At 32.2% G+C, this 72,089-nt stretch overlaps 2 protein-coding genes and 1 long non-coding RNA gene across 5 annotated transcripts; 2 read left to right on the top strand and 1 right to left on the bottom strand.

Annotated features, from left to right (window-relative positions):
* The first annotated feature begins 14,286 nt into the window (after positions 1-14,286).
* Positions 14,287-16,324, top strand: LOC105771016 (uncharacterized). The gene is made up of 2 exons (XM_012592415.2): positions 14,287-14,536; positions 15,792-16,324. Exons 1-2 carry the CDS (start codon positions 14,287-14,289, stop codon positions 16,322-16,324), a joined length of 783 nt encoding a protein of 260 aa, XP_012447869.2.
* Positions 16,325-27,075: 10,751 nt separating this feature from the next.
* LOC105767497 (uncharacterized) lies at positions 27,076-27,919 on the top strand. Its single transcript, XR_001125488.2, has 2 exons — positions 27,076-27,235; positions 27,540-27,919. It is a non-coding gene; the product is annotated as an uncharacterized LOC105767497 (long non-coding RNA).
* Positions 27,920-37,035: 9,116 nt separating this feature from the next.
* Positions 37,036-47,257, bottom strand: LOC105770810 (uncharacterized). 3 transcript variants are annotated; one of them, XR_001126312.2, is made up of 15 exons: positions 46,593-47,257; positions 45,227-45,313; positions 44,893-44,996; positions 44,676-44,726; positions 44,401-44,572; positions 43,987-44,307; positions 43,237-43,440; positions 42,611-43,090; positions 42,271-42,480; positions 41,567-41,755; positions 40,782-40,951; positions 38,887-39,039; positions 38,701-38,782; positions 37,716-38,446; positions 37,036-37,421 (listed from the first exon to the last, which is right to left on the bottom strand). XR_001126312.2 is itself a non-coding variant. In XM_012592153.2 (14 exons), the coding sequence occupies exons 1-14, from the start codon at positions 47,115-47,117 to the stop codon at positions 38,057-38,059; spliced, it is 3,138 nt and encodes a 1,045-aa protein (XP_012447607.1). In that variant the 5' UTR covers positions 47,118-47,257; the 3' UTR covers positions 37,574-38,056. The 3 variants fall into 3 exon arrangements, 1 of the variants encoding a protein (XP_012447607.1); XM_012592153.2 differs by lacking the exon at positions 37,036-37,421 and having other exon boundaries at positions 37,574-38,446; XR_008196182.1 differs by lacking the exons at positions 37,036-37,421; positions 37,716-38,446; positions 38,701-38,782 and adding an exon at positions 39,175-39,742 and having other exon boundaries at positions 38,891-39,039.
* Between the last annotated feature and the right edge of the window lie 24,832 nt (positions 47,258-72,089).

The following is a 72,089-nucleotide window of genomic DNA, read 5'->3' as shown; positions in this document are numbered from 1 at the left end:
AAACCATGTTTCAATTATGTGACAGTGACCTGGAAGCGATGTATGTGTTTAATGGGAGATGTGTGATTTCCGTCGCACTCCCAGTCACAGATTAAAATATTACAAAGGGATAATAATTATTTTATAATAAATTAAAATTTAGTAATAAAAATGTAAATTTAACTAAACATATCTGATTATTTTTATAGTTTACTCTTACACTAATAGTATAAAGAATCGTCAAATTTTATTTTTAAATTTACAAATGCAATTATAAGCAATACATATTCAGATAAATTATAATTAAAATCAAGCACTATAAAGCGTAATCAAACTAATATATGAACTAAATCATAATAGTTTTAGAGATAACCCACATAATGAAACTCAAATAAACCTAGTCATTTAAAAATAATAATTTGATTAAACTTTGAAGGTTGAGGGTTAAAGTGATCCTCTAAAAGAATTAGGGTCAAAATGACAAAAGATATAAATATTAGGGACTAAATTTATCATTATACCTAAACTTTTTAAGCCACAAGTGGTATCTAAACTATATCTTGTTTTCCAAAATGGTACCCAAATTACCTCCACTAGTTAAAAGAATCTCTTAGCCAATTATTTTGTGACACATGATAATTTTTAACTTAAAAATCCCCAAAAAATTAAATATTATTTCCTTAAGCTATTTTTAAATAACTTATAAACATCCAAACTCAAAAACTCCAGTAATAAAAAATTCAAGAACCTATCGAAAAACTCATCCAAACTCAGATTCCAACGAACTTCTTTTCCATTTTTAAACCTTGATTTCGATTTCATTTTCACCCCAATTCAAAACCCATTATTATTATTCTTAAAAATAATTTTCTTTGTTTTTTTCTATATACTTTGCATAAATATATAGTGTATAAAGTATAAAATTAATCGTCTTTAACTTCTTTTTTGAGAGAGTAAATTTGGGTAAAAATATAGTTCGTATATTACTTCGAATAAGGAAATATAATTTAAATATACAATCTGGATTAAGAGTTATTAAGATGAACAAAAAGCCTCCATTTTCACCTACCAATTTAAATTCTTTTAGTTTTCCTGCTGCCATTTTTTAAGGTTGATATCAAACTCCATAACAACATGGTACGTTTCCTTCACATTCTTGATTAACCCACCTTGCTCATTAAAAGCTTTACTCTTCATATTAAATGTTATTTAAATCCAATATTCAATAAAAAAGGAAAACAAACTCATAATTATTTTCTCAACTATTAATCCCATTTAATTTTCACTACTTTCCCATCCACAACAAAAGTATACAACTTCAAGAATATTTGGTTTAATAATAAATGCATGTCTTTTTACTAGATTTCTTCATGGTCAAGCTCCACCAAATTTATGTTGGGCTATTATATAGTATTAATACAATTTATATTTACTCAAATAGTTTAATTTGAGAAATGGGACGGTTAATCCAAATTCGTTTTATGTTAAAACAATGATTTATGTTATTTTATAATAAATAATTTAATATATATTTTTAACATTTACGTTATAGTATTATAAATTATTATAAATTTACATTTTATACGATATAAATCATTATATATTATAATATCAAAAACAGTTTAGATCAAATCGGGTACAAGCCTTGAAAGGTTACGACAGGACCCATTTTTCAAATGTCTAAATATATTTAGATTGTAATTGAAAGTAGTTGGAAATTTTTAATATTCAAAATTTAAGCTGAATCTGAAGTTGAGTGATCTTTTTTCAGGTTGTAAAGTAGGAATTAAGGAGTAGAAAATGTTGCAAATCTATTTGCCATCGGATTCCATGTTAGAGCCCTGAATTCTCTCGTCTAATCCTTCAATATTTTAATGATTTATTGGATTTGGTTTCACCAATTACCATTTCATCTTCACAAAAGACAAATACATGAATGTTTCCACGTGAAAATTGTAATTGCATGGTTTTCGCAACTTTAAGTTTAACCCCACTCTGCTTTTCATCTCTTTTCAAAAATGTAAAAAATTGGATTTGTTACGTATTTATTATCACCCAATTTAAAATTCAGATAAAATTCAAATTGCCTATTCTTAAACTAGTTGGGCCTTATCAGTTGTCTTGTAGTGAGGGTTCACCAGGATGGCTCGCAAAGGAAGTTCACGGTTCTAGCTCGCATATATCAAGGAGTTCGCATATGGGGGCTATGAAGTCCAGCAGGGGAAGTTCGTGGTAGCAGCTCGCATATACCAAGGAGTTCGCATGTAAGGGCTATGAAGTCCCTCACACAGGTCAGAGCAGTACACGTGTCCAGCATGCATAGAGTGTATTAAGAACATCAATTTCATGAACAATAACCATGTGTATAAATATTTACTTGTCCGCCGTTTCAATAAGACACAACATAAAAACACTCAATAGGACTCATTCCTTAAACTTGATTTACTACCTACTCTATTTTCATATATTTAAAACAAAACCAATTTAGTTTAGTTTATTTACGTCGGTGACTGATCTTGACATTTAACTTTGGGGTGCCAATTGATAATATGTATAAAATGTACCTTATTAGAATAATTGATATATATATACATATACATAACATAGTAAGAAAAAGAAACAATATTAGAAAGTTATATATATATTTCAATTTTATGCATAATACGTCAAATAAAATTATCAACAACTTTAATAACAATATATAAATCTATCAATTTAAATAATATTTTCATGAAAATAAGAAAAACCCATTAAACTAATAAAGATGAAATTACGAGTTTATAAGTTAAGAGTATTTTTGTAATACTTTATTCTAATTTAGTTCTTGACTTTTCTTTCTTTTTTGTAATAGATTTTTTGAACTTTTCGATATTTAATTGGTGTCTTCATCCATTATACAGTTTGAAACTAGCCTTGTTCAGGTTGAGAGTAATATTCAAGTAAAGCTCTCTCAATAATAACTGTAATAGGCCAATTTTGGTCCGGGCCCATACTACAAAAATAAAACAAATTTAAACCAAAATTATAAACCCAATTTCAACCCAAATAAATTAAAAGCCTAGCAGCCCAAAATGGCCCAAAACTAAACTAATTTCAGCCAAAAAAATAAGGGAAGAAACCCTAGCCGTATGCCACATCAGCGCCCCTCTCCACATGTGATCTGACACTCACCTCCACTATCACCTGCAAAGAAAAAAAACACGCAAAATAGAAGAGAACAACAAAGAAGAAGACAAATGAGCAGTAGCAAACAAAAACAAAAAAATAAAAACGGATCTTGTAATTTCAGCTATAAAAGTCGCAACTAAAACTTTGTAATTTTTTTACGAACAAACGATATTAATTAGAAAAAACAAAACGAAAAATGTTGCCTTTTTATTTTTTTCTTTTCGCATTATTTTTGTTATCATTTTAAAAGAAATAAACAAAGAGTAGAAAAGAGCCAAAAGCTCACCTTTTCTTGCGTTTGCGCCGCCACGGGTGGCCGAGGTCGCCATCTCCGAGGAAAGGTGGTACATTTTCGAGATCGGGAGTCAAAAAGCCAAAAGATGGCTTTCTTTTTTTGAATTTTTCGACCACCATGAACGGCACCGCTGCCGCCGGCGACCGGCGGCCACCACGATGGCCCGATGGCCTGACCCCCGACCAGAAATCGGAGGGGAGGAAGAGAGTTGAGAGAGTGTTTTTTTTTTTTAGGGAGAAAAGAGAAAATGAGTTTTTTTTTAAATTGACTTAAATAAAGATACAAAACGACGCCGTTTTGAGCTAGGCTCCCAAACGCCCAAAACGGCGCCGTTTAAGGCCAACCCGTGCGCGACCCGACCCGCTCCTGGGGAATCCACGTGTTTTCATCTGTTGGGCTATTTACGCCCTTGGTCCTTCCGCATTTTTTGGAATGTTTTAATTTAGTCCTATTTTTTTTAAATTTGACCACTTTTATTATTATTTTATTTTATTTAAAAAAAATTGTTTTATTTAATATTTTATTTGTTTATTTATTTATTTTAATCAAACTTTTATTAGTTTTCTTTTATTTACTTACTTATTATTTCTTTTTTAATTGGCTTTTTTAATTTCTCATCCTTATTATTGTTATTTTTGTTCCATTATTTATTTATTACTTTTATATACTTTCAAACATTTATATTATTCATTATTAATATTATTAATGTTATTGTTATTATCATTATTATTGTTATCATTTTCATCATTATTATTATTGTTTATGCATATTAATATTATGATTCATTAATATCAATGCTATATATGTTATATTTTATTATGTCATTGTTACTCTAAATGTATTTTGCATTATCATTATTCGCCAAGTATGACCCTTTTACGTTTTAAACGATTTTTTTGAACATAATCAAATAAACTACACTTATATCATTTTTAATATTGCATTAATTTTCACCCTAATTCACAAAAGAAAACTTTTAAAATAGGCAATATTTTGCATTTTGGAGATTCGAGAAATCGTACCCTAACTTACGGGGTTTCGATTTTCTCGTTAAACCCAAATAGCCAAATATCCTTTTGAAATTAAAATACATGAAATTTAAATAAAAAACTTCTAAAGGCAAGCTTGTTCTCGAGGGTTCAAAATGTCGTGCCCTAACTTACGGGATGTGACATTTGTTATCTCGAGACGAGAGGGTCTTTAACATTCGTTTCAATTTATTCAAGCGTTCTTTTAAAAAATTAACATTAATAAAAAGAGGTATCGTATTGTAAATTCTTTCAAGTTTTGAAATTTTTGACATTAAGACATTAATTAATTAGGTACCAATTTTGGGCGTTACAAGGGTGCTAATCCTTCTTCGCACATAACCGACTCCCGAACCTGTTTTCTTGAATTTCGTAGACCAAAATCGTTGTTTTAGTAAATCAAAACATTTTATTAAAATGACCAAATTACGAGGTGATCCGATCACATTTCATAAAAAAAGATTGGTGGCGACTCCCATTTTCGTTTTTAAAAGTCGACCTTATCAAAAAAATAGTTTCGACAGCTTGGCAACTCTGCTGGGGATATGGAATAAGAGAGTCAAGCCGCAAATTGATTATTTTTTGTTTTTTTTGTCAAAAATGGAAAATCTAATTTAAATTTATGATTCTTCCATTGTATTCCATCCATCGTTTTTATGGTATTTGTCGTAACATGTTCGCTTTATTGGTTTGACCCTTTTTTATATATCTTCGCATATTGCATTGCATAAATCGATCGATTTTACCCTTTTAAGTGGAAGTGAGAAACTATTCCTTCGTGAGGTCTTCACCTCCGTATAGGATAGTGGATCGCTTTTTGGATACATTCGTACCTATGTTTTCGTAAGATTTTTATCTTCGTGTAGCCATAGGGAAATATATTTCCCTAAACTGAACTCGGTCCATATGAGCCTATAATGGGTGAATATCGAGAAATCTACCAGTTCAGGTACCTTTGTTTTAGAACCAAATCGCATATAATGAGCCCTAGGAGCCTACCTCAGGTAGAACCATGCCAAACCCTAGTGGTTACCCGAATAGGTGCTTTGTGTTTAATACTGACTTGCTTTGTTCTGCTTTGGCTGTGATTGCATGACATTTTCATCATAAAAAAGGGTGTTGATTCACGTTCAGTATCTAAATAGAGAGCTTATCATGGAAAAAGGGGTTTCTTGATAAAGTGGAGGATAATACGACTTTCCGAATTTGGTCCGAGAAAATGCAGCAAGAGAAAGGTGATAGTGTTACGGAGAGATGTGTGTCAGAGTTATGGGACTTCACTCATGTTAGCGTGACTTAGAATAATCTCCAAGAACTGAAACTGATATGGGATCAATGGGATGACGAGATCAAGTAGCTCTTTTACTGTAACTATGGTGATCTGCCCTATCTACTCGATATGAAAGTGGACAATCATTTATTCTGAGCTCTCGCTCAGTATTGGAATCCCGCCTACGGTTTTTCACTTTTGGGAAGGTTGATTTGGTACCTACTGTGGAAGAATACAAGACCTTACTTCGTTGCCCGAAGATTCAAGCCGACAAGGCTTACTCTAGAGCCGCCAACGTCTCGACGTACTTAAAGAAGTTAATGAGCATCATGGGGATGAATGAGCAGTGGGTTGCAACTCGAATCAAGCAAAAGGAGATAGTAAATGCATTCCTTGGAAAAACTTAAGGGATTTGATCCTAGCACATCCAGATATGAAGAAGATGGTTGATGTTTTCGCTTTAAGTATTTATGGTTTGGTCATCTTTCCCAAAGTATTAAGACACATTGATGAAGCGGTTTCAGATTTGTTTGATCGGCTTGACAAAAGGGTCATACCCGTCCCAGTAATTTTGGCCGAAACTTTTAGATCCTTGAATGCATGCCGAAGAGTGGGCAAAGGAAGGTTTATCGGGTGTGCACAACTTTTGTTAGCTTGGTTCCATAGCCACTTTTGGAAGGTAGAAAAGGTCTTCAATCGAGTTTTCTCTGAGAACTACTCTCTATTGAAGGAATTAGTGGCTACACCGAGGCGAGACGACATTTCAGAAAAGAAATGGATGGCGATTCTCTAGAATCTACAGGTCGAAGCTGTTGAATGGAGGGCTCCATGGATGATCCCCGATGAGATATGGAGAGCCGTTGGATTTGCTCCACTACTCGTGTTAAGATAGTATAGATTAAGGCAGTTCATACTGGTGACAAAAGGTTTGGCTCAATGCGAGTTTACGTACAAGGGTGATAATTACAAGAAGAAAGTTCGGGAAATATCGAATGCTTGGACCAAACCCGTAGAATGAAAAGATGCACCGCAGGTCTGGTGACGACCCCTGAGTATGATTGGTGGTAGGGTAAAAGAGTCAACAATAACATCCCTGTGCTAAGTCAAGAAAACGTTCGGCCAATGGAAGATCACTTACAAGTAATCTCGTCTGAGTTAGAGATCATTAAGCAGGACTTTGAGAAAAGGAGTTTAGAATTGGGAAGGAAGATTAAGTAGTTAGAGGAGGAAAAGATGTGACTAGGATTAAACGTCGACATTCAAAATCTAGAGGCCAAGAAATTGTGGAAAGGAAAGAACAAGGCCGAAGAAGATTTGGATAGTCTAAAGACTAATTATAAAAAGTTACGTTTGTCGATAAGAACTGCCGGTTTAGGCAAAACATTAGAATAATAACGGTAAGAGATCAAAGAGGTAAAGGTGAGAGCCGGCCAGTGGGAAAAGAAATTCCAAGATACTCGAGCTCGAGAGGATGCTTTGGAAAAGAATTTGTTAGAAAGCCGAAATGAGAAAGTGGGATTAAGAGCTCGGGTAGCAGAATTAGAAAAGCCACTTCACCAGTATCGTAGTCACAACTTTGCAATCAAGTTGAGAGCAAACCTAAGTAAGATCGAAGAATTGAAAGGAAAGATAGGGGAGCTTGAGGCCGCTTTGCAAAATTGTGAACTTCGAGTTGAGTTTCTTGAAAAGAATAACGAACAATGGAAAGAGCAGTTCCAATGTTCTCAAGGTCAGGTTAGAGATAGAGACTACATCATGGGTGAGGCTGTGGGTCAAATACGGGAAGTGGCCGATCATCTACAAACCCTAGCAGTTTAAGCCGACATACTAAGCTTAAAGTATGAATTAGAATTAGATCAAGGTCGAGAGTTAGTTTGGCTTCTTAGAAAAGTTAAGGCTTTGAGCGTTAGGGCAAAGCCGTATATATAATCCGTTTTATGTAAAGAAATTTGTTGTCTAGTAAAGTTGTTCTAATAAAATTGAATCAGAATCAATGCCTCTTTTTGCATTCATTTTATTCATCTGCATTACATTTCATCATATGCATTAAGTTTCATAAAAAGACCCTAATTAAGTAAAATTATGACAATTACTATAGAAACTAATGAGAGTTTACCAACTAAATATTGCTACAGTACCCACCGCAAAACCAATGCAATGGATCAAAAATTGGAAAGATTAGAACAAATGCAAGGAGATATACAAGATCAGTTGCATGTATAGATGCAAAAACAATTAGCCAAAATTCAACAAGACATAAAGGATCAAATGCAAGAATCCCAAAGAAGTATGCTAAGCCAATTAAGCAGTTGCTGGTTGGAGGACTTGAAAAAGGGAAAAGTACCCCGATTAACTCAGGTGATGATAATGAAGACCCTACCTATCCCCCAAGTTTTACCTCGATAAATGTCCAGACAAAAACCAGAGGCGTACCCACGAAAGGTACCCGTTACTATCAGACTTCAACAATATCGGGCCAGTACCTCGGTACCAACGAACTACCCAACAGGCTCAGGCTCTAATCCAGGGGATAGTCCAACTAATCCCGTTATCCCTGATATGGATGATATAGCAGAAATAGAGAATGCGGGGATAGATCTACCAAAATAACTCGAGGACCGTTATAGATTGCTAGAAGAGAAATTTAAGGCAATGGAGAATGCAGACTACCATTACGGGGTTGACGCTAAAGATTTAAGTTTGGTCCCAGATTTGGTGCTCCCACCAAAGCTCAATACTCTAGAGTTTGAAAAGTATAATGGGACTAGCTGCCCTAAAGCTCACATTATAATGTTCTGTTGAAAGATGACAAGATACGTTAATAATGATCAGTTATTAATTCACTGCTTTCAAGACAGTCTGGTCGGGTCCGCGGCCAAATGGTATAACCAACTAAGTTGTGCCAAAATTAATTCATAGAAGGATTTGGCACAGGCTTTTATGAAATAGTATAGTCATGTGGCGGACATGACACCCAATAGAATTACACTGTAAAATATGGAAAAGGAGCCAAATGAGAGCTTCAGGCATTATGGCCAAAGATGGAGAGAGGTAGTGACGCAAGTCCAACCACCTCTTCTGGAGAAGGAAACAACCATGCTTTTCATTAACACTTTGAAGGCTCTATTCATTAACCATATGTTGGGAAGCGCTACTAAGAGCTTCTCAGATATGGTAATGTCTGGAGAGATGATAAAAAATGCAATAAGGTGTGGGAAAATAGACGCAGGGGAAAGCGCCAAAAGATCAGCCCCGAGGAAGAAGAAAAATGAAGTGAATAATGCGAGTATGTATAATAAGGGTTATTTAAAGCTGATCACTGTAAGCCAACCAAGGACGATAGCTACTACCCATCAGGGCCTCCCAAGGTAAGAATCCAATCCAAGGCCGAACGCAGAAAGACTTTAGTTCACGTCTATCCCAATGACATATAGGGAGTTGTATCAAAATTTGTTGGATGCACATGTGGTATCCCCTTTCTACTTAAAACTTATGCAACCTCCATTCCCCAAATGGTATGACGCGAATGCTCAATGCGAGTACCACGCAGAAATTACCGGACACTCAATCGAGAACTGCACCACTTTTAAAAAGTTAATTGAAAGATTCATCAAGATGGGTATTGTGAAGTTTGATAATCCATCGGGACCTAATGTGGTAGGAAATCTATTACCCAGTCATTCTGATAAAGGGGTAAACGCGATAATCGAGAGTGGAGGAAAGAGAATTAAGATGAGTGTAGCAAAAGTGAAAACCCCACTAAGATGGGTTTGGAAGAAAATGGTAGAAGGAGGATTAATCACACAGGATTTAGGGGAGAGACTCGGAGAAACAAGGGACTACTGTAAGTTCCATGGTGAAGAGGGTCATGAGATCCAATAGTGCATTGAATTCTTCGAATATGCCAAAGGCCGAGAAGGAAAATATGTGTGTACCTTAGAAGAAGGATCGACATAGAAGGTCTATAGGGTCAATCACCCGGTGGTAATTATCTCACGACCAAGAATCAATAAATTTGGAGCACAAATTACACAAAGGGTCATAATCCAGAAACCCGTAGCTTTTTTCTATAAGGACAATAAAAGGGTTTCCTAGGATTACGACTACAATGTGACGATCCCGAGAGAGGAAAACTCGGTCAGCACTTTAGAAGAAGGTCAAGATGTGGGTTTCTACACACGCAGTGGAAGGTGCTATGATTCCCCAAATACAAAAGCTGAACCTATTAAAGAAAAATCCTTAGTGGTTGAACAAAAGAAAGAGAAGCCGACTAGACTTAAATCACCTGTTAATGAGCCGATAGTTGACAAAAAGGCTAAGAAATTCTTGAAATTCCTAAAGCATAGCGAGTATAGCATTGTAGAACAACTGTATAAGCAGCCAGCTCGCATATCGGTACTGGCTTTACTCTTAAGCTTAGAGACACATCGTAGCACATTGATGAAAGTGTTGAAGGAAACTTATGTCGCGGATGATATCTCTATTAACAAGCTGGGTCGTCTGGTCAATAACATAAGCGCTAATGATTTCATATTTTTTAATGATGATAAAATACCGCCAGGAGGCAGGGGATCTACAAAAGCTCTACACATTACCACTCGCTATAAATGATATACATTGCCAGGGGTGTTAATTGATAATGGATCGGCCCTGAATGTATTACCCCTATCCACACTGAATAGGTTGCCTATAGATAGCTCTCATATGAAAACATGCCAAAAAATAGTGAGAGCATTCAACGGTACTTAAAGGAAGGTGATGAGAAGGATCAAGATACCTCTTTTGATTGGTCTAAACACGTATGAAGTAGACTTTTTGGTGATAGACATCAAGCCTTCTTATAATTACTTGTTGGGAAGGCCTTGGATTTACTCAGCGGGGGCAGTTCCATTGTCACTGCACCAAAAGTTAAAGTTGGTAGCTGAGGGTAGACTGGTAATGATAAACGCAGAAGAAAACATTATTACATCTGTTACCAGTGACATGCCATACATAGGGACGGACGATGAAGCGATAGAATGTTCTTTTCGATCTCTAGAATTTGTGAATGCCACCTTCATCGTCGAGGGAAACAAAATCTTGATGCCTAAAATATCCAAAACTACAATGATGGGCTTGCAACTGATGGTCGAAAAAGGAGCCTTGCCAGGAAGAGGACTCGGAAGATACCTTCAAGGAAGGGTTGAGGCACCGATGCTGAAAGATAAACGAGACCGCTTTGGCTTAGGATTTAAACCAGAATAGAAACAAAAAAAGGAGCTAAAAAAGAAGTAAGAAAGGAGGAGAGCGCATTTAAGCGGGGGAGAGAGCAAATGGGAACCAATGACTTTTCCCCATATATCTATAACATTCGTATCAGGAGGAACTATTTACCCTAAACAGAATATGTCAAGGAGGGAAACTGCGGAAGAAATATTGGGAAACCTAAACATCAGCGCCATATTCGAAGAAAGAATTGGAGAAAAGCATTTTTCGGGCATTTTCCCTTATGCACCTAGAAGTTTTCTGAGCAATTGGACTGCGTAAGAGATTCCTGTAATTTTTAGAGCTAATTCAGAGTAATGTTCAAAACACTCTTATTGCTCTAAGCTTAGGAGCAATAAGAATCCTTTTGTGAAATAAGTTTATGTCGAACATCTTTATTTCAATAAAATACATCTTTGCGTATCATCTTGAGCAAATATTCTTTTATTCTTTCCATTTCATTCATAATCATACTATACATATAATTATTCATAGATTCTTTTGTTCTTTGGATCTTCATTCATCCTCTATAATAGGTCTTGTAATGACCCAAAATTCACAAGCATCGGAAAAGTATAATATCGGGCCTCCGTCTTAGTAAACTGAGTCTGAAAATAATTATTAGAAATATTTACTAGACTAGTTGTGTATTTAATTAGGTTTTAGAAAGGTGAATTTAGCTTAATTAAGAGTAATTAGGAAAAATGATTAAAATGAATAAAGGGTAAAAGTCTAATTATAAATCAAAAGAAAATAAAAGGATTAAAATGGCAATTAAGCCATTAATAAGAAATGGGACAGTTAAAGTAATAAAAATCTTAGATTTTTATGTTTTATGTATATATTATTTTATTATATAATATAATATATTATATCGTATTATATTATATAAATTAAATAGATGACAAATGTATGGTAAAGATTAAGACAAGTGTAATAGTAATAATTACATAGGTACACTTGTAATAAAAATAAATATATGCTTAAAAATAAGTAAAATATTTTATTATTATTAATATTATTAGTTATAATAAAAGAAATAAAGTAAAGTAAATAAAAGAAAGTAAAGAAATAAAAACAAAACAAAAGAAACAGAATAGAAAGAACAAAGAAACAGAGAAGCAAACGAAACATGGGAAGAAAGAAGAAAAAGAAAGAAAAAGGGAAAATAGATTTTAAAGCTTGGAGTTAATTTGGTAAGTTAATTAAGCCCTTTTATTTAGTTTTGATGATTTAGAAGTTTTAAAACAAAGTTTTGATGAAATTAAGTTGATATTTTGGAAGTTTATAGTTTTTTAAGCATGATTCATGTTGAATAAATTGTTGAATTAGGGATTTAATTTAATAAATTTCAAGTTAGAATTGATAAAATGATTAAATTATAAAAGAAAGTATAAGTTTTATGTGTTATGGACTAAATTGGGGAAAATTCGAAATTAGGAAAATATGCTGAAATTTTAATAGTTAAATTTAAGTTTGGATGAAATTTGAATAGAAATAGAGTGTGAATTGAATTAGGAAAGTAAGTGAATTTAGTTAGGATTAAATTGAGAATAATGAAGAAATTGAATAGAAATTTAATTATTTATCATAATTAGTGTTGAAATTAATAGTATAAATTATTATTATTTTCGTAGCTAATAAAGAACCCGAGGCATCGGCATCAAAAGGAAAAGGGAAAGCTATCGAGGACTAAAGCGGGAGATTTACGGTTTGTATTACTATAATTCAAGTTATTTATTATTAAATGCTAAATTTTAATTTATGTGTCTAGTAAATGAAATGTGAGGTAAGTATTAATATTATTATTAGTATTGTTATTATTATTATTATGAGTGGGAATTAAATTGAATAGTTGATATGAATTAATATTTGAATTGTTTGTTGATTGAAAGCGGAAATGAATTTGAATCGAATTGTGAATGGTATTAAATTGTATGGAAATGTATTGAGTTGTGAAAATGTGTGAATTTGTGAAATAATTATTGATTGAAAGGTGGAAAATGATTGAATTGAAAGTGTGAGAAATTGTGATTGAATTGAGAATATATGTGATTTAAATACCCTATTAACTAGTCGAAATTTGAGTCGGATATAGTTGGCATGCCATAGGATTGGAAGAGTTCAGGGATACTTGACCTCGAGTCGATGAGACACTGGTGTCACTATATTTCTTCGGATAGATTCGATGAGGTCTTGGTACCAACTTTCTTGACTTTGCCGATTAGACACGGTGTCAACTATTGCTTCGAACTATCCGATGAGGCTTTGGGTGCCATTCGGTGTGTTTGGTTGGATCCGTGTATCCGCCAAAGTCCGAGTTTTGTTAATAGGGTAAATGATGAAATGATAAACCGAACGAGTTGGTCAAACGAGCTATTGAAATGATATGAAAAGTTGAATTGTGAATTGAAATGTGAAATGAGATTGAGAAATGAACCTAAGGTTCATGATTTGTTCAAACTCAAATTGTGGATATACGATATTGGTTGATGAATTGCTATTGTTGAAATATTGAATTTAAATTGTATATCTGAATTATGCATTACATGTTTATTATTGTTATAATTTGAATGATGGTAATACCACTGAGTATGAAATACTCAACGTCTGATTGTTTCCGCATGCGCAGTCGATAGAAGTCAAAGGTCTGGTTCAAGATCCGATTAATCCCGACTTGACATAACTTTGGTGATGTATATTTTCCTTTGGGTAATGTGGCATGTACATAGGATGTGTATAAAGGTTGTTATGTTTTAATATAAATGGTTAAAAAATGTTAGTATTAAAAGTTTATGAATTATTATGAAAGAAGTTTATCTATTTTGATTTATTTATTACCTTGTTAAATTTTAAATTGATATTATGTTGATTGAGTTTGATTAGAAGTAATTAGAATAGAAAATGTGAATGTGGAATGAATTGGTTGATTTGATTATATTTGGAAAAGATATGGTTTTAATTGCAGGGGGTTCTATGTAAAAATAAGCAGAAATGCTGCCGAAATTTTTATAAAATTTATAATAATAAAAAAGAGAGAGAGATGAAGTCAATTGGTAAACAAACATATGAATTTATGATTTTATTTCAATATGTTTGTTAGTTATTTAAGAATTTTTGTAAACTGTCTGATATGTCCGGTAATGCCTCATAACCCTGTTCCGGCGATGGTTCGGGGTTAGGGGGTGTTACAGGTCTTCAGATATTAATAATATGAGCGACACTGCTACTAACTCAGAGTCTCCTTTTGAGCAAGGTATGAAGGATTTGCTACTGACTCAGAGTCTCCTTTTGAGCAAGGTATGAAGGATTCTCAGGATTACGAAGATAATCGAGACTGTGACCTATCTCCTGATTTGTTGAGGATGGTGGAACAATATGAGAAGCAAATCCTACCTTACAAAGAGTCAATGGAAATTGTGAGCCTAGGAGAGGAAAAAAAGGTGAAGATTGAAGCTTGCAATGCTGCAGAGACAAAGCGAGACCTCATTGGGTTACTCCAAGAATTCAAGGATGTCTTCGCATGGTCATATCAAGACATGCCCGGATTAAGTACTGATATCGTGGTACACTGATTTCCCATAAAAGAATAGTGTAAGCCAGTTCAACAGAAGCTCCGAAGGATGAGGCCTTTTTTTAAAGATAAAAGAAGTCAAGAAGCAATTCGATGCTGGGTTCTTACAAGTAGTTAAATACTCGAAATGGGTAGCCAATATCATCCCTATCCTTAAAAAAGATGGAAAAGTGCGAATGTGCATGGACTATATGGATTTGAACAAAGCCAGCCCAAAAGACAACTTCCCGTTGCCTCACACTGATACCTTAGTGGAATATACGATAGGTTACTCATTTTTCTCCTTCATGGATAGCTTCTCGAGATACAACCAGATAAAGATGCATCTTGAAGACATGAAAAAGACCACATTCATAACCATGTGGGGAACGTTTTATTATAAGGTGATGTCATTTGGACTAAAAAATACGGGGGCAATGTATCAGAGAGCTATGGTAACCCTGTTCCATGATATGATGCATAAAGAAATCGAAGTTTATGTCGACGATATGATTGCAAAAGCTAGAACAGAAAAGGAGCATGTGCAAGTCCTGAGGAAACTGTTCTTAAGGTTAAAAAAGTTCCAGCTAAAGCTCAATCTAGCAAAATGCACATTCGGGGGTCAGGAAAGCTACTAGGATTCGTAGTCAGTGAAAAAGGGATTGCAAATTTGACCCAAACAAAGTCAAGGCTATACAAGAATTGCCTTCACCACACACTCAAAAAGAAGTTCGAGGTTTCCTAGGAAGACTAAATTACATTGCCTGGTTCATTTCACAGCTAACTGAGAAATGTGACCCTATATTTTGTCTCCTTAAGAAACACAATCCAGGTGTATGGGATGAGAATTGCCAAAAAAATTTTGAAAAGGTCAAGCATTACATATCCAATGCCCCAGTACTGATGACACCTAGCCTAGATAAGCCGTTGATACTGTACTTGACAGTCTTTGAAAATTTCATGGGATGCGTGTTCGGCCAACATGATGAGTCAGGGAGAAAAGAAAGAGTGATATATTACCTCAATAAGAAGTTTACTGAATGTGAGACAAGATATTTGTCGATTGAAAAGTTGTGTTGTGCCTTAATCTAGACGACTCAGAGATTGAGACAATATATGTTGTACCACACAACTTGGCTCATCTTGAAACTAGACCCTCTAAAGTACATGATGGAGTCAACTGCTTTGAATGGAAGGATGACCCGATGGAAAATTCTACTTTCCAAATTTGATATAGTCTATGTGAATAAAAAGCTGTAAAAGGGAGTGCAATAGCTGATTTTCTGGCCAGTAGAGCTCTAGAAGATTATGATCCCTTGAACTTTAATTTCCCAAATGAGGATCTAATGTATGTGGTAACCACTGAAGAAGACTTTCAAAACAGTCATCCTTGGAAATTAAACTTCGACGAAGCCTCAAACATTGTGGGTAACAAAATTGGGGCAGTCCTGGTATCCCCAAAAGGAGATCATTATCCATTCACTAGTAAATTGGATTTTGATTGTACAAATAACATGCCGGAGTACGAAGCGTGCATCATGGGTATCCGTGCAGCCATTGAACGTAAAGTCAAAGTGCTAGAGGTATATGGGGATTCTGCACTAGTGATTTATCAGCTCAAAGGTGAATGGGAGACAAGAGACCCCAAGTTGATCAATTATCGAAAGTTGGTTCTAAAGTTAATTAAAAAGTTTGATGACATCACTTTCTGCTACCTCCCGCGAGAAGAAAATCAGATGGCTGACGCCCTAGCCATTTTAGCTTTCATGGTCAATGTGAACAAATAAGAGGATGTGAAACCTATCCAGATGAGTATTTATGAGGCTCCAACTCATTGTCACAACATCGAAGAAAAAGAAGAAAATGACGATCACCCTTGGTACCATGACATATTGCGGTATGTGAAAAATCATGAATATCCTGACCAAGTAACTAAGAATAATAAAATAATATTGAGAAGGGTAGCCAGTAATTACGTCTTAGATGGGGAGGTCCTATACAAAAGAAGAAAGGATCAAGTGCTACTAAGATGTGTAGAAGCTGTCGAGGCTAAGAAAATCTTAGAGGAAGTCCATGAGGGTGTTTGTGGAACACATGCTAATGGGTTTATGATGGCTAGGAAAATGATGAGATTCGGGTATTATTGGTCCACAATGGAATGGGATTGCATCAGTTATGCCAAGAAGTGTTATAAATGCCAAATTTATAGGGACAAGATTCATGTGCCTCATTCACCTCTTCATGTTACGACTTCTACATGGCGTTTCTCTATGTAGGGCATAAATGTCATTGGGCCGATCTCGCCAAAAGCTTCTAACGGGCATCGATTCATCTTTGTGGTCATCGATTACTTGACCAAGTGGGTAGAGGCTGCTTCATACGCCAATGTCACAAAGTCGGCAGTCAGCAAGTTCTTAAAGAAGGAGATCATATATCGGTATAGCATGCCAGAAAAGATCATATCGGATAATGCATTGAATTTGAACAACAGCACGATAGCAAGGTCTGCAGTCAGTTCAAAATTAAACACCACAACTCGTCACAATATCGCCCAAAAATGAATGGTACAATTAAAACAGCTAATAAGAATATCAAGTGGATTGTAGGAAAAATGACTGAGACTTATAGAGATTGGCATGAGAAGTTACCATTTGCCCTCTATGCTTATCGAACGTCTGTCAGGACCTCTACCGGGGTAACACCCTTCTCTTTTGTTTATGGAATAGAGGCGGTTCTGCTTATTGAGGTTGAGATTCCCTCTCTCTAAGTTTTGCCAGAACTAAAGTTAGATGAAATAAAATGGATCCAGACTCAATATGATCAGCTGAACTTAATTGAAGAAAAGAGGCTGAAAGCTATCCGTCATGGTCAGATTTACCAACAGCGAATGATGCGAGCTTATGACAAGAAGGTTCACCATAGAGAATTTCATAAGGGAGACTGGTATTGAAAAGGATTTTGCCCATACAAAAGGATTTCAGAGGGAAATGGATGCCAAATTAGGAAGAACCTTATATGGTAAAGAAGGCCTTTTTCTGGAGGAACGCTGATTTTGACCGAGATGGATGGCAAAAACCTGCCTAATCCTGTGAATTCGGATTCAGTCAAGAGGTACTTCACCTAAAAAAAAGGAGAGGCCAAGACGAAAACCCGCAAAAGACACTTTAAGACCAAAGGGGTTTTGAGTTGAAAACCCAAGAAAGGGCAATTCAAATTTTGATCGAAGATCAGGCATGTGGTAGTCTTGTCTTCTCAGAATTAACAAGGAGGAGGAACATTACATCCTGGGGGCATCAACAAAATACTCTGGATCTTCTAGGCACATATCAGGCTCAAAATAGTCCTCGAGAAGTTTGTGCAGAGAAGCTCACGCTGCGACATCTGAGGCACCTAGTTTTCATCTTACTGATATTGTATTTTAGCAGTATTTGCTATCTTTGATTAATTTATTCATTTCGATCTCTACTCCCAATCAATTTTAATCTTTTCCATTGTTACAACCTTTTTCAAGCATTTTTCATTGAAATAACGATTAATGGACAAATACTATTCAAGTAAAGGGATTTCTGCGTATTGCGCTAAAAGGTTCTAAATAGTATAAAGATTTGAAACAGGACCACTAGTCAGAACTAATCAAATTTAAGAGTTGGAAATATTTGGGAAAGAATAATCTAAATTGTGATTATTTCTTCAGGTTCTCTATCAAAGATACCAGCTGGACAAGAGGGCAGAGTAATACGTCAGTGATAGAACCTAGGTGAACAACGAGCAATATCAGCCTAAGCATTAAAAGGGACCATTCTCGAAAAAAGGACATTATGTATTAATGTAAACATCATTCATACATATCTAGTTAGGATCATTCGATTCATTCTGATCATAACATCCTAATCACTCAGCATAAAGATAGGTCCATTAAATGGATTCTACAAGTCATGTTCCCTAAAGAACGGTGCAACAGATCAGTGAAACCATAAATCCTATACCCCTGAAGTTACAGTGGGATAGATTTAAGTCATAGTAGTGAATCTTATCTCTCTGAAGTTGCAGTGGGGCAGATTGAAGCCACAAATCTCATCTCCTTGAAGTTGCAGTGGAGCAAATTGAAGATAGCAAATCTCATTTCCGTGAAGTTGCATTAGAACAGATTAAAGCTACAAGTCACAAATCCTATACCTTTAGAGTTGTAGTAGGTCGGATTAAATCTACCATGGCGAATCTTATCTCCTTAAAGTTGTAGTAGAACTGATTAAAGCCACCAATCTCATCTCCCTGAAGTTTTAGTAGAGCAAATTGAAGATAGCGAATCTCATTTCCCTGAAGTTGAAGTGGAACAGATTAAAGTTACAAGTCACAAATCTATACCTTTAGAGTTGTAGTAGGTCGGACTAAATCTACCATGGCGAATCTTATCTCTTTAAAGTTGCAGTGGGGCAGATTGAAGCCACCAATCTTATCTCCCTGAAGTCGTAATGGAGCAGATTGGAGATGCAAATCTTATTTCCCTGAAGTTGCAGTGGAACAAATTAAAGCTGCGAGTTACAAATCTTATTTCCTTGAAGTTCCAGTGGAGTAGATTGTAGATGCAAGTCTAATCTCCTTGAAGTTACAGTGGAGTAGATTGAAACACTAATAGATTGAAACACTAATTCCTATACCCCTGAAGATGCAGTGGAATGAAATGAGGCTACTTGAAGAAGAGAAGCACCAAAGAAGTCAAGATTCAGCAAGACCAGGAAAAATTGGCCCTTTTTAAAGCCTTTGCACCATTCTCGTTACACGACAATGAGCAAAGAGGGGCAGCTGTAATAGGCCAATTTTGGCCCGAGCCTAGACTACAAAAATAAAACAAATTTAAACCAAAATTGCAAACCCAATTTCTACCCAAATAAATTAAAACCCTAGCAGCCCAAAATGACCCAAAACTAAACTAATTTTCAGCCAAAAAAAAATAAGGGAAGAAACCCTAGCCTTATGCCACGTCGGCGCCCCTCTTCGCATGCGATCTGACACCCACCTCTACTGTCACCTGCAAAGAAAAAAAAACACACAAAATAGAAGAGAATAACAAAGAAGAAGACAAATGAGCAGTAGCAAACAAAAACAAAAAATAAAAACGGATCTTGTAATTTTGGCTATAAAAGCCATAACTAATGCCTCCTTTGGTTTGGCTTTTAATGGCAGTGAGGTGCAGTTGGGGTAAATATCTGCAACCAACCTCACGGCTATGCTGTTTGGTTCAGCATGCCAGTTCAGTGAATAGGCATTTTCACCACACTGATATGTTAAAAATCAGCTGAAGGTTTCAGCAGCAATTGAAATTCATTAAGCTGTTGGTATTTTTAACAGACAAAAATACCCTTACTTTTATTTATTATTTTACCATTTTATCCTAGAAAGTTAAACTAATTTCTTTCCCAATCTTGAAAGTTAAAAATTATCCATTTATATACTTCAAAATTTGATCCAAGTATAATGTTACTATTTGTGAAAATAATATTTATCATTGTTATAAAAATATTTAACTATAAAATTTAAAATAATTATCATTTTGTCTATTAAATAATTTAAATTGATTATATAATTTATTAAAATATTTATAATAAAATATTGGAAGATACATTTTAATATTTTATTAAATGAATTTATAAATTCACATATTTTAATAATTTTATAAAAGTAAAATAATTTAAAACTTTTATTATATATCAATTCTAATATGATGTCCTTCATAGTTATTTCTTATTCTTACCTCACGCTGAGATTGCGTTTGAATTAAAAACAACTCCACCATTGTTTGTTTAATCTCAAACGCACATATCCAAGTTGAGAATAAAATATGACTATTAATGACATCGATTAGAATTGATATATTTAAGTTTTTAAATTATTTTACTTTTTAAAATTATTAAAATATGTGAAACTAAATTCATTTAATAAAATATTAAAATGTATCTTCCAAGATTTTAATGATTTTTATAATTAATTTAAATTATTTATTAGATAAAATGATAATTATTTTTATTTTTTATAGTTAAATATTTTTTTATAACAATGATAAATATTATTTTTACAAATAGTAATATTATACTTGGATCAAATTTGGGAAAGAAATTAGTTTAACTTTCAAGGATAAAATGGTAAAATAATAAATAAAAGTAATGGTATTTTTGTCTCTTAAAAATACCAACAGCACCCAAGGGTTCCAATTGCTGCTGAAACCTCCAGCAGAAATTTAGTTGTCTAGTGCGGTGGAATTGAATTCTCACTGGACTGATTTGCTTTTCCAAACACCATGGCAGTGAGGTTGGCACCCTCAACTGCACCTCACTGATGTATTGAAGCAAACCAAAGGAAGCCTTAGTTTGGATGAGCGGTGTGTTTAGCTCCGGTGAGGTTAAAAACAGCGGTGGCGGTGAGATTAGTTACTGTAGCGGTGAGATTGGATACTGTAGCGGTGAGATTAGAAACAATGGTGGAGTGTGTGTTTGGATTCAAACGTAACTGTAGCGGTGATGTGAGAATAAGAAATGACTATTAAGGACATCATTTTAGAATTGATATATAATAGAAGTTTTTTAAATTATTTTACTTTTTTAAAATTATTAAAATATGTGAATTTATAAATTCATTTAATAAAATATTAAAATGTATCTTCTAATATTTTAATGAATTATATAATTAATTTAAATTATTTATTAGATAAAATGATAATTATTTTTAATTTTTATAATTAAATATTTTTATAACAATGGTAAATATTATTTTCACAAATATTAACATTAATAATTTTTCTATTAAGCACATTTCTCTTTAAATTTTCTATTAATATACATATTAATATACATATATGATTTATTTTTACATATATTACGCACCTTTCTTTTTAAATTTTCACACTTCCAAACACCTTCTTTCTCTCTTTCTTTCTGCTCTATTTGTTGTTTCTCTGTAAGTTTTTATTTTTTTGGGTGTTTGTTAAAATCTGTATACCAATTTACCTTAGAAATTAGAGAGGGAAAGTGATGGTGTATCAATGGCTAAGTTAAAGGACTACGTGATGAGAGAGGAGGAAGCCAATAAAATGGAAGCCTCTGAACCCAAGGAGGACATGTAGCAGCAGCAATAGCCACAGCAAAAGTTGCAGCAGCAGAAACACCACCATCAGTTACAGAGAAAAGTCCAAACAGCAGAAACCCAGATCATTAGAATCATAACAAATAAAGCTTGAAGAAGGAGATGAATGACTTACTTGGAGCTTTGTGAAGTGAACTGGTTGCACAAATTGAAGAATGAGAAGCACGGTAGGAGGAGGAAAGATATGGAGAGTTAAAGTAAGGGTATTTTTGGAGAGTTAAAGTACCAATAGCTCATTGCACCTCCATTGTCTTTGAAATCACCGGTGATTTTCAGTGAAAGCAATGTGGTGGAGATGCAATCTCACTGCACTGACTTGTTGAACCAAACAGCATAGCAGTGAGATTGGTACCATTTTTTCCCCCTAACTGCACCTCACTGGCTGTAAAAGCCAAACCAAAGGAAGCCTAAGCCTAAAACTTTGTAATTTTTTTTACGAACAGACGATATTAATAAAAAAAAAAAGAACGAAAGAGGTTTCCTTTTTATTTTTTTTCTTTTCGCATTATTTTTGTTATCATTTTAAAAGAAATAAACAAAGAGTAGAAAATAGCCAAAAGCTCACATTTTCTTGCATTTGCGCCGCCACGGGTGGCCGAGGTCGCCATCTCCGAGGAAATGTGGTATGTTTTCGAGATTAGGAGTCAGAAAGCCAAAAGATGGCTTTCCTTTTTTGAATTTTTCGACCACCATGGACAGCGCCGCCGCCGCCGTCGACCAGCGACCACCACGGTGGCCTGATGGCCGGACCCCTGACTGGAAATCGGAGGGGAGGAAGAGAGTTGAGAGAGTTTTTTTTTTTGTTTTGTTTTTTTAGGGAGAAAAGAGAAAATGAATTTTTTTTAAAAAAAAATTGACTTAAATAAAGATACAAAACGGCTCCGTTTTCAGCTAGGCTCCCAAATGCCCAAAACGGCATCGTTTAAGGCCAACCCGCGCGCGACCCGACCCGCTCCTGTGGAATCCGCGTGTTTTCATCTGTTGGGCTATTTACGCCCTTGGTCCTTCCGCATTTTTTGGGCTTTTTTAATTTAGTCTTATTTTCTTTTTTTTTAATTTGACCACTTTTTTATTTTTATTTTATTTTATTTTATTTTTAAAAAAACTATTTTATTTAATATTTTATTTGTTTATTTATTTATTTTTAATCAAACTTTTTTTAGTTTTCTTTTATTTACTTACTTATTATTTCTTTTTTAATTGGATTTTTATTCTGTCCTTATTATTATTATTATTATTATTGTTCCATTATTTATTTATTACTTTTATATACTTTCAAACATTTATATTATTCATTATTAATATTATTAATGTTATTGTTATTATCATTATTATTGTTATCATTTTCATCATCATTATTATTGTTTATACATATTAATATTATGATTCATTAATATCAATGCTATATATGTTATATTTTATTATGTCATTGTTGCTCCAAATGTATGTTGCATTATCATTATTCTCCAAGTATGACCCTTTTACGTTTTAAACGATTTTTTGGAACATAATCAAATAAACTAAACTTATATCCTATTACGTTAATTTTCACCCTAATTCACAAAAGAAAATTTTTAAAAATAAGCAATATTTTGCATTTTGAATATTCGAGAAATCATACCCTAACTTACGGGGTTTAGATTTTCTCGTTAAACCTAAATAGCCAAATATTCTTTTAAAATTAAAATCCATGAAATTTAAATAAAAAAATTCTAAAGGCAAGCTTGTTCTCGAGGGTTCAAAATGTAGTGCCCTAACTTACGGGATGTGACATTTGTTATCTCGAGACGAGAGGGTCTTTGACATTCGTTTCAATTTATTCAAGCATTTTTTTTAAAAAATTAACAGTAATAAAAAGAGGAATCGTATTATAAATTCTTTCAAGTTTTGAAATTTTCGACATTAAGACATTAGTTAATTAATTATGTACCAATTTTGGGCGTTACAAGGGTGCTAATCCTTCCTCGCACGTAACCGACTCCCAAACCCGTTTTCTTGAATTTCGTAAACCAAAATCGTTGATTTAGTAAATCGAAAAATTTTATTAAAATGACCAAATTACGAGGTGATCCGATCACACCTCATAAAAAAAAGATTGGTGGCGACTCCCATTTTCGTTTTTAAAAGTCGACCTTATCAAAAAATAGTTTCGACAATAACGATTTTAAAATTCAAACTTTATTCAAATGCCCAAAAAAGAAAATGCTAACTAAGTTAACATGCTTGTTAGTTAATATTCATAATACATAAATTAATTTGAAAATTTTATGAATAATGATTGTTATGTAAAATCAAATTCTAATAATTAGCAAGTGTTGGATGTAGTAGTAAAGATAGATTGTACTTTTAATGAGAGAATATATATTGAATATTGAACATGATATTGTTGAGAGGAAAGCCACGAACCTTAAACATAGACCATAAAATAGACATCAAAATACCAAAACATGTAATAATAAAGTTAAGTTACAGATAATAACTAAATATATATTTTGAAGGAAATTTATTATATTTGTTATAAAAAATGAAAGAATATATATTATATTACGTGAAATCCATAATATGGGTGGAAAAATTATGTAACAAATATATTCATTAAAATTTATGTAAAATTAAATGATACTTTAGTTGAAATGGTAAAGTTGAGATGTTGAAAACCATGTTGTCTTAGGTTAAAATTTAATCATGTGTATTTTCTAGATTTTATATGAAAATATAAAAAAACACTTTTATAATATTTTTCTTTTTCTTTTACTTTGTAAAAGGAAGGAGTTTTAATAATTTCACAACTGGATTGAAACTCGGTTAATGAGTAATCTTGACTTAAATAATAACTAGAAACTCTATCACACGCATACGCGTGTGGAAACCATATATTTAGAACACAAATTTGTGTTTCAAAATAACATACAATATATAATGGAATGTATAGTTTGAAACTAATTAATAATAACATGTGAAATGTGTATGATATTAAAATAAAAATATAAGTAAAACAAAATTTAAACATATAAATACATCGGATTAAGAATATTAAATGAATACAAATATTTATCATGATTATGTCATTGGTGTCAAGTCAATCTCAATCAAAAACTATATTAATATATATAGTTGATGGAGATAATAAAATTAAAATAAAACTTCAATTGAATAATAAATTTAAGATTGGTGAATTCAAAATCTACCCACATTTTGTTGGTTAAGCACTATACGACCTTAGTAATAATTAAGTCTCTATACGACAATCTCTTATGTATGGATAAAATATTTAATTTCTTTATTTATTTTTAATGAGACAATTGGAGTGGGGAAGACCCACAAAAACAAGTTGATAACATGTGGTTCTTTCCTTCGCTTAGATTACTTAACGTAAGATGGGGTGTTTGCTAGCTGTATTGTGGAGGTTATATTTGGATTTTTTCACTTAATAAATTAAGAATGGCCAATTCTCCATATTTGTTGATTCGTCTGTTTCAAATGCCTTCTTTCCTTCTTGTAAAAAGGAATAAGAATGAAGGGGCAGATGGAATATTAATGCAACTCAATTATTTGTAAGGAAAAAACAATGTGGTCCCTGTTGACACCAAAACGGGGTCGACTTGGGTTTTGAAAAATGAAACGGGAGTCGCCACCAATCCTTTTTTATGAGGTGTGATTGGATCACCTCGAAAAGTTGTTGTTTTTAATAAACAATTTGATTTTATTAAAACAACAAGTTTGGTCCACGAAATTCAGAAAAACGGGTTCGGGAGTCGGTTACGCACGAGGAAGGATTAGCACCCTCGATACACCCAAAATTAGTACCTAGTTGATTACTTAATGTCTTAATGTCGAAAATTTAGAACTTTGAAGGATTTTTTTTAAAATACGATCCTTGTATTAAAACGTTGAAAATTTTCAGGAAAAGAGGCATATTTCACGTTATTCGAGAAAGAGAATCATATCCAGTAAGTTAGGATACAATTCTCGAATTCCCGATACGCGAATGAAAAATGCTTATTTAAAAGATATTTAGCTATCTCGGATTTAAAAAAGGGATCACGACCAATAAGTTAGGACACGATCTTTTTTATTCCCGAGATCATTTAAAACTTAAGTTTGAAAAGATTCGTGTAATAAAGTTTAAAAGAATATTCAATTGTTTAAATCAAATGAAGAAATCGCAACCCAATACGTTAGGGCACAATTTCTCAAAATATTAAACATTGAATATTGCATTTATTTCAAAAAATCCTCATCTCGAGAAAACAACGTGTCACATCCAATGCGTTAGGATACAACGTATTGAATTCTCGATAACGAGCTTTTTATCACTTTTTAAAAGAGTAATATCGATTATTTAGGTTCAACGAAGAAAATCGAAACCCAATACGTTAGGGCTCAATTCTCTCGAAGATCTCAAATACCGAGTATTACTTATATTTTTTAAATTTTCCGTTTTTTAATAAATCCGAGTAAAGTGGATGCAAAATAATGATAATGATGATGTAAGTATTATAACATGATCAAAATATAAATAAATAATAAGACTAATATATAAAAAACGATCAAGCAAGCACAATAGCAAATAATAAATAAAAAACTAGAGCGTAATAATAATAGACATGTAAATAAATAAATAAAATGAGTAAAATTATAAAAATAAAAAAAGATATATATATATATGTACGTATGTTAGAATTATAAAGTATAAAAAAATATATGTATGTATGTATGTATATAAACTAAAAAAATGTTTATAAAGAGATATGTATATATATACATATATATATAATAAGATATATAGATATATATAATAAGATATAAAGATATATAAATAAATATAATAGTAATAACAATAGGAGAAATATATTCGAAATTTAAATAGGCAAATATAAAATAAAATATAACAATAATATTAAACTAATGGTATAATAATAGTAATATAAATATATATATATATATATATATATATATAAGTATAAATATCATAACTAAATAATAATAATAACGAAATGGACCAAATTGGGATAAAAATAAAATTTAAGGGCACTCAAACAATAATAAAATGAGCAGATAAGGACCAAAATGGAAATGCGTAAAGTGAGAAGGACCTAATGGGAAATAAACCCAGTTTCAGGCCACGCGTCCCCTCCCTAGGGGTCCAACGAATTGAGGACCAAATTAAAAACCGAGACAAATCTGCGATCCAAATTAAAAAATGAAGAAAAGTCGTAAAAGGACTAAATCGAATCAAATCGAAAATGCGAAACGGCCTAAAGCGCAAATAACCCACCCGCACAAAAACACGCGGACCCTGGGTTGCGGGTCGGGTCGACGCGCGGGTAGGAGGCCTTAAGGCAAAACGGCGTCGTTTCACATCTGTATTTAAACACCCCTTTTTTATTTTTTCATTTCAGCTTACTGTTTTTAAAAAAAAAATTCGAAAACCTTTTTTCTTTTTTTTTCTCTCAAAAATCCGGCCCTTGGTTCTCCTAACGCCGCCGTTGCGCTCGCCGCACCGCCACCGTCTCCGACGGCCGACGAAGCGCCAGATCGGCTTGGGAAACTCCGTCTAGGTGAGCTTTCCCTCTTTTTCTTTATATTTTTTTATTTTCGTTAAAAAATAAAAAATAAAAAGGAAAAACAACACTAAAAATAAAAAAGGGAAGATTGAAATAAGAAAAACCGAAAATCACCTTAGTTCTTTTTGCTTTTTATTTATGTTGATATATGCTTTCTTGTTACAAAAAAAAAAAGCTAGAAAAGGAACCCCTTTTCTTTACAATCATCTGCTTTTTATAGCCGAAGGGAAGAAAAAAAGAAAAATCAAATCCCCCCTTTTGCCTTGTGGTCTGTTTCTGTTTTGTTGTGTGTTTGCAGGTGACGGCGCAAGTGGCCGATGTGACAACGGTGGTGGCAGGCGGCTAGTGAGCGGCGTGACAGTGCTGATGGAGGCGGCGCCGGGCTAGGGGTCAGAGGGCTGCGGCGCTAGGGTTTCTTTTCTGAAACCCTAGCTTGACTTTTGGGGGAATTGGGCTCCGGATTTGGGCCTTGGGTTTGGGTTAGGCTAGTTGGGTTTAATTGTTTTGGGTTGAGGGTTTATTTGGGTTAAGGATTTGTTGGGCCCGGGCATGAAAAATTGGGCTTGTACAGTCCCTATTGTTGTTTCTTTGTTTCGTTTTTGTTCCATTATATATCGGTGTAAAATTTAAGTAATTTTACTTTTTTTCTTAATTTTTATAGCATTAATATTTTAATAATCCTATCGTCATATTTCATACTTCATTCATATAGATCATGAATGTCAAGTTTAGCATTAAAAGTATCTAACTATTCAAAAGCTTTTAACCGTTAAATATATATACTAATATTGATAATATTTTAGATTTTTATAATGGAGATATCGAATCAATTCGAAAATTTATGTGCCTAATAAGTACAAATATCTTGATAAATTCAAGTATAAAAATTAGAGAATAATGTAAAGCCATTTAAGTTTTATATATCATTTTATTTAATAAAATAAATTTATATATTGGTAATATTTTTCTCTCTTAATACTAAATTGAATTGAATTGTTCTTTTTTCTGAAAAAAAATAAATTGTTACTTATGTGAAATGATAAGTCACATCAATTGTGATTAAAAGTTCACTTCCTTGATTCAAAGAATTCAGAATATTCTACGTTAAGAGAAACCGTGGTCTTTGCGCTATTTTCCTAAAGATCAAAACCAAGTTGCTGATTGCTTGGTCAACAAAGTCTTATCCATTTTTTTGATTTCCCCCAGCTACAGTCCGAAATTTCTTAGAAATGAACGTGTCTAGGGGCTCTTTTAACTTTTCAGATCGTTCGGCTGTAATTACTTAGGTTTTTTTTTTTTTTACTAAAAATGATTTACTTCCTTTCACATATATAATTATTTCATATTAAAATTTTTTTAATAATTTCTTTCTTTTACTCCTTTTTATTCTAATATATATATATATATATATATATTACAAGATTTTAGGTTCTAAGTGACATGAATGCTTAATTTATTGACTCGTGGCATATATATTATGATGACATTTGGTAATGTGTTATTTACTTTCATTTTTTCATTTAAAAATAGAATATAATTTAAAAACTAGAATACATTATTTGAATAATACCAGTAATTTATAAATTTGAATATCTAAAATGCTTAAATTATACACTCTCTAAGTTTTATAAAATTTCTAAAATTTTAATAATTAAAAATAATGTCATCAAATTTTAATTTTATAAAATTATTAAATATTTGAAATTTTTAAATAATATTATTTCAAACATATATATTATTTATATATTTAAAATAATTAATTTTATTATCAATTAAAATTATGTAGGTGAAGATATAATAACAAAATTTTTAAGTATAAAATTAAAACCAAAATTTAAATAATAATAATTAAAATAAAATATTACTATTTTAATTAAATAAGCAAAAATAATTTTATTATTATTTTAATTTTAATCAGTGATGAAAGTATTGAGAATAAAATATTTTGGGATATTTGTAGGTTTAATTCTTTATTTGTTTTCTTTTCCACTTTAATCCTACCTTTTAATTACAACGGTAAACTTTTGTAAATAAGTTAGGGTTATATTTGATTTTAGTCCATCAGTACTATTTTCTAATTATTTTATTATGGTAATTTATATTTTTATTGCTTCTATGTTATATTTTATTAAATTCATTTATAGTTTAATAATATTTTTAATATTCATTATCCTTCTTGAAGTATTGAAGGTCAACAATTGAGTTACTTGTCAATTCTATTAGCTAAACAAATACAGTATTGCTAAATTAAATAGTTAACTAAATTAAAATGGTTAATTACTGTAGCTATACATGTTTCCAAACTATTTTCAAGTTTCTACAATAGTAAAAGAAAAAGCACATATATTTCCTGATAAGAAAAAAAGAGAAAATAGTAGTTTAAGAAACACACTTGATTACGCAATTCCTAGCACCTACGAACAATCAAACTACCCCAAAAACCAACCCGATTCGACACTTGTTGAACGAAGAGAGAAATAAAGAACACACGAAATCTTTGATAAGCGACAGTGAATGCTAACAGTGTTGGAACAATTGAGACAATGCAAAAGTGGCTAAAAGTTGCATACAAAGAAAAAGAAAAAGAACAATCATGACCAGCAATGCCCAAGTGAAACGAGAAATAGAATTGCAAGCACGGAAACAACAATTCAATTTATTGTTTGCAATTGAATTTCAAAAATCAACGTGCTTGCGCATGTGGTGCGAAATAAATAGGAAAATTAAATTAAATAATTAAAACCTAATTTTTATCCTACTTTTAACTTTTAAATCTAATCCGATATAAAAGAGTTATCTTAAAGTAATTTTAAAAAAATAAATAAAAGTACTAATAAATTAAAAATATTATCCTAATAAAAAATAACAAAAATATGAAATAGGGAGACGTGAGAGAAAACATGGAAAAATTTGAGAATTTTTTTAGGGATTTCTTTATTTTCAACAAAATAAAATAAAATAATTCAAATAACTTTTAACAACAACCAATCAAATATATATATTTAAAAAAACAAAAATAATCCACACTAACATACACAAGGATTTGAACTTGAGACCCAAGGAAAAGTGTCGCTTAACCACTAAACCATTAGACTCATCATTAACTTTAAAACATAAAAACTCACTTAAAGGTTCATCTGAATTACTGACCCTAACCAACCAACATTAATTCTTCTAACCCTAAATTTTGAAGTGTTACAACTCACCCCTCCTTCATGAAATTTCGTCCCCGAAATTTTCCACCACCTGATAGTTGCTAACGCACACAATTTGCTACCACACTTCTGCTGCGCACTCTAATTTCAAAATGCACTATCAAACAAATACCTAACCTCTTACGAATCTATCTTACTAACATGCGAATACCACACAAACAACCAACAACCCAATCATAACCAAGGCAGTACAACACACAAAATAAAGTATCCTATATCAATACCTATCTCGGTATTGGTTCCAACTCTCTCATTTCAAATCTTCTTCGAGGCTTGCTTCTAAGCAGGTGGTCGACAAGGGCAATCCTTAATTCGATGCTCTGTCGATCCACATTTAAAACACGCTCCAAACTTCTTCCGACACTCACCCTATAGGCACTTCTTACAAACCCACATAACAACACGTCTGAACCGCTACTAGAACCACACGCATTACTATTCCCAGAATTTTGCAGGAATCTAGCCTGCTTCATAGTTTTTGGACCTAAGCTAGATAGACTAATAATACCTCTCTTATTTCGATGCTTACCCTTCCCTTTACCCTTACACTCAACGCATTTACTCTTTTCCTCTTCTCTAGACCTCTCCAACATGGTCTTGAAGACCATCTCCAGAACCCTCAAAACTGACTAGGTCAACGAATCAACACCAGTCTTCGAATTACTGCCTCCAGCAGCTGGCGTAACCACAGTAACCTCCGATTCATGAGCAAACACAGGCCCAAGAGATGCAGAAGACTCATCTAAAGTCCCACTAGACTGATCCTCACGATTTCTCTTACCGTCAGATTCCATTACAGTTTCTAAGTCTAATATCTTAAGGTATCTACAATTTTTCAAAACACAATACCAATAATTATTCAAAAGCTTTACAGATCTAATATTACAATTTCAAAGTTCCTATAGACCAACATCGGAGTCTCAGACACTTTGTTTAAAGAAAATAATTCCAAACACTGTGGTATGCTTTTGTCAAAAAAATTTAAAACCATGCACGCAAACACATTAAAAACACAGGCTGAGTTTTGACAAACCTTGCTCTGATACCACTAAATATAACACCCCAAAATCCAGCCTAAAAGTTTCGACCGAAACCTGGAGGTCACATTAGCCACTGAAGTGGCTCTAAACAAAATATTGTTCGTAATTTTAAATTTCTTTTTGAAAATCGTTTTCATCTTATGTTTAACAAAATTTGATTGAAGTTAAATTTCCGTGTCGCAATCAATAGTTTAATTGTAGTTAAGATTAAAATAAAACCAAATTGATAATTATTATTTGGGTTGCAAATAATTCAAGGTTTTTTGACCGTTAACTGAAATGTCAAAATCAATGCAACAATGAAAAATCCATCATTTATTTTTTTAACAGAAACCATAAAATATCTCTTGAAAATCGAGTGCTTTTTTAAAGAAGATAGCTAATAGATCAACTAAAATACATACATGGAAACACAAATTCAGTTTAGAAACAAAAGAAAACCCAAAGTTTTACGAAAATCCCAAAATCAAAAATCATACCACAGCCCATAAAATTTACTTGCAGTTTGAATAAAATCAGTTTATTAAAACTTATGAAAGACTTTATTAATTCAAACCAAATGTGTCGTTTTTGAGACCTCCAGTTTGTCGAGTCCAACACCTAAACTCACGAATTACCTGAAAGGGAAAACTAAGGGAATGAGCTACGAAAGCTTAGTGTGAGTCTAAAACAAACTAAGTGTTGTTTGCTTATTGAAATCGTATCAAGTGTGTGGCGAGAACTTGAGAAATTAGCAATAGGTTAAAGTCAAAATTTGGGTTGTCGACGACACATGACCGTGTACCAGGCCGTGTGTGACACACGACCGTGTGCACAACTTGTGTAAGTCACTGACTTAAGTTACACGGCCATGTGTCAGGATGTGTAACTCACTGACTTGAGTCACACGGCCTTGTGCCAGGCAGTGTGAGGTACTGGTTTGAGTCCAACACTTACGTCATTCGGATCGAACATAGGCCTTCCATAGGGTCTGTATGGTCTGGATTAAGCTATAAAACTCAATACCTGATGATTTGTTAGTGAATAATCTATTTTTTGTATGTATTTCTGATATGATATATGTCAATTAAGTACTAACTATATTATTCAAATATGATCTGAATCTGTATCACATGTACACTTTTGATATCTGTTAGTTCTGCATCTGCATTAGGATGGAATTTATGTTAAAAGAGGAAGTGTGGGCAGTTTAATTATTTGTCGGTTCTGATGGCTAAGCCATATATATATATATCTGATTCTAGCGAATTATCGCACTTTGATCCAATAGCTAGTTTGTAAACATTCTGAAATGTGACATTCAGTCACTATGCGATGTGTAGGGATGGACAGGTACTTGATGCCCTATATGGTGTGTAAGGATGGTCGAAGATAGTGTGTAGTGGATAGGGGTAGGATTTTACATCTGTATCTAATATACTCCGCATCTGTATTTGATATGCTCTGCATCTGTATCAGATATGCTCTGCATCAGTACTTGATATGCTCTGTTTCTGTTTCTGATTCTAAAATCTTTCTGAATAATAAGAAAACTATAAACATGTCTTATATCATTTCCGCTTATTTGGTTACATGTTATACACTGAGCTCGTAAGCTCATTTTGTCTGTTTGTTTGAATTTCAGGTAACCTTCAGACTTAGGCGGGTCGGCGCGTCCGGAGCTCAGTCATTTTGGTATCTGTAATTCTACCGTTCTATCTAGATTTATACTGTGCAGACTATTTAAAATGTTGTTTTTAAATATTGGATTTTAATGTTTGTTTTTATTTGTTAAAATGATATTGGTTTGTTTGAATTTTAAATTATAAAAAGTTGAACTTCTTAAAATGGATCATAGTAACTCTCTAGATTTGACCATAACGTCTAGATCGGGTTTAGGGTGTTACATAAGGCATGAAGTTAAGGAGTATACTACATAACTTCTATAGATTACTATACACGCTTCAATGTTGTTTATGTAATTTCTCACAAATTTGAAGCATTAATATGCTTAAAAAATGTTACTTTGGTGGAAAATCAATTATATAAAAAGTAAAAACATCAAGGGTCAATTGAGGACGTGAATATTTGTCTGGTCAATTCAAGAAATTGTGATGAAAAAGGGATAAATAGGTAGTTAACCATTCTGAGAACTCCACAACAAAATGGTATTACGGAGAGAAGAAATAAAACACTTCTGGAAATGGTCAAGTCCATGATGGCCCAAGCAAATTTTCCTATCATCTTTTTGGGTGATGTTTTATTATTATATGCTTATGTGTTGAACCAAGTACCCTCTAAAGTAATCGCGGAAGTATACGTCAATGTTGTTTCGACTTAGAGAGAGAAGCATTCATGATTACCCAAAAAAATTATAAGGAACTTAGGAATGTGACAAAAGCTCTTTCTTTTGATGCAAAAGATAAATGGATGAAGGCAATGAAAAAAAAAGGGAGTTATTGAGAACAAGCAATGTTTGGAATTGGTTGGTCTCCCGAAGGGACGCAACACAATTAGGAACAAATGGGTTCCTAGATTAAAGTGTGAGTCTAATGGGGCGATCAAGAGTGACAAGGCATGACTTGTAGTAAAGGAGTACTGTGTAATTGAAAAAAAAATAGTTGTCCTCAATTTGTGAAATGAAGGAGAAGGGAGAAGGGAGAAGCAATTTACATTCTTGGAGTAAAACTTATTCAAGATAGCTTTAGGAGGCTAATAACTCTTACACAAGAGTCATACATTAAGAAAAAATCTTGAAATGATTGTAAGTAAATTGATACTCCTGTTACAAAAGGCAAAAGCCTAAGAAAAGGAATGCGCAAATTTAGCTAAAAAAACAGAATTAAGATTAAATTGAAAATCTAAACGTTATATGAATGGTTAGTTTTTCTTCTGTTAATTATTCTTATAATAATGAATTCTGTTGGAACTGCTCAGAAAAACAATTATAAACCCAATCAACATTAAATAAAGATGTTGAATTTAATATTTCATAAAACATCCTATAATTAAAGAGATAAATGTTTTAATTAATATTTACCTATACCCGTAGTATATTAAGAGCTCAAAATATTTGTTATTAAATAAATCAATTTAATCCATAAATTAATAAAAGGAACCAAATGAGATTAAATTCTAATAGAGCTAACATTTGTTGTTTAAAAACGACATGTAAACTACACTGTTAATAAAAGTTTTCAAAATAATTTGTTGAGAGTTAAACTATAAATGAAGAACATATTTTTATGTTTTTTTTAAACAGTAAATGTTAACTCTGTTAAAATTCAACCTTATTCAATTCTTTTTACTAATATAAGAACTAAATTAATTTATTTAATATCAAAGAAATTATATAATCTGGTTCCTATAATAAAAGGGCCTAGTAGATAGATTCACTTATATAAGGCTTATATAAAAAGGGGTTTTGAAGTTGAAAATGTGCTAAATAATTTGATTTCAAAAATGAAGACACAAAAACGACTTTTAGTCTTTTAGTAGATTTAAGTATGAAACAGTAACATGTATTTTTTAGAGGTGTTTATAAGTTAGGTTAGGGGTGAGCGTTCGATTGAATCGAATCGAATGAAAAATTGGGTTAATCGAGTTGGTGAATCCTATGTTATCATCCTAACTCGATTTGAAATTTTCTCGAATTGAGTCGAGCGATATGGAATTCGAATCGAGTCGAATCGAATATATTTGTTTGAGTTAATTTTTTTTTAAAAATGACTTTGGGTCTTTGTAACCACTATCACTCACTGTAATCAAATTTATTATTAACTTTCATCTCCTCATAATTTATTTATTAATATTTTATATACGGGTTAGCTTATTTGCTTGCTTGGTTGTTTTAATTATCTTTTGATTTTCGTCACTATGTATTTTGAAATTTAAAAAATATTAAATATAAAATGTAATTTTTAATAAAAGTTATCTTAAAGATAAAATGTGAAATTGATATTAACATAACATTTTAACACGAATATTTTATGGCATCATCAATAATTCAATTTTAATAGAAATTTATAAAGATTTAATATGATTAAACAATTCAATAATATAAAAAGTAGAATATGTGAAATTTAATTTAATAATATTAATAATAGATCTAAATAAAATTATTACTATTTAGGTTTAGAGTTTTTTGGATGATTTTTATTTGGGGTAAAGGGTGAAAAGTAAAATTTAGGGGAAAAATAAAAAGTTTTGAGAGATGGGGGAGTAAAATTTTGGGGGAAAGTAAATGGGGGGAAAATATTCAAAAAAAAAATGGGAAGAAAATGGGTTTGGGGTAAATGGGGGGTGAGATGAGAGAGGAGTAAAATTTTGGGGGGAAAGTGGGAGGGAGTAAAAGTATTGGGGGAAAAGTAAAAAATTTTGAGGTAAAAATATAAAATATTATAGTTTAGTATTTAGTTTATTTGAATTATTCGAGTTATTTGATTTTGAAAATCAAACTGAATTCTAACTTGAAATTCGAAAAAAAAATTGAGTTGACTCGAATAACTCGATTTGTTTAAATTAAAATTCGAATTCTTTTTCGATTTTTTTGAGTTGAATCGAGTTTTGCTTACCTCTATGTTAGGTTGGGTTGAAGTTTAATTCTAAAATATTTTTCAAATTCAAGTCCATTTTAAAATCGTTCGACCAAAAAGTTTGTTTTATTATTAAAAATTAATAAAATATTATAAACATATTTTAATTGTTATTTTATATTTTTATAATTAAATTTTAATTTAAAAATAGTTATAATTTAAATTAAAATTGGACTAAACTGAACCAAATCAAAGTATAAAAATCATTATTCAAATTCTACCCAAATCAAGCTGAACCGACTACCATACTCTTAGACAGGTCTATCCTTCCCTAATAAAAAATTTCTTTTCTTTTCTTGGATATATTTGTATAAAGCAAGTCATCGAAGTATTCAGATGTTCCTTGGACAAGTTTAATACGGGCCAGGTTTGGACCCACCTATAAACTCCAATCACTATTCATAACATATTTGTATCAACTTTTTTTATACATTAGGTTTAACTTTTTATTTAGATTAAGCTAGACTATTGTTTCTTTTTTATTCTTTATGTCCTCCAAATGCTCCTTTATATACATATAAAACACATCTAAAAATTCATTCCTAAAATTCCTTCTTCTTTTTTTTTTTTTGCCAACCACCTAAAAATATCCAATAAACGTCAAATTTGTAGGAGGAAACAATAAGAGAAAATTTATAACAAGAATAGAGTAAAAATCAAATAATCCTAAAAGCATTCATCAAACAGGAACAATAATAAAGTAAAAATCAGAGGACATCAATGACTTAAATCAAACTACCTCAAATATATAATCACAAAATGTAAGCCAATGAATAGTGTTTAACTGAAATTTATTGCATTTCTTTTATTTATATTTGAAACCTATAAACAGCAAACAACATAATGAAATGCCATTAAAAATGAAACTGTTTAAATCTATTTTAAAATTATTTCTCATTAAGTAATATGTAAGTTTATATCTTTTGCATTAATTTACATCAGAATATGGAACTTTACTCCTTAAATTACCAATAATACAGATGATTCAAAGCTCTCTTTTTTCCTGCTCTTAATTATTGATATAATGGGATTCAGATAGAAGCAAAGAAACCAGCCCAAATCAAATCATTGAGAACCTGATTTCAAAATAATATATATATTTCTCAAACTCCTACGAGTAAATTCAATAAAAATTCTTATATTTACGTGCGAGCTAAGATTTTTCAATACTAGTTAAAATTATATTAAAAACCAATGCCCGGCTAGATCTGCAAACCACCTCGACCAAGGCATTAAGCCCTTTAAACTCAGCTTTCCTCGAGCTTCAACTCAGCTCAACAAAACTAATTCAAATATTTTTCATACCGAACCCCGTAGCTAGTAAGAACCACTGTCTCGTTTACACCCTAACCTACATGGCGCCAATTTCAGAACATCAATTCAGGGTGGAAAATTATTTCTTCAAACATCCGATTATAAAATTTGCTTAATCAAAACTATCATCAATGAAATTAATAATAATAATAATAATAATAATAATAATAATAAAGCAAAGACTCGGCAGAAACTAAACTATATAACTCTGATCAACATTGCCTATGAAAATCCAAATATTTTTGTGAAAACAAGATTAAAACAGGGGAAAAAAAAAGAAAAAGAGATGCATCATTAAATTGAATGTTCTTGTATGGTGGAAAAGAATTACCATAATTGTCACCCTCTTAACCAAAATCCCGGAACTGGTATGCTCTGTCTCCTGAGATATCCCTCTGTAAATCAGCTTGAGTCGCTAGCGAACCACAAAAACACCAGGAAGCTATATTTGTCTCCCCTCAGATTCTTGGAAGCAATTTACTTGATAAAAAAGAATTGGAAGAATAGATTGTCTTGAAAGCTGTTAGATTTTAACTCGCCTTCTCTTGTCTGCAGTCATTTTTCCGGCTTCCCGGGTTGAGAAAAGAAAAAGGGGTTCAGCATTCGTGTTAGGAGTTCAGTGTTTCTAGGTTAGACTTAGAATACGGTCATCTGAATTAGCTTCTAAGTATCCTATAATCCAAGTGGTCTCTGCCTATACCCATTTCTCATCCTTTCCAATAATTTCTCTTTAGTTTTCCTCTTTTTGTCCATCTTCAACCGGTATCTTTCTTCCCTCTCCCTCTCATAAATTCCTTGCCAATGCACTTCCCCGGTCAATGGCCACAACCACACCTTCCTCGGATGGTCAGCATCGTCCGCAGCCTCAGCTAGATCTTCATCCATGGACTTCAATAATGTGAAGTTAAAATATCTAGCCCACATAAATTCTTTCCGTTGTTCAACTGGATGTTGCTCTTCAAGCAAACCAGAGTGTGGCTCAATGTAGACCATCCTCCGCCCACTATGGTAAACCCAAACATTGACCAAGAGTTCCAGTACCCGACAGTAACATTGTTTTTTCTGCCAAATAAACCGAGAAGAGCAACATTAGATTAGACTCTCAATGGAATTTTGGAACCTACAAATGTTATAGGAACAAGGATTTAAATTGCTGCTGTGGATGCATTTTTGGCAGTCATGTTTAATGTAGTTGCAGGCATAATGAATTATTTACCGTGAATATCAATGGCAGACAGAGCCGAAACAGTAAAATAATGGCCATAATGTCATCTTGCAATGCTATTTAAATCCCTTGTATGAACAAAAGGGCTTACCTCAAGATATGTGGAACCCAACAAACACATATTAGCCTCACTAGAATTGGACTGCAAGGCATCGAGAGAATCAACAAACATCCTGCAGTTGAATCATATAGATTTCCAGTCATCACTGACAGTACTGTGCTCTAGAAGGATTTTGAGAGATAAGATTAAATAAAATTAGAAAACTCAGTAAATTACCGTGAAAACATAACAAACTCCAAGAAGGACTTGGTTGGCATCACCCAGCTGTGCAAGGAAGACCAGTGACCTTCATCTTGGGGCATGGGAGGAAGAGCTTCCATATCCAATGGTAAGTTGTACATCTTGCGGAAGGCATTTTCAAAAGCAGTTCTGCAGGCATTTAAAGCATCAAAGCCACTCATATACTTTTCATATAGTAACAAGAGTCATCTACTACGCACACAAATCTATTGCAAGTTAAATCACAAAGAAGCAGTTGTTTGTCGAGTTAACTAAGTCACTGACCAATGTAGATCCAGCCTCCTTGAATGTACGGGAAATCCATCTAGGGTTTCTACTGACTTGAGCTATCCCATTCTAATATCTAACTTCTAAAGTGTGGTTCTCCTAAGGTTCAAATCAATTGACATCAGAGCTATCCATCATATCCCTCACATGCAATCATGCAATCCACATGGTGATGCCGAAATAGTAGTGTTTGCCTGGGGTTAGAATAAGCAGCACAAAGCCATAGCCCAAATAGGCACCAAGTTACAAGGTATGAGACTTCAATCCCACATAAAAAGTACAGGATTTTCTTGTGAGGTTTATTTGGAACCAGGCTCTCCCATCCTAATAATTAAGCTTCTGAGGTGTGGTTCTCCTAAGGTTCATATCAATGTTCACCTTCAAGCCTATTAACCTGACTGCCAAGTTCAAAAACAACAAATGTTGAGCTTTGAATAGAACAGGCATGAAGCAAATCCCGGCCAATCCCCTTTGAGCATCTTCTCACCCGTTGAACCTGATCTTGGCCCAACAAACAGAAAACAGTGCTGTCAAGGCGTGCACCTAGCCGTGCCTATTAACCTGACTGCCAAGTTCAAAAACAACAAATGTTGAGCTTTGAATAGAACAGGCATGAAGCAAATCCCGGCCAATCCCCTTTGAGCATCTTCTCACCCGTTGAACCTGATCTTGGCCCAACAAACAGAAAACAGTGCTGTCAAGGCGTGCACCTAGCCGTGCCTGCCTTGTGCCTTCGCATTATTCAACAAAATCACCTAAGACCCTTCCAGGGAAGGCCCTTTCCATTAGGTACACTAGGCATGTGCCTAGGCACACTTTTATGTGCACCTGATTGAATTTCCCTTAAATTTCTTTTATTTTTCACAGTTCTCCTTTGACATATCTTTACTAGGAAGAAAGGGATCATGTCAAACTATATACTTCTCAATATTTGAGCATTCAGCAACAAACATTGCATATTGATCAATTAAAAGATTGCATGTTCCGTAGAAAAACTAGACCATACTTTAGAGTTTACCATATATCTTAAGCTTTATATAGTATAGATATACACACACAGACTTGCAAAATCTCAAACATGCAAATATTGTACTTTACTTCACTCGGGCAAGCGCATTTTTTGCGCCTTGCACCTGAGGCAATATAAGGGTTCTAGCATTGTGGCCTTGACAATACTGACAGGAAAAAAAAGGAAATGTTGAACTTTAGTCAGGCCAGGCCTAACAGCTGATAAAATATGCCAAGGATCACGCCCAAATCACAGCTAATGATTGCCTCTTCACAACCCCATCTATCTTGATGATGCTTTCCTTGGTTTCATATTTATAAGAGAAATAAAAAAGGTACCATGATGGCTTCAGGAAAAAAAATTGATTTGATTTGAACATCATTTTAATAAGAAAAAGAAACCTGGGAGAAAGCAACTTGTTGTAGAAGAGAGAATCTCTATATAGACAACATCAAAAGATAGCAAGCACAAAGACCCTCACTCGACTTGTAGAAAATTGAGGTGCAAATCTTGGCATCAGCAAGGTGTAACAGATAAATCTGTCACCAAGTATGTTTAATAATTATGTAGCCAACCAATATTAGGAAAAACCAACCTGCAGTGTCCGGCATTTAATATGTCACACATCGACCAAAATGTGAGTGCATCACTGCTTCCTTCACCTCCACCATCAGCGTCAAGGTGTGCCCAAAAGTACATTGCATCTCCTTTACTTCTTTGTATTGTTTCTTCTAGAACTTTTTCAGCTTTTGTGGACAATGAAACCTATTTCAAGAAAAGACTGGGCAGTCAATAATTGTATAATCTAAACATTGATACTTGTAGCCTTGAAGCAATAGATGGCAAAAATGGTTCTCTTTAGTTTTAGGAACTTTTTCAATTTTTTTGCTTTAAACAGTATATCAGCATTTTAAAGGTAAAAGACGGTAAACAGATGGGAAGATGATAGCATGAGAGTGAACAACTATTTGTATATTTATTTGAGTGTAGTGGAGAAAAAAGCAAGTGAAGTTTAAGCCATCTGCAGCTTGAGATGGTATGTTAAATATTGAGGGGTATAAGACGGAAATAATCAATCAGAATACCATCCTCTAAAATCCTCCATGCTTGAAGGGATTAAAAAATGAGATCATTCAAACCATCCCCAAATAACCGCAATAGCCCACATTACCTCTTTCCAAAGGTGAGGCACGCACACACACTTTTAAAAAGGACAGTTACCATTAACTCCCTTCACTACAGTCTGTTGAAACTCCCCCCCCCCCCCCCAAACCAAAAAGAAAAAAGAAACAATAAGAAAACAGAACAAGAATTGGTTCATGAAACTCCAGCCAATATTCAACATATGAACGCCATGTTAAATATCAATATAAGGAATACCTTCCTACCAGCAGCTTGCCACGATTGAAAACCAATCCAAGGTCTCTTGTGAATGCTATCCACCCTATTTGCAATAGAGAACATTCCTCCAACTTCACATAATAAATCCCTATAGTAAGTGCTATTCAAAAGCGGAAGTCGGCCAACTGCATCCACATCATCTGATGTCAACCTCCTTGCTCTTCTAGACTGGCATATAAAATGAACAGTTACAAAAAGTAGAAAGTACGTATTTCACATACGTCATTTTTCAGTAGACAGACAAAGTAAAAGAAAAGCTCCTATAAAATGGGAGAGGAGACTAACATGAAGTACAACAACTACAGGAAGTCAGTCATGAATAGAGAAGTAGACTACATTAAGGAAGCAAAAAGGAAAGAGGTGAGATAATGTTGACGGTGGAGAACTATTATCTGTACATAAGGTTTTCTCCAGTAGCAAAATTGCATGTCAGACTCTTGAACAATCATATGCATCCCACCCTTTTCAAGAAGACTAAAGTTGCCCAATAATTACAAAAGAAAACTAGAAGCATTTTCATCAAGAACCATATGAATATATTGTTCATACAATAATTTCTGCAGTGGGAGTTAAAACATAAATTTTCCTCGTCACAAATAACAAAACACTTACAAGAAGGTGATGAAGTATAAGAAAGATTGATAAAAAGATGAAATGTCAAGTATGGATTAGGAGAAACTCACAAGACTTAGCCCACGGTACAACGATCCATGGTGCAAAAATGGCCAGGCCCCAGCTCCACTATAGATCTCATATATGCATACAGGTTGACCTGTCCTTTCTAGCTCTCCTTCATCTCTTTCGTTTGCCTCAAACCTCAGCTTCTCAGATTTCCGAGCATTCCGATATATCTCATCCCATACACCAAGATGTCTCTCTGTTCTTTCATTAATCTATAGATTTAAGGGAAAAAAGAAGCATGTTCACATCACAGTTAATTTTGAGAATGTTCAGTAATTTTATGGGAAAAGGTGAGTGGGGAGAGATCAAAACAAGGTACTCTAATAGTGAAGTTCTGTATACCTCCTCCATTTCAAGTCTTTCATAATCTTCAAAGTTCTCTATTTCTGTCACAAGGTCCAGATCTTGTCCAGTAAGGGCATCCTGATCCTGAAGCTCAGTCCTATTCTTAGACGTGTCAATAATGTGTTTGGTCAATTCCTCCTCAACGGTATAAACAACACTAGAATCTACAGAAGTATCAAAATTACTGTGTTCTATTTCCTTCCTGAAAAGGTTCCACTCCCAGGATGCCTGCTGAAGTTCAGAAACAGGACCTGGCAGCAAAACATCTGATGGGAAATAGAGTAAATTCACCAGAAGGCTTGCATAACCAGTTATGCATTCAGATGCTAAAATATTCTTAGCAAGCAGTCTTCCAGAAGAAGCAACTGTTTCAGCAAATTTAGATAGTCTGCCATTCGAAATCAGAAGCGAGAAAGCCCTCAATAAAGCATCAGGATCATGTTTTGGGAAAAAAACACAATGTGCTCCATCAACCACCTGCAATATAAAAGCAACTTAAAATGTAATACAAATAGAAAGTCCCTTCCCTTCTGTTTTCTTTCTCTCTCTATCTCTCCCTCTCTCTCTCTGACACAAATCAGGAATTATGAACTAGGAGGAAAAAAAATATTAAATGGACCTACATATTTTTTGACGATAGGAAAATCAGGTGTGATGACAGGGATTCCAAAGGTCATGGCTCGGATAATTAAAGGAGGAAAACCCTGTTCTTCTTGGGAAGAACCATATAGAACAATGTCAGCCATTAATATAACTCCATTGGTATCACCATCCAAGCCATAATGCCTAACAGAGCCTTGGGGAAGTCCTAACCTTGATGCAACTTGCTGCACAAAAGCACAAGGTATGACATAACTCTTGAAAATAATACTAAGGCAGCAAATTAACCTCAATGCAGTGTGCTGAATACATCATATATGGTAGAATAGAGGACAAAAGGAAAATTACATGACAGCGTCTTATGCTATTCTCTCCAGGTTTAGCGGTCTTATTAATATTTCTGAACCTCTATCCTTCCTTCTAGCAATACATAACTAATTGAAAAGGAAAAAGTTCAGGCCATACTACAATTTATAATTGTGTAACTCAAAAAAGAAGCATCTGAAGTACGAGAGACAAAGTACAACTGAATGACTTAGATATCCAAACTAAATAGCAAAATCAGGTATCCTCATTTAATCCATACAACAAGAGCAAGCATATTTCTTTCTTGTCATTTTAATGTATTATTACCCTTTTCACATTAATTACACAAGTTTAGGCCATAAAGACTTCATTCAATTCAAAATGGGGGCATCAACAAGCACAAGGGAAAGGTGTAAGGAACTTATAAATATACATTATATATGGTGCACCTATCAACAGCTGGCTACCTGTAAAGCATCATTATATCCGTCAGTGGAGTTACCACTCAAGAAAATAAATTTAAATGACCCTCCCGCATCATTTCTCCTTGTATATCTCTGGAGGAGAGGTCCAATAGTTTGCAGCGCAACAGCATAATCCCACGATAACTCATCGTAGAAGAAAGAACTTCCGACAACTAGAACCACCATGTCATCCATGCTAAACCCATTGTCTTTCCTTAACTGTTGCTTTTCATGGGTCATACTGTAACTTTCTGCACCCCACACATCCACCGGTGATCCAGGAATTACATGGAAGTTTCCAGTGTCTAGCATGCTATATAACATCTGATAGGGAAGGAATAGAATGAAAAACACATAAGATGTCTACTAGAATGGCATCTAAAAATTCTGTAGAAGTATAGACAGTGTCCAATTTACCGGTAGGGTAAAATCCGGGAACAGAATAACATTGGCCCTGGTAAAAGCAGTTTTCCAATTCAAAACAAGATGCTGCAACCCTTTCTCCTCATAGACAGGAAGACGTTTTGCCAGAGTATCTTCTTGAACTATCCATATAAGTGGTACTGTATCAAAAGGCTCCTGCATAAGGCTGCATGCATATATAACTCACGCATCTCAAATGAGGTGTTTGTACTGTTCAAAAAGTATCTTTACACGTGAGATATAATCAGTAAGCTAGATATGAAAGATACCTTGAGATGGCTTCTTTTGCTTCAAGAGAATCAGCAATAACACCTTCAAACCTGAAGAAAATGCAATAAAACATATATAACCAATGCAAATATATAACAAACAAAAACATTAATCACCATAGACTGCAAATATAGATAAAAACCAATATAAACATAAATGAAAAGAGAGAGAGAGAGAGAGAGAGAGAACTCATAGTACAGGAATTAGGTATCATACATTGACCAATCAATATGACCAAATTGCTGCGGACCAAAAAATGAAAACTGAGCACTTAGGTTCTCCCACATTCCACGTGCTTCGCCACTGTCTAGTGCATAAATCTGTCAAATTGACATTGTAAGGATCCATAAGATTTTCTGAACTAATCAGTAGAAAAATGCAAAACTTTCATGCCAATGCTGTTATAATGCAGAAACATGTCTACCTAATATTAACACTTCCTCCATACAATGAAAGTTATAGAAGATGCTTGTATCACAGAATCAGATGTATGAGCATACCCAAAAAAACAGGAGCACTAATATTTAAAAATACATATATATATGTTCACCTTAAATACATAACCAAGCCTTTGAAGACTCTTTACTACAGTCACCAGCATCAATGATTGTGAGTTTTTCTTCATGTTCCCCAAAACCTGTCAATTACCAAGGATGCACAACGTAAATGCAAAACTCAAACCACTTAAAATAGAGAAATAACATGAAGTGGGCTGAATGATGCTAATTGGTTTAAAACCAATGTTGTCAAGGACATAAGGCACACTCTTGATACTAGAACTCTTATATTGCCTCGGGCACCAGCAGAAAAAAAAGGCTCACAAGAGTGAAATAAGGTGCAAGACGTATATGTGTGTGTAATAAGCTTAAGATATATAATTATGATAATAGACTCCAAAAGTGTGGCCTGGTTTATCTAGGAAACATGCAATTTTTTTGTTCGCCAATTTGTAGCTGTTTAATATTTAAATATTGGTAGAGGATTTGATACTATCCTCTTACTGGTAAAGGTACATCTAATGGAGAAGCTGAAAATAATATAAATTAATGAAAACTTCAATCAAGTAAATGTTAGTGTGCCCGTTACCTTTCCCAAAAGTGCTTCTATGCACATTAGAAGTGTGCTTGATAAAATGCACATTGCCCAAAGTTTTTCTTTCTTCTAAATTCTTATTAGTCTATAACCATTAACTCCCTCTTTTCCCAAAAAAAGTATCAAAACCTATTGAATATTCAACTTTCAACATTGTACAAACCATTTATTAGTGCCAATTTCATATTAAAAGCTTCATTTTCTAAAATTCTGTACTTATTTTTCAAAGTTTAAACATCGTGTCAATATAAAGAACAGAAACTATACTTAATGAACCTCAATGGAAACATTACAAAACAATTTTTTGCTTAACTCCGAGTAACACATTAACCAAAAAAACAGAAAAAGAAAGCTGTAAAGATGTCTTTGAGTTAGCCTTTCAAGATAACCAAATACTAAAGACATTCATTTTCACGAAATAAAAAAGATCCCAGCAATCCATAACGAAGTAACCTAATTTATTCATAAACCATAGAGCTAAAAGAAACACCAAAAAACTGCTAAGTAAATATGCAATTCCATAACATACAAACTTCAATTCAGCTGAGCCACTACTTACAATTTAGAAATCTAAAAAAACGAATATAAAACTTCAATATTAACTAATCCAAAATCACAAACTACCAACAGAGAAATGAATATATATAAGCATCTGAATAACGAACTGAATTAATGAATAATAAACAAACATCGGAATTATGAACTTTAAGTGCATCAACATTCTAATGAAATATAAACTTCTGAATTACTAATTCCTAATTTAAGATAAGAAATCAATTAATTAATCCAATTGTTAAAAGGAAAATGAATAAAGTGCGACTTACAAGGGCAAGTCTTGGGCCACGAAGTCCGATCCTGTCAGTCGATCTCATCGGATCAAGTCCACCGCCTTCAGCGAGCAGCCTCGAGATCCCAGGCGGCATAAACTTCAAGGAGCTCCCGAACCTCAAACCTTCTCTAATAGACCTCCTCCAACTCCTCTCTCCTCCTTGCCTAAACAACATCGCCGTAATCGAACTCTGCATCACCATTGACGCCACAGCAAAAGCGAACACAGAGAAAAATATCAAAAAATAAAACAAATAAATGCCTCGAAAAGGGAAGTGCAATAATCCTTTCCGGTTGAACCGGGCACGGTTTCGGACTAAAGGCCGTTCGAGGAGAGAATATTGTTTGATTCGGTCCCGGCTATGGCCAGGATTCCTTTTGAAAGGAAACCGATCGCGGATCGAGTAGAATCCTTGATCATTGTTATTGTTGTTTGTGTCGCTGTTGTTGTTAATGGCGTTGTTTTTTCCATTTTCGTTGCCATCGCCGTCTAGTCCCGGAGGAGACGAGCTTCGGCCCATAGGAAGTGGTTCCTTCTTTTCTTTTCTTTCCTTTTTCTTTTTAGTTATTTTCTCGAGAAAGTGACGGAAATTTTCAGAGAGTTTTGTGACAGTTGGCTTTGAAAGAGAAATCAAGAGTAAAGAAGTCTAGCAGTTAATGATATTAAAAGGGATATATGGATTTCTTTTTTCAGGGAGAAAACGGTGGTAAAACTTCACGCGCCGTTAATAAAACGCGTCAATTTATTTGCTTTCTATTAGGCTGGCTACGCCTGGACTTGGCCCAAAATTTCTTCTGCCGAGAGCGACTCTCATTTTTCTAATTTTCATAATATATCTATCCTTTTTTTTTCTTTTAGTACTATTTTACTGCATTGGTGTGGAGCTATTAAAATAATTTTTATATGAGATTATTTTTATCTTTTTATCAAATAATAAATCAATAAAATTTTGATTATAATGATGTCTGAATCTATACTAATTTTAGGTGGTGCAGTAATCGATATCAATTCAATTATGAAATTATTAAAATATTCTCTTCCATACAAATTAAATTATATTTTTATATGGGCGTATTTTTCTTTTATATTTATAAGGGTAAAGTTAATTGTTTATTATTTATGGTGTGGTATTTATTAAAATTTACATGATGAGATTTTAACTTAAAATACCACACCATAAATAATAAACAATTAACTTTACCCTTATACACAAACATTTGATTTTTATGTGAATTTTAATAAATATATTTGTTACATAATTATTATGAATATGTCATAAATATAACATATTTAATATACATAACATTTACAATATATTAAGTCCTCGATTGAGTTAGATAATAATTAAAATACCATTGTCTTATAAATAGTCTTTTATCTTTATATATTTTAAATAAAATTATTATATATATATATATATGTGATGAAATTTAAATCTAAAATATTATTTTTCAACATCTTTATTTTATTATATCCCTCATTAAAATTATTTTTATTATTATCTACCTTAAATTCAAAGTATTTAAAATAATATATAAATTTATTGAATATCTAAATTTAGCAAGTAAAAAAGATTTAAATAAAATATTTAAAAATAAAGTGATAATGATTTTAGATATTCCAATTATTATATGCAAATTAAATTCAAATATTTGAATTTCTTAACTACAAAAATAAAATATTTTAATTGTTCAATCACAAAATAAAATATATTTAGATAATATAATTGCTTAGATATTTAGTAACTATAATCTCCACTTCATCTAAAGTTAAGTATTTAGAAATTTATAATTTACTAATTTTTAATGTCAGCTCCATGTGGTTTTGTCTTAATTATTTTTAAGAATATATTTTAAATTATTGTAATTAGTATAGTATTCTTTATTGGAATTTTTAATATAGTTAAAATATATTAACTTATTTAACCTTTCAAATATTATAGTAGTAATTATAAGTTTTCAATTCATAAATAAAACATTTTTACCATATTTAATGTAGAGAATAGACTTATTTCATATAATTAATACAAAACAACATTATTCAAACAATAACTAATTAACATATATTAATTATTTTGATCATTTAAATATATATATAATTTTATATAAAAATATAAAAGTACTTATTATATTAATAATTAACATTTATTATATATATTGACTAGCTCAATTAGCATCAGCATTGTTGCCAAGAGGACGTGGGTTCGAGCGTCCTAAAGCACAAGGTAGGGGTTAAATTTTTTTTCTTTTTAATTTTTTGGTTAATGGAACATAAAAGTTTTTTTAATAAATTCACTTAATAAAAATCTTTAATAAAATTAAAATTCTTATTTATAAGTACGAGAATTTTTTTTTCTTATAAATTAAAAAAAACTTTGGAATGACAAATTGAGTGATATAACGAATAATAAAGATTATATTAGTCAATTCAAAAGTTTTTCTAAACTCGTATTTATATATATTATATATTTATGCACAAATAAAAAAAGCATAAATAAATCTCCCTAGATTTTGTGTATGTTCAATGCGCTTCAACTGAGTTATTCTATTCCACCTTTTAGAATGAAAAGAACTTAAATCAAAATACTTAATAGCATAGTGATACATTTATACAAAACTTCTACCCTGAGCATCGTAATGGAGTCGTAAACAATCAAGTCAAATCCAATCCACAAAATAATTTGATCTATGGGCAACATTGTTGTGGTAAAGGTCATAATGCCAAAGGAATCATTATCGTAAGGCATAAAGGGAAAGGTCATAAGCAATATACTATGTAATTGATTTTTCAATGAAATGAAAAAGATATATATGGTAGAACTGTAACCATAGAATATGACAACATTCCCAAAGTGTAAAGATCTATGGAGTAACTGACCAGTGTGTATATTTATAGAAAGAAAATACGCAAGAGTTTAGTTCTCATTTGGAATCTATCAAAATTGAAGAGCCACAATCCCATAGGAACATATGGTTGACAGCTATTGAGAGAAAATTGCTCTTAAAATTTTGATTACAACAAATTCATTAACTGGAAAATCTCTTTTACAATGAATTAACTCATGCCCTAAACATTTAACTTGTCTTACGAATTCAAAAAATGAAAAACTTCCCGAACTTCTCAACTTTCCTAAAACACCAAAACACAAGCCTTGGACTTCCAAACTTTAAGATTTGGAACTATCTACTTACAAGAGGGCCATTTAAGCATGTTTGAGATCAATATTCAAGTTTTTGGAGCAAGATTTCCAAGATTTGAAATCTTGATTCCTTAGTTAGCCAATTTGCATAATCTGCCCAAATTCTTTCAATAATTAATTTATTGATTTTCTTGAAATCAAGATTTGGAATCTTAATTAGTTTGAAAGTCTTATAAACTTATTGTGACAAAGTCTTACACATAAAAATTCAACTTGGCCTTGATTTGCTTGGATCTTGCTCTAGTGATAAGTCTTTTTGGTAAAGAAAAATTAAATTCATGTTCTTGAGCACTTGCAAATGTACCGTTCCTCCTTCCTCAAAAATATTCGTCCACAAATCTAAACATTGAAATATGCATTCACATTATACTCACTTGGCAAGTTTATCTTGTAGGCACTATCATTAATCTTCTCTAAGACTTGAAAGGGTTCATCTCCTCTTATAGCTAACTTATTTTCCCGTTTGGAAGGAAACCTCTTTTTGGACATATGAACTCAAACCCAATCATCAAGTTCCAAAGTAATCTTCTTGTAGCCTTTTTTTTTTTGTTAGATACATTCAATTCGTTCCTTTTCTCAATTTAGAACCTTTCTTTACCTCATTTTCACCATCCAAATTAGCTAGTTCGTTCATAGGTAAAGACACAATATATAAAACTATTAGTATGTTAAACTATAAACAATCTCCAAAGGAGAAAATCCTATAGAATAATGTATAAATCTATTATATGCAAACTTAACAAATGGTAAAGATTCTTCCCAATTCTTTAAGTTCTTACCCATAATAGCCCTAACTAAAGTTTTTTAAATTTGATTAATTACCTTTGTTTGGCTATTTTTTTGGGGATGACAAGTAGTAGCATAAATAAGTATACTACCAAGACTACCCCATAATACCTTCCATAATTGACTTAGAAACTTCACATCTATATCTGAAACAAAGGACATAGAAACACCATAAAGTCACGCAACCTCTCTGAAGAATAAGTCTGTCACATATGTTGCATCATTGGTTTTATAGTAAGGAATAAAATGTGTCATCTTGCTAAACCCATCAACAAAAACAAGAACATTATATCTTCCCTTTTTAATCCTAGGTAAACCTAAATTAAAATCCATAGATAAATCAATCCAATGCCCAAAAAGTTTATTGATAAATGGATTTAAGATTAATTCATGTGGAGTTCGATCTTGCTCAGGTAGCCAAGACAAGTTATATCCTAATTAGACTTATGAACAACATAATAGTCCTAACATGAGTCACTTGCTCACCATGACCTTGTAGGTTATGAATTATTTATATTACCTTCTAATATAAGTTGCTTTCTACATTACAAAATAATCTCTGTGATGTGAATTAATATTAATTAAATCTTAGGTAATTAATGAGCCAAAATTTGCATAATCATTTACTAGTCATTCAAAACCAGTACATCCATACATAGAATAATGAATAATTATGTAAGAAAATTTATTATTAATCAATTTGAAATATTACAACAATTTATGGTGCATTTACTATACTAAAAGCACACATCCTAACAAAGACTCCTATTCAGACAATGTTGGCTAACATGGAAAAGATGAATTTGATTATCCTATCCCTTAAAATGATGGTATATGAATTTGTTATACTAAAAGCTAATTATTTTTGGTACGTGGAAATAAAAATAAACTTATGAAAAATTAATTAAGGCTTCAAGGCGTGTATCAATGTCATTTTTTAAGGTTCTGTTTGCCCCATCTATATTATAGTGTACAAAAGAGTTACTGGCAAATGAACCTCGAGGATACAATGAAACCCAATAATTGTCTACGTTTTGCACTAATGGAAACAATCCACTGAGCACTACTCGGAGCATAGCAAGGATATCAATTTCTATAATAAAAATCTACAGTAATTCTTTATAGAACAATCTAGGAATATAAAAGATAGTGGGAAAAATAGAAGAAATTTTGTTTCTAGGCTTTTAGGCGTGTCATGCAAATGAAATTTCACTCCTATTTATGGAAGGCCTCATGTCTCTTCATAGAGGCATAACTACCCAAATGGATAGTCACATCTTTAGCAATAAACATAACTATTCAATAGGTATCTACTTGAATAATTATGACTATTTGTTAATAACCAAGTGGCATAATTTTTGGTTACTTATAACTTTTTATTTGCAACTATTGGAACACTATATATATTTTGAAAATGTTCCAACAGTCTCCCCCATTTTTAAAATATTATAGATTTTGATAATCTTGTAAATCAATTACATAAATGAAGGTGTCTTACGATTGGACCTTACTTAGTGAAAACATGCTAAATTTAATTGAAATTGCATGGTACGCTATGCTTTGAACCAACTATTCCATTTGATTAATTGAAAACATCTCACACAATGATTTCAACACAAGCCAATGCACAATATCTAGGGACAATATTATGACCATGTGTCTGTAACCTTTTTTCATGAGTGTTGTCAGAGCCAAGCCCTTGAGCTCCTAGAAGTAGTCACACTTCTACTCACGTAGGTAGATCCAATTAAGAGTGTTCCCGTAATTATAACACTAACATATTTATGTTATGGGTCTATTAAGAGTATAATACTCGCACCCTTTCCTTATCATTACGAGTACCTAACACTTTTTACCTTGGGATGATATATTATATATCATTCTATAGTGTTACTAGTCACATTCTAATGATGTACTTTATCTCATTGAACTCAAGAATTGACATTATACCAAGCATTGAGTTGAGTTTCTATCATGGGTGACTCAAATATTATAGGCTTGTACCTCATCCCTAAATTTCCAAATTTTCAACATAGCTATGTTAATTATCTATACCATATGGTGAAACTTTATATTGTTTTGTATCTTGAAAATTCATAAAACCAACATCCCTACCATGTTCAATTACCCATTCTCTTACAAAAGAATACTATCAAGGATATCATTTCTACTATTGTCAAAATATAGTAATCACTTTATCTTTTCTTATTCGACAATTTCATATTTGACTATTTTATTTATTTCTTAATATCCAAGAAATTAATTTCACAATCACCAAATATACGGAACCATACATCATGTCTTTTTCACCAAGTAAGTTGTTGTAAGGAGGCCTCGAATCCCCTAGTGAAACTAGACAATATACTTCTATTTGTTATAACTTCTTTCCAAAGTCAATACATGACTTTAATTTTTTTTTTTGCATTCATAGTCAAATAATATTATTTTTCTTAACACACCATATATATACAAGGGTGTAACGTATATAGTCATATTAGAGGACCATCAATTGTCCAATCAAGTGACTATAAAATCACACATTTATTCACCTTTCGCAATAGACATTTTCAATTATTTTCTTACTATGATCAAAATCATATCCATCACCTAAATGGGTCAAATAGCATTCATATTGCCATTTTCATACTCATGAGATCTTTGATTCATGGCTTCCAAAGTAAATTTCAAAATTTACTACATCTCAAAATTTTATAGAACCACAAGATTATAGATCATATCCAAGCCATATATAAAAAAACCATATGCACCATTGTAAATATGCATAGTATGATCTCGATCTCAAATATATGACTCATGTTATATATTCTCATTAGAAAATTTCATGCCGAATAGAATAAAAATATGCTTATGACTTTTTCATTTCTAGTCAAAACCAATTCTAGTCCAAACTTTATAACATAGAATAAAAAAAATATGCAATCATATATAAAACCCATTTAGCATATGGTTATTTAACAAAAACAAGCAAAATTATTTATATTATATGATCATCTACAAACTTTCATTTTAGTAATGAAAATAATGTTTCATCAATATCATCCAAATGCTAGTTACTAATATATTGATTTAAATAAACAAATAAATTCATATATCAAATTAAATATATTGGATAGAAGCCTATTCAACTAATGTTTAAACCATGTCTTCAAAGATCCAAAACAAAAATATTATTTTGATCCATTAATAGATCATTTTCCAACCGTGCATTTTCTTTCCATCCATTTTTTTTGCATGATATATAATATATATTATATAATTTTATATAAATCATAATCATGCATCTTAAAAAGTCATGCATATAATGAACTAGCATTTGATTTATTTTGTCAAGTAAGTGATGCATAAGACACCCACATCTTTTGCATAATGCAACTCAATAAACACATAACAATTGAAATCTGAATCATGCAATAAAAGTAAAACAATAAGTTTCACATACATTTTTTTCCGATAAAGATTTCTTCTAAATCAAAATTTGACAAGATCATCAACCTTAATGCAACCACATTTGTCGATATCCATCCTCATAGTACCATGCTTGTAGTGGCATGTGAATGCATGATGAACAAACAAGACTTCTTTAATTTCTTCATAAATTGCGAAATGTGGAGATAAAAATAAACTTATGAGAAATTAACGAAGGCTTCAACGTGTGTATCAATACCACTTTCTTTAAGGTTCTGTTTGCCCCCACCTATATTAAAGTGTGCAAAAGAGTTATTGGAAAATGAACCTCGGGGATACAATGAAGCCCAATGATTGTCTACGTTTTGCATTGACGGAAACAATCTACTAAGCACTGCACGGAACATAACAAGGATATCAATTCTATAAAAAAAAATCTACAGTAATTCTTTATAGAACAATCTAGGAATATAAAATATGGTAAGAAAACTATGTTTTTAAGTGTGTCACACAAATGAAATTTCTTTCTTATTTATAAGAGATCTCATGTCTCTTCATAGGGACATAACTACTCAAATGGATAGTCATATCTTTAACAATAAACATAATTATTCAATAGATATCTACTTGAATAATTATAACTATCTATTAATAACCAAATGATATAACTTTTGATTACTTATAACTTTTCATTTACAACTATTGAAACACTACGTATATTTTAAAATATTCAATATATGTCATTAGTTGAATAGGTACATTCTTTCTATTGATGTAATGGGTACCTTCTATGTGCTTGATGTCTTCTTGATATGAACCAGTATTATGTGCCTCTTTATAGCATCATGAACAAAACCAATGTTGTTGCCAACATACCTAAAGGAGGTTAATGATAGTTGGCACTTAGTTTTAAGGGTGTTAACTGTTAAAGTTGGATTGGTTTTGAAAAAAATTTTATAATTAGTATTTGGATTTTCAAAATCAAACTGAATTTGAATCAAAATTAATCTTTTTAAGAATATTTTATATAGTATTTTAAAGTTTTTTACTAATTTAAATATAAAAATATTTTTATTTTAAAAAAAAGGATTATTGCTTAGTTTGGGCCCTAAATTATGCATGTTTTCTCACTTTGGTACATGAAATTTTTTTGTCCCAAATTGGTACTTAATCTATCATTTCGTTGCCTGGTTCTGCCATTTTTCCGTAACAACGTTAAAAAATCGGTCGCCATGTGGTGCCAACCAAAATGTGCTATGTGGCACATCCAACCAATCACAATGTGCCACATGGAAATTAAGCTTATTTAAAATAAAAAACATTAAATTTAAATTAAAAACACATTTGACTTTGACTCACCGTTGATCAGGGTTGACCACCATTGACCATCCACATGGCACTATTAGAGCGCACCTTGTGTCTCTTTTTTTGTTTTTTTAATATTATTCATATTATATTGATTAAAAATATAAAATATCATATATAATAAATAATTAATTATAAAATTATAAAATTTATAAATTCTGAAATATATAAATATAAATTTTAAAAAGTCAAAATAATATATAAAAAATTTCAATTTTTATAAAAATAAAAAAAGGTATTTAAAATTTTTTAAAAATTGCAAAAAAAAACCTTAATTTTCAAATATATATTCTAAACGAATTAAAAAAATTTTCTAAACAAATTAATTTAAACAACAATAAAGCTAAACCAAGTATTATAATTGAAATCTGTTACTAAAATTTTAATCTGATCTCTGTTGTTTTATGATATGTAAGCTTTCTCCTTTTATAGCTTTCCTGAGTAAATGAAGTGGTTTGCATGGACAAAGAAAAAAGCTCTTAGATGATTTGATTCTGGACTCATCAATATGAAAGTGAAGTTTGACAATCATCGGATACTCAACTTTTCTTAAATTCAAGACAATGACAGCCATTAAATATGGCACGAAGAATTTGTCATGTGACAAATCTTTAAATAATTATTGTTTCAAAAGAAAGCCAAACACCTTTTTTTTGTGTTTCAAGCATTTATTGCTTTAAAGAATTAGTTGCTAATCAATTATGTCCTTTCTTTTTCTTTTCCTCAAATAAAATACGATTGACATTTGAAAACTTTTACTCAAAATTTAACAATTAGAGTAACATATTCTTTTTTTTTCTGTTTCTATCCTATCCAACAAACTTAAGTATTTATGATTTATTTATATAAAGAGAGGAAATTTTATATAGTTGGCAGTCATTTTATTTTATTTTAAGATTTTGAAATTTAAGTTTAATTATTAATTTTGTTGAATTCTTGGACGTAATATTTTGAAAAAAATACCTACTTGATAGTCATGTAACAAAAAATCGTGTCGTAATGAATTTAAATTTAACAAAAGATTTAATGGTGTTAACAATTGGACTTGCATTTTAAATCTAAAACGTATTAAATTCCTTAAAATAAAAGTAAGGAGATTAAATTCTAAATGCATGACAAGTAGTTACATGTATAAAAAAATAAATAATAACAAAAATAATTGTTATCAAACTAAACCTAATTTAAATGTTCTATATGTAGTTCTTTATCCAAACTCAAATCGAATTGATTCAATAATTCATTTCATTGTTTTAAAAATTGTTACACCTTGCTCGAGATCCTCGAGCAATCAAGATAAAACCCCTAGTGGAGGTCCTCCTTGAATAATAACTTGCCCGACAAGCGAGTTCATTCATTATCTATCATAGCAAAAGATTGTAAAGTCAGGTGAGACCACATAGGACATAAGAGGGACCACTTAAGACCATCATAGTGTCAACCTACCTAACCTTATAGCGTCCAACTATTGGCTTTTAGCCTTTAACCCGTTAATACCAACTCTCCGCATAGCACCTCAAGACAATGGATGACTGGTATATATAAGGCTCAAAACATGAGAAGAGGATCAAGCAATTCACTACCTTCCTCATTTGCAAAACCAAGATTCCCTTCTCTTCCTCTCCTTATAACTTTGACCACCAAGCTCAACTACTCTTCGCCCTATCCTAAAAAAGGTAAACGAACCATCCAAACCACCTTTTCATCCTCGTATCGACAATTGATGAAGTGAGCATGGATTGAACACGCAATTAAGGTATGGGTTCAAATCCTTGATCGTTGCCTCAACGTGCGTGCACCAAGGCTATGAATCAAAACACAGTTTAAGAATTTAAAGTGGCTTTACAGCAAGTGTAACATGTCAATTGTAATATTTATAAGTGTTACAATGGAACACTTCGAGTATTCCAAGGATCAAACCTAAGGGATTACCAAATTGGTAAATGTGTTTATCAAGTTAATTAAAAGTTAAGCAATTACTAATCTAATTGAGTCATAAATTATTAATGCAAATTCTAACAAATTGTTTATAAACTAAAATTAAATTATCAATTAAACAAACCAATCTAATTTTCTTCCTATTGCTTTAGACAATGAAAATGATAAAACGATGGTCAATTGTTTCGTTACTCGCTAACTAAGCTAATAAACATATATCGATTATATTGTTTGTCACACTTAACTAAGAATCTCCTTTCGGTCTCATCCTAGGCTAAAAGATACCACCTAGGTTCTCCTCTCAGTCTCACTATTCGGCACAATTATATCAAACTATCTAATGATAAACTTTCATCTCAGTCTCGTTTATTTAGATTTTCCACTAGAGGTGTCAACTCTAGCATGCTAAGCATTCAATATAATCGAACAATCAATTAATCAAGAATAAACATTAGCTTAAACTAACAAATAATTAATCAATCAACTGTCAACCAATTTAACACATAACAAATAATATTTTGTTTGTTTCAACTAATTATCCTATTATTATTTGTTTTGAATTTTTAAAAAAGAGAGAGAAAAACAAGCAAATTAATTAACCTACCCAAGATCTACTCCTACTTCCTAACCGTTTTGCTTTTTCTCCCACGTTTCTTGTATCTTCTTTGGTTCTTTACTCTTTTGTTTTGTCTTCCATACCTATTCACGTTTTGTTCCTTTTTCTTCTTTTGTTTTTTTTTTCTTTGGGTTCTGCTCCCTTTCTTTATTTGTTATTTAATTGGCTACATTTAAACAATTGGGAGTTTTGTGGATTGGTCTGACGGTGGCATTGTTAGTTTCAATCAAGAGTAAGTGCATTGTTGTGTTTCCTTGCCACTCAATTTGATTTCGTTTTGGGTTAAGATAGTTGTTGTTTGGGTGTTGTTGTTAGAAAAACGGATTTAGAAAGTGCAGCGGAAAATAAATTTAAGGAAAATTAAAGTTTTGAACTTTTTTTCAAAACAATATCTTAGTTGTGATATATAAAATAATAAACACTTAATGAAAATTGTACATTTTTTATTCGTCTAGAATATACGTTTTGACCGAGTAGTCTTCTCCGCTATCTTCAAGCTCACATCTACCGAATGTGATCTCGCTTTGAATCAGAAAATTTTTTACAAAAATTACTAGTGGGGTAATTTTTAATTTCTTAAAACTTTTGGGTCAAGCTGTAAATCAAAAAAATATCTCTAAAAATTTTCTAGAATAATCTCTTCAGAGAATTTTCTCTCTACAACTTTCTCTTGAATTCAAGTGTGTGTAAATAATAACCCAAGACTCTCTTTATATAGGGAGAGTTTAGAGAGTTCAACTATGATTAAAATTAATAACTTTAATACAAGATAAATATTAGATTAAATTTAATAATAAATTTTATTAAAATAATAGAACATTAAATTAAATTTAATATTAAGATAATCACTTTAATATTAAATTAATAAAATACTATTAAGATAAGTATTTAATTTAATTTAATATTAAACTACTAAAATAATATTATTTTTAGAATAATTAATCTGAAATCAAATTCTCTGGTAAAGTCCTAGTAGGAATGTAACTCTTCCGCTGCTCAACCACCGATGAACAATTGCTGCCGGCCACCGGGATGCCGCCGTCGTAGCCACCAGCACTGTCGTGTCCGGTGATGCAAGTGCAACACCCTTACGGCACCCCAAGTCGATTCGGTCCGAGTCAATGATGACCTGACCGGTCTGATCTAGTCATCGGTTGGACCACCGGCCTAGTTTCACATATCGGGCCTGGTTTGACCAGTTTTTGAGTCTTGGTCTTGGTTTTGGACTCCCGGTCTAATTTACAATCTTAGGTTCAATTTTCCAGTTCAATTACCCATTGAGCCAATTGTCTGACTTGAAAATTAACTTCTAAAAATATCATATTAATATGAATTAATTTGATTAATTTAATTTTACTTGATCAAAATTAATTTTTCCAAAAATCACTTAGATTTTCCAAATTAATTTTTCAAAAAAAATTAATCAAATTCTCTAATTGAACAATTCTGGTGAGCACCTAATTTAATTCCACATCAAATAAATTGACTCAATTAAATTATTCCCGAAGTCATAGAAATTTCTTCTGATTCAAATGCAGTCAAATCGAGCTTTTGTTGAGCTAGCGAAGGGACCAATCGAACATATACAATTAGGCTCTAGTGATTGCAATTATGTCAAGAAGAATCGTTCAAATAATTCGCAAGTACTTAATCATGAAGTCAGTCCACAAGAAGTACCATGATTGAAAACTCCTTATTGTATACTCTTTACGAAAGCAATTCATCCAACTGCTTTGTCTAATGACCTTATCATTTGTGTGTTACCCTCATATTATATCCTTGATTCGTTTGAGTTAAATCCATTCACTCAATACAATTTTATTTTATCTCATTGTCATCATTGTGTCTTCTTAATGATTAATATGATCATTGTCAACAAATGACTGTGATAAATTACTCGTTCGAGAACGAGCAACCCGTGGCCACATTCCATATTTATCAATCCACACAATGCCAATAAGATGATATCATTACCTCTTTAATTGAGCTATGAATTCCATTGTTGCTAGTAAAGTCATGCCATACACAAGTCATGTACCCAATATACCAACTATGGGCTCAATCAGCATTAGAGCATAAGCTTCCACTTATATCAAAGCACTTGAGTTGCATACATATGGTTAGTGACTAACTTAGGATTTAGGTAAATCACACCATAAACGTCACAAGTGAATTAATTCACAAATGGATTCAAAATTAGTTCATCTTGGGTCCAATCCAATGTATCATTATACCAATGAATACATCTATGTCTCTACCCATGGAGTCAACTGCTTTGATAGCTAAGACCAGCCATCTCCCCAATTGGAATTGTAAACGACATAATAATCCTTCTCAGTATTTGAATCAAATGCTTACTTTGATTCTTTTACAAGATTACAAAATCATTTAGATTATCTACTGAAGTAAGTTATCTTTCTCGCAATGTAAACGCTCTTTACAATGTCACTTATCTTCAGTTTGAACTTTAGACAATCAATGAGCTAATATTTGCTTGTCACAATTTTGCTACTCATGCAAAATATAAAAAACATAAATACAAAAGACATAGTAGTGAAATGTGAAATTAACTTTATTTAATTATTCATCGTTCAAATAAATAGAAAAAAATTACATGTTTACTACAATATGGGCACATTTCCCAACAGTTGTCGATTTTGTTGTGATTAAACATTTCATGGTTCGTGGTTAGGTGAATGAGTTAAAAATCGTGCCCCACCAATAGAGTAAATTTCATTGTGGACGCTAATTTTGAGTGGTATGTACTCAAATATTTCGCTATAAGGTTTTAATTGTTGCTATAGCGAAAGGGGTTTTTATTAGGGAATTTGATGATTAATCGATTTAATTGAATAGACGTTTTTAGGATTCTCGAGTTTTTGGTTGCGAGGCTAGTCAGAACATCAATCAGGTGTGTGAAAACAACTAAAAAATCCTTTAAAATTTTGACTGAAATCACGAAATAGAAGTTTTGCAAAATTGCCCAGTTTCCACACGGCCTGACACATAACCGTGTGGTGGGCCGTGTGTGGCACACGGCCGTGTGGGGTTTTGCAGATTGCGTGGTATGACCGTGTGTGACACACAACCATGTGAGATTAAGCAACCCATGTGGTTGGACCATGTAAGGCACACGACCATGTGAAAATGTTCAGACCGTGTGAGTGGCCCGTGTGGACCACATGGATTAGGCTTTTGGGCCATGTGGACCTTTTTGGTCAATTTTAGTACCCAATTAAGGGTCATTTAGGGGACTTGATATTTGGGTCCGAGGACGTCATAAGGGCTAGAAAACTGTAAGTCTAGTACTTAAATCATACGAGCAACATTAAAAGCTTGATAAATATGATAAGCCAAAACTAAATTATAAGTTATGTTATGCGTAAAATGAATTATGTAAAATGAATTATGAGTAAGCATGTCATGTAATGTATGATATATGTATGTATGCCGTGTGTTTATGATTATGATATGAATAATATATGAATCTGATATGCATATGTTTGAGGTGGGATATGTTATAATGGATGAAGTGTATATGGAAGTATTTACTGCAAATATGGCGACTAGACCACAAAACTAAATGTATGTCAGCTCAGCTGCAAATATATGAATGGCAGATCGCCACATATTGGTGTGATTGGATGGATGGACTTGTGTAGTCTAATATGGTGTGATTGGTTGGACGGAGTTGGTGTGAAGCGGATGGGGGTAGGATATGTTATGCAAGTTATAATTTGATATGATATGTTGATATAACTAGCATGATGTGCTATGGTATGATAAGCTATAAATCGTATGAATTCTGTTATGATATGAAATATGTGAAAAATAAGTTATGTGATATTCTATTTAAAGTATTCTTTTATGTACCGCGAGTGTGGGTCAGATTGCATACTGGGCTTTAAGCTCACGGTATTATTTGTTTGTCTTGTCTTAGATAACCCTTCGAACAAGGATTGAACGGTAGCTTGGAGCTCGAAATTTCATGTTTTTTTTTTAAACTAAGAATTGTTGTGTTGATTTATTTATTTGATTTGGATTTTTTGTACATTTTTATTGGGTTTGTAAGGCCTTGAAAATAGGTTTAGTAGTTTCGGGTAAGTTTACCAGGTTTCGAGTGAAAATTAAGAGTTAATTGAGTTTATTAGTGATTTTTTAAAATTTAGTTAGCTAATTTCATTTAAAAATTGGTAAATAATATTTCGAAAAATTAAAAAAATTAGAAAAATTAATTTTATGGTTTTAAATAACTTTTAGGTAAAATAAATATTTTGGGTCTAATTAGAATTGAAAAATAAATTAAAATGGGGTTTAATTGAGAGAATTTAAAATATTTACTAAATAGGACCATTTTGCCAAATAAGGGAAATGTTAGAGTGGTTTTATAGCAAATTATCCTTATTTTCGGAGTTTTGGAGGGAAAGGAGTATTTTGTAAAACAAGGGAAATGTGGGAGTGGCCTGATGGCAATTTCCCCAATTTTTGAAAATCAGGTGGGGATTTTCAATTTTAAAAACAATGCAACTACCTCACTTTGCACACATTTTAACCCGAATTAAGAGTTTTTTTCCATATTTTCTTTTCTCATTCTCATAGACTATGTAACACCCCAAACCCGGCCTAGACATTATGGTCAAATCTGGAAATGTTACGAAGAGAAGTTATAAATCTGACTTTTTTGCTATAAAACCATCGTATATCTTTGTTACTAAAAGAATTCACTTTATTTAAAAAAGTTTTGTTTACTTATTAATTAAAATCGTCAATTGTTTACATTTCCAAAGTAAATCGGATAATTTGTAGCGGAAGTTCTTAAGACATTTTATTTTGGAAAATCGAGTTTGTTTTCTGAAAAATGGTTGATTGCATAAAATAGTTGTTTTCGTAAAGTCATTTTATCAAACGTCATGCTAGAAATCCCAAATCAAAATCAAAATCCAAATTAAAACCCCAAAGTCCAGAGAGTCCAAAATTTATAGAACTCTTAACCCAGAATTTTAATTAAGTTTAATAAAGTAGTTTATGGAAGAATGGACGTAACCGGGCTCCCATCGCACCGACCCACCTAAGTCTGAGGGTTACCTAAATGTGACAGACAAACAGATAGTGAGTTTTATAACTCAATGTATAACTAACACAAACAGAACCACAAACTGAATACATAACAGAACAGTTACAGACGAATGTCTCATGCAAAATCAGTGTCACATGCAAATTACAATCCTACCCTCATCCATTACACACCATCTCCGACCATCCCAACATACCATGTGGGGTATAAAACACCCACCCAGCCCTGCACACCACTTAATGTTCTTACGACACTTTTCAAAAAAAACCTCAGCAGTGCTGCTAGTATAATGGTGAGTTAACGCCTCACACAGAACACTTCCTCCACATAATACATAACCTGCCCCTAACCAGATACAAACAAAATACCAGATATAACAGATTAACAGATACCAGAATATATATAAATATCAAGCATGCTCGAATAACAGATATTGAACATGCTTATACATAACAGATCACACATATCGCATCACATACATGTATTTAGGCGTTATTTACGTAGAATTCATACTAACAAAATAGCAGATTTTATGCTTTAAGGTTTATATAACACATATCGACCCTGCGGAAGGCCCACAGTCAATCAGGATGATATGCACGGCCCTAGGGAAAACTTTAAAAATTTAGGCCCACACGCCTAAGTGGCCCACACGACCTAAAATGGCCTAAACCGTGTATTACACGACCGTATGTTGCACACAGCCGTGTGGCGTTGACAGGCCCTAATTTCAACTTTCACCGTTCACTATTTTTCAAGTTTCTCATTACACACTTGGTTCATTTTTTACGCGAATACCACCACGAAACCTAGAAATACTATTCAAACAATCACTTTTTAATATCGAATCGCCAATTTACCAAAACCCCAAATGACATACTCGAAAGTATTAACCTTAACAAACCGAAATTAACCTTTCAAATGCTCAATCACTTATCGAAACAAATACATAAGTCCAAACACACTACAAGGCAGAAGACGAGTTCTGAACCCCTTAATTAACACCTAACACGAGAGTTCACACGAATCACACCCAAAGAACAAATTCACCATTACAGGAATCTAAAGAACTCTTACTTATGATCACCCGAATAAATGGACCACCAAAAGAGAAGAGGACTTTTGAGAGAAAAACGAAGCAAGAACCACGACAAATTGTAGGAACAACAAAGCACGAAAAAGAAAAACAAATAAAAGGGAAAAAGAACAGGAAGGAGGAACAGAACGTCAAAAAAATTAGGATTTTGGGAAAATAATAAAATTAAAATTAAAATTAAGAAATAATTTAAACTCTCCACTACCCAACTAACAATAAAATCCCACCAAAACTGACACTTGAATCCTCATTCAACTACTTCAGAATTTCAATTCCACAAAACATCTAGTACACAACCGACACGCACGCACAGAAGCAAAAATTATTGCCATTAGCTCTCACGAGGAATCGAACACAAGTCCTTGGGGTAAGTAACACTTACCACATGAACCAACAAGCTCTTTCTAATATGAGTTAACCGATAATATAATATAATCCAACAATTAAGGATAGGGCTAGGAACCATTATTGAATTCCAAAAGAAGTGCAACTGGAACCCAAGACCTCAGACACAAAATTAAGACACTTAACCATTGATACAGATACTTAATTTTAATAAAATTTAATAAATCAGGACGTTACAAACCACAAATCAGAGAATAGATCTAAACTTTTACTTTCTCAAAATTCTCTCTAAAATCTCCATAAAATTTTTCCAAAGTTGAGAAAAAGTCATTCGAAATTTCTTCAAAGATCTTGATTCAATATTTTAAATTGATGATTCGAGATCAATTGAAGGAATGAAGTTTAGAAGTGGTTGTGGTGCTAAGAAGGTTGTTTAGTTGATGAATTTTATGTTTCGGCTTAATTGTGCAATTTCGCTTCACACTGAGATGGTGATGATGCTAATTAGATTTGAGACTCAAACTTACCTACTTGAACACACTTTTGTTTTAAAAACAAAGTGTGGAGGTGAGTGATTTTAAAGGATATTGGTAAATTTGCCTGGTTATGTGTTAGATTGAAGTTTCGAATTATGTTTTTAGTGACTTAATCGCATCTTATTTGGTTGGATTTGCAAAAATTAATTTTATTTTACAAGAGCATTATTGCAATTAGCCTTTGGAAACTTGTGTGTTAAGCTTTTGGCATGAATAATTTGGATTGAATAGGTTAAGTTACTGAATTTTTGAGCACTTGATGTTGGTGTTATGATTGGTTTAAGATTCATGGACAAAGCCATTTGTTGTGCTTAATTATATTGATATTGAAAATTTTAAGCTACATGCTTTTAATGGGATTTTCACATCTTAAATTAAGTGCTTAAACATCAAATTTTATGCCTTGTATATATGATTATATAGGCAACATTGCATGGTGGATCCATTGGATATAGTTGGCATGCCATAGGATTTGTGAGTACTCAACATTATTTATGTTATTTGTGAGCATATGGCTCAAGAAGTTCTGATTTTTAGAGTAAAAAAGGGAGTGTTGAGCTTGTGTCTCCACTCAACGGGACTGTGAAGCGATATAAGGGAGCGTGTGGCTTCAGCTCGCTCAACCCGGGATTGTTTCTGATATATAGGAGTTTGAAGATTCCTTTATCCAATGTAGGTTCACATGTTTAAATATTGCCATGGATGTATTATGCCAATATAAGTGTATGTTTATAAGTTAAATTATGATTTCATATACCATATTAAATTGGAATTTTATTCATGGAATAACATATGTTATTATGATTATAATATGTGATATTGTGACTGAAATTTTAATGCTTAATTTGTCTGGATTTATGCATGAATTGGGTGTGATTTACTTATTGTTTTTACGATCATTCACTGAGCTTTTTAGGCTCACACCCTCACACCTTTGTGCAAAGACTTTTCCGACTTGAGGAGTTGAGGAGCGAGCACAAGGCCGATCAAAGATTAAGGCTCGGTAGTAGCTTTAGGATTCTTCTTTGGAAACAATAGAGGGCATTGTGGCACTTATTGGGACTAGTTTTAATTCAATTGTAATGGACATTAGACATTTATTTGGAATTTTATTTTGGTGATGTTATAATTACTATAATGCTTGATTTTTATGCTTAATTGTTGTGTGGTTTATGGTATGTTGATGGGAGTTCATATGGTGATTGAAAACATGGTGTTTAAAGCATGTATTTTATACTAACATTGTTTAATTGTAGCTTGCCAAGTAGTGGAATGCTTGTGGCTAAGGTATGTACCTTGTGTGATATAATTGATGGTTGCTAAGTATGATTTGGGTAATTAAAACGAATTTTTGAAAAAAAAAGCTGTGGTCTGCACACAAGCGTGTGCCATTAGACACGGATGTGTTGTTGGTTGAACACGAGCATGTTGAAATGGAACACGGGCGTGTAGAGGCTAGTGGTGGTCACACATGGGCGTGTGTGAACATCTTGAAAGTTTTTCGCAATTCGAACACGGGCATTTAAGGACACACGGGCACTGGACATGGCCGTGTGGTTCTTTTGGGATTTTATTTAGTTTTTGTAATTTAGTATCCTAGTTTTTTTAAATTATAATTTAGTCCTAAAACTTGATTAGATTAATTGAAGCCTTTAACGATAGGGAAACTCGATAATATTTTAGAATTAGATTGGTGAATGTTAGAATTTGGTAGAAATATTCTTAGATAATATTTTGGGTAATGTATTAGAAGTTTATAAAATTTACATTTTAGTTCCTATTAATAAAATAATAATTAGACTTAGTAAATTAACTCGATTGAAACTAAAATTTTTAGGGTTTGCATAAATTGACTAAAAAAAGGTTGGTAATCATTTAGAACTAAAAACGGGACTGTTTAACTTTAGATGGTAAAAAAACCAAAATACCCTTAGGGTTAAATAATTAGAAATAGTTTTAAAATGGTTCACAAAATCGCTTCCGCATTAATCTTAGATAGTTAATTAGCTAGAATTGAGGTGTTATAAGGTTGGGGTGTGTTTTGGCTGGTTTTGAGTTGAAGAGCCACTTCGGTGGCTATTGTGTCGCTTTGGGTTCGGGCCGGTCCATCCCGGTCAGGTTTGGGGTGTCATAGGGTTGTTATTTTTGGACATTTAATGCTCGATAGATTATTAGAACTATATATATAAGCTTTTATCAAGCTAAGGCTTTAGCCGATAACGACACCTAAATCAAGATAAATAAAATAAATTCCAGTTTTCCAAACAATGACAACATAAGGTTTTTTTGCTGCAAAACAAATTTGAGAGATTTCATGAAAAATGGTTTTGGTACGATAATGTGATAAGTAAATTTTAGACTCAATTTCTAGAACACTACTAAGCTTTGACATTTTTGTTGAAAAATTTGAACATTTTTATTTGTTATAAACTCGTTGAATTGTTGAACGTTGTTGTTTTAGAATAAACGTTGTAACCTCCACAATCCAACCATAATGTCTAGGCCTGGTCTGGGGTGTTACAATAGTCATAAAATAAAGGTAAAGGGTTTAAGAAAATGCTCATTCAATTGATGGAAATTCAATGAAGCCCAAGAGTTCGATCATCTTTCTTTTGCATAGTGTTCAACAATAAAAGAAGAAATATAAAACAAAAAATTAAAATATATTCTAAACCTAATCTAAAAAATGAAAAGAAAAGAAAACCTAACCTAAAAACTATGAAAAAGTAAGGAGAAATGCTCAACCAACAAAATTTAAAATAAAAAACTTATAATGTAGTATTTATAGTATACTAACATTTAACCAAACATTGACCATTATGCCCTTAAATAAAAAAAAGACTTAAGATTGTTTGGACACAAAATTGCCCCTGCATTTTTTCAATCGTCAAGATGCGATATCGCGATACCCAAGCTTCGGTATCGCGATACCCAAAATAGTGGCTAAATTGGAGTCTTGGAAGCCTCAATATTGCGATACTCATCCTTGGTATCTCAATATCACTGGAGTTGCCCTCAATTTCCTTCACTTTAGCATTGGAAGGGGTATCACGACTTTCATGCCTCAATATTGAGATACCCCCTTCTGAATGATGATTTCTTTAAGTTCGGATCATTATCGACTCCCTACACCACTTAATCATATTGTTAGGTCCCCTATAATGCGTCTGACCAATTTGGGTCTCAAAATGGCATAAAACTAACAAAAACAATTTATTAATGACAAAATTAAAAATCAACAAAAACATATAAAAGACAACTAAATTGTGCAAGAATAAGCTCATTAAGTGTAACGGAAAGCCTAATTTGACATATCAAATTACGACATATCAACCCTACCAAGAGAAAATGCTCATATTTCCTTTGTGGGTGAGGTGCTCCCACTCCGTGAACCATTTGAGGCTCTCGATGGAGGGAGATAAAACCCAAGCATGGGGACAATACCCAACCATTATTGGGGGCCAGCTGGGTACTCGAAGGATGACAATTCGAAGACTTCTTCAAAAGGAGCCAACCCCTCAACAAGTATAACTCTTGTATTTTTTTTTGGCTTAATGTACACATTAGTCCCTGAAGTATATTGTTTTTCCCACTTTGGTCTTAAAGTTTTTTTTGGTGTACTTCAGTCCTCAGACATTCTCAATTCAATCCTTTGGATGTTAAAAACTAACGGATGTGATATCCAACTAGTCATATGCTGCAATATATCATACAATGATGTCATAATAATGTCACCATAAAAAACCTTTAAAATCTTTAAAAAAACAATTACAAAATTATTAAAATCACTAAAAATAGAAAAATATAAAATTACAAAGATATATATAAATATAAAAAACTTACTAAAACTTTAAAAATTTAGAAACTTTAATATTTTTAAAATTTAATAAATCACATTTACTCTTGAAATGAAATCGTTGTCTTTGGAAGGATATTACATATGATAATTATTTTATAATTTAATTGATTGAAATTTATAATTGATAGATCTTTTAGGTGATAAATTTGGATAAAGATTTTTTTTCAAATTTTTTAAATAATGACAAATAATTTTATTTTAATTAAATAACATTTTTAATTATTCCAAATACTTTTTAATATCTCGAGTGTTTGACAGTTCTAAAGAGCTTTGGTGCAAAATAAAAAGAACATCTACACGATGGTGGATGGTGGATGAAAGAAACTTACTCTAGAAATTAAATAGGGAGCCAAGTCAAATAAACATGCTACTAATAGCACTGATAAAGTAATAAAAATTAATGTATTTTAAAACTTAAAATTTGATATAAAAAATTATTCAATTTTATTAAAATAATTTTTTATAAAACTTGATTGTATTATGATATACAATTTTATATTATTTTTAAATATTTTTATGCAATATTTTTTAATTTTAATACTTTTTTACAACATCTTACAATTTCTAATAAATTATATATTTTTATATTTTTACTTTTTACAATTTTAAAAAATTCTAACATATTTTTAATTTTTCTTTATATATATTTATATTTTTAATTATTTATAATTTCTAGGTAACTTTTTTATAATTTTAATGATTTTTTAGGTTTTTCAAGTGATGATGTCATAATAACATCATAGTATGCCACGTGGCAATTTATAATTGTTGGATATCTCATCATAGCATCAGTGTATGCCACGTGGCAATTTATAATTGTTAGATATTTTACCCTATTTTTTTAACGCCTAAAGGATTAAACTAGGAACATCTGATAACATTAGGGACTAAATTAGAATTAGGGGTGTTTATAGTTCGGTTAAAATCGAATTAACCGACCAAATCGATCTAATTTGGCTAACCAGACGGTGGTCGAATTTAGTTCGGTCGGAGATCAATTAAAGGTTTTCTGAAATTTCGATTATCAATTAATTCAGTTCGAAATCGAGCAATTAACTGAATTACCCAAATTAGCTGAAATAGTTCCAATTGGCCAACTTCCCTTTCTCTTTTTATTTTTATTTTATTTCTTTTTTCTGTCTTTTCTCTATTCTTCCTTTCTTTCTTCTGCCCTTTCTCTAGTAGTTCGTTTCTTCTACCAATTCCATCAGATCCTAAATGATTGATTCCTCTCTTTCATTTCTTCCCAATAAACGTTACATTTTGAGGTACGATTTCTTTCAATCTTTTCTTTTTGGCTCACTATTTTCCTTTTATATTTTGTGTTTTCTTTTATGGTTTTCCCCCCTTTTATTTTTTGGGTAATTTAAGTTTCCTTTTAAAATTGCAGGATCTGGGTTGTTCCTTTTGTTGGAATTCATTCCAATCTGCTTTCAAGTAATTTATTTTTTATTTTTTTGGCTTTTTCCATGCTTTGATGATGTTTTACTCTCTTTTTTTGCCTAAAAAAAATATTCCCCCTTTTATTTTTTGTTTACGTTTTTATTTTATCATTTTTCTTGGTTTTAACAAGGGAATGTAGGGAGTATAGTTAGCTTAAATTTTGGTTAATTCAATTAATTAACTGAATTAACAGATAATATTTCGATTCGATTAATGTAGTTGAAAAAATTTCGGTTCGATTAACGGTTAAAAATTTTATTTTTTGGTTAATGATAATTTGATTTGATTAATAACCAAACCAACCGTTTGAACATCCCTAATTGGAATGTCTGATAAATGTAGGGATTGAAGTGGGCAAAAAAAAATTTTAGGACAAAAGTGGGAAAAACCATATAATTCATGGACTAAAGTTTGCATTAAGCCTACTTTTTTTCTCTATATATATGTACATAGGGGTGTATAAATTAAGGTATATGTGTGGGGAATTTTTTATTTGAGTTATTTTTCTTGAACTCAAATCAATTCTAATTTTATTGAGTTGCTCTTAAATTTGTGAAATTATAGTTTCATTCTTATTGAAAATTATAATTCAAATTTAGAAAATTAAATTTCGTTTTTAGATTTCTCCTTTGAGAAAGTCAAGTTTCATCCCTTAGGAAGTTTCAATTTCCACCTCTGGGAAGTATCAGTTTCCACTTTCAGGGAAGTATCAGTTTTTGTCTATGTCCGATTCTTTGACTTGGAGCCCACTCTCTAAGCATCATAGAGTTTGATAATAGTAGAGAAGATTATTTAGTTGAAAGCTTTAAAGATTCAAGCTACAATTGGAGCGTTCAATAAATTCAACCCCTCAATTTGCACATTTGACCCCTCCCTAAGTTGAGAAACCCATGTATTTAATTTGACCTAATTTATCACTATAGATATCACTATAGAGAGATATCTCTTAGTTTTGAAACACACTTTGAATCACCTTATTTTGAGTTCAAAAGCTTAAGTTATGTCCGTTTTAGTGAAGACTATGCAAGCAAAAATAATTGGACGAGATTATTACGAGAATTACAAATTTCGGGCTTTGATTCATGTTTAAATCATGCGTTCAATTTTAATACTTAATTTTTATTATATATAAGTCCAATAATGTATTTATGAATTTTTATATTTTAGAGATTTATTTATTATGAATGTTTAAGTATTTTAGACTAATTTAACTTAAAGAGTAATATTATGACTAAATCAATTGCTTGGAGACAAATGAATGGTCGTTTCCTTGTTTTCCAAGTAATTTAGGTCTACATATATGATATTCTGTTTCTATAGCCAAACATATATTGTTTTTTATTATTTGATTAATAAAAGCACTCTTTGGAGTATTATATTTTGCAGTATTCAATTATTGTTTTTATTTAAAAGATTCTTTTTATTTAATTTTGTTCAAGATTTTGGGGGAAGTTCTTCAAGCTTTGGGTTGCCAAGGATTCGTTCTTGGAGGGTCGATTAGAGTCATTGATTGAGTTTATTGAAAAATCTTTCTCAAAAGGTTCAATCAGACACTTATCCTTCCATTCATCTTCATCAATTTATCTTATATATTTATAATTTTAAAAGGACTTAATCAAAATTTTATCATTTTGAGATGCCAAAGTGTATACCATTTACTAAATTAAAATCTTATAAATTTTAAAAAGACAAAAGTGACAATTTTCTTTTTAGGGTGGTCGGGCCCTACTAATCTCCCCCTCTCCTGACACCACCCTCTACTTAGGGGTGTTCAAACAATTAATCGATTGGTTAACCGAACCAAACTAGTAT

Source organism: Gossypium raimondii, chromosome 5 (genome assembly GCF_025698545.1).
Source record: "Gossypium raimondii isolate GPD5lz chromosome 5, ASM2569854v1, whole genome shotgun sequence".
NCBI lineage: Eukaryota > Viridiplantae > Streptophyta > Magnoliopsida > Malvales > Malvaceae > Gossypium > Gossypium raimondii.
This window is presented reverse-complemented; position numbering and strand designations above follow the sequence as displayed.

Bases quoted from the DNA above. Each gene is read 5' to 3' on its own strand.
- LOC105770810 (XM_012592153.2), bottom strand. From the start codon at position 47,117: ATGGGCCGAAGCTCGTCTCCTCCGGGACTAGACGGCGATGGCAACGAA. The intron at 45,314-46,592 runs GTAAGTCGCACT...GGTAATTGACAG, and splicing joins GTGGCCCAAGACTTGCCCTT to GTTTTGGGGAACATGAAGAA. The intron at 42,481-42,610 runs GTATACAGAACT...TTAAATCTATAG, and splicing joins AAAGACTTGAAATGGAGGAG to ATTAATGAAAGAACAGAGAG.
- LOC105771016 (XM_012592415.2), top strand. From the start codon at position 14,287: ATGAAGGATTCTCAGGATTACGAAGATAATCGAGACTGTGACCTATCT. The intron at 14,537-15,791 runs GTACTGATATCG...GTGAATAAAAAG, and splicing joins TCAAGACATGCCCGGATTAA to CTGTAAAAGGGAGTGCAATA.